Below are 70,544 nucleotides of genomic sequence, written 5' to 3'. Positions count from 1 at the left end.
CCCCCCTCCCCCGCCCATCCGTCCCCCCTCCCCCCCCATCCGTCCCCCCTCCCCCCCCCCCATCCGTCCCCCTCCCCCCCATCCGTCCCCCCTCCCCCCCCATCCGTCCCCCCTCCCCCCCCCATCCGTCCCCCTCCCCCCCCCATCCGTCCCCCTCCCCCCCCCATCCGTCCCCCTCCCCCCCCCATCCGTCCCCCTCCCCCCCCCATCCGTCCCCCTCCCCCCCATCCGTCCCCCTCCCCCCCCTCCGTCCCCCCTCCCCCCCCATCCGTCCCCCCCCCCCATCCGTCCCCTCCCCCCCCCATCCGCCCCTCCCCCCCATCCGTCCCCCTCCCCCCCCATCCGTCCCCCTCCCCCCCCCATCCGTCCCCCTCCCCCCCCATCCGTCCCCCTCCCCCCCCATCCGTCCCCCTCCCCCCCCATCCGTCCCCCCCCCCCCCCCATCCGTCCCCCTCCCCCCCCCATCCGTCCCCCTCCCCCCCCATCCGTCCCCCTCTCCCCCCCCCATCCGTCCCCCTCCCCCCCCCCATCCGTCCCCCTCCCCCCCCCATCCGTCCCCCTCCCCCCCCCCCCCCATCCGTCCCCCTCCCCCCCCCATCCGTCCCCCTCCCCCCCCATCCGTCCCCCTCCCCCCCCATCCGTCCCCTCCCCCCCCCATCCGTCCCCTCCCCCCCCCCATCCGTCCCCCTCCCCCCCCCATCCGTCCCCCTCCCCCCCCATCCGTCCCCCTCCCCCCCCCATCCGTCCCCCTCCCCCCCCCATCCGTCCCCCTCCCCCCCCCATCCGTCCCCCTCCCCCCCCATCCGTCCCCTCCCCCCCCCATCCGTCCCCCTCCCCCCCCCATCCGTCCCCCTCCCCCCCCATCCGTCCCCCTCCCCCCCCATCCGTCCCCCTCCCCCCCATCCGTCCCCCTCCCCCCCCCATCCGTCCCCCTCCCCCCCCCATCCGTCCCCCTCCCCCCCCCATCCGTCCCCTCCCCCCCCCCCCATCCGTCCCCCCCCCCCCCCCCCATCCGTCCCCCTCCCCCCCCCATCCGTCCCCCTCCCCCCCCCATCCGTCCCCCTCCCCCCCCCCATCCGTCCCCCTCCCCCCCCCATCCGTCCCCCCCCCCCCATCCGTCCCCCTCCCCCCCATCCGTCCCCCCCCCCATCCGTCCCCCTCCCCCCCCCCCATCCGTCCCCCCCCCCCCCCATCCGTCCCCCTCCCCCCCCCCATCCGTCCCCCTCCCCCCCCCCCATCCGTCCCCCTCCCCCCCCCCCATGCCGTCCCCCTCCCCCCCCCCATCCGTCCCCCTCCCCCCCCCCCATCCGTCCCCCCCCCCCCCCCCATCCGTCCCCCTCCCCCCCCCCCCATCCGTCCCCCTCCCCCCCCATCCGTCCCCCTCCCCCCCATCCGTCCCCCTCCCCCCCCCATCCGTCCCCCTCTCCCCCCCCCTCCCCCTCTCCCCCCCCCCCATCCCTCCCCCTCCCCCCCCCCATCCGTCCCTCTCCCCCCCCCCCAACCGTCCCCCTCTCTTCCCCCCCCCAACCGTCCCCCTCTCTCCCCCCCCCCCCCCCCCAACCGTCCCCCTCTCCCCCCCCCCCAACCGGCCCCCTCTCTCCCCCCCCCCAACAGTCCCCCTCTCCCCCCCCAACCGTCCCCCTCTCCCCCCCCCACCGTCCCCCTCTCCCCCCAACCATCTCCCCCCCCCCCCCCCCCCCCCCAAACCCAATCGATTTGTCCTGATGAGCTTTAACAGTGTGTTTATCTCAGCACTGTGACCAAATGGCTGGCTGTGTATTTCAGCGCTGTGACTGTTTCCAACATCTCTCTAACAGCCTTTTCTTTCCTCTCACAGGTTCATGGACAAGAAACTATCACGTGAGTTCTGTCATTTCCATTTCATAATTGGGGTAGCGATGGTTTAGGGATCGTGGTGCAATATTCCAGCTCCTTTAAACTGATCGTGCAGTGTCTACATCGACTGCTTGCTGTGGGGTGGTGCACAGGGGAGGCCAGTCTGAATCTTGCTGATCATTTTATGTAACTTGTAATTGAATGAAACGGTTAGAATAGAATCCATAGAATTGCTATTGTGCAGAAGGAGGCCACTCAGCCCATTGAGTCTGCACTAACCCACTGAAAAGGTGCCCTCCCCAGGCCCACTCTCCATCCTAACCCAACAACCCCACCTAACCTCCACGTCCCTGGATAATAAGGGGCAAATTGCCCTTAGTGTCCAAAAAAAAAGGGTTTGATGGGGATAGGGTGGAATTGAGGGCTTAAGTGGGTCGGTGCAGACTCGATGGGCTGAATGGCCTCCTTCTGCATTGTCTGTTCGATGTATGTATATGTATCTATGATCATGCAAACACCAGAAGGACAGTGTCCCAGGGCCAGAATTGAACCTGGGTCCCTGTCACTGAGGCAGCAGTGCTGATCACTGTCATGAGGTGATCCACCAGTAATCATGAAAATGCATTTAATTAAATTCTGATCTGAGATTCAATCAGCTTTTTTAATATTAGATCTAATCTGATAGGTGGTCAGCAGTAGCATAAAGAATGTGGCATCATCAATATGGTTTATTCTATTATCCAGAATAAATATCAACTTTATCTTGGTGTGGAGCTTTAACCATCTCAGAGTTTGTGCGGTTTGTGATAAATCTGTTGTACACAGCTGGTAGTTGAAGTCTTATTTGTTGTGAGACCTGATTTACATGGTGGCACAGTGGTTAGCACTGTTGCTTCATAGCTCCAGGGTCCCAGGTTCGATTCCCGGCTTGGGTCACTGTCTGTGCGGAGTCTGCACGTTCTCTCCAGGTCTACGTGGGTTTCCTCCCACAAGTCCCAAAAGACGTGCTGTTGGGTAATTTGAACATTCTGAATTCTCCCTCAGTGTTCCCGAACAGGCTATGGAATATTAATTGCAGTGTTAATGTAAGCCTACTTGTGACAAAGATTATTATAAAATGCATTTCAGGGGCTTTGAATGTTGCTGGTCTTCTGTAAAGTCGGGGACGAGCTAATCTGGCTTTTTTTGAGCTGGGAATAAAAGCCTTTTTTTAAAATCTTCTACAATTCGAGCTGTAACAAGAAAGACAAGAATCCTTGTTTAGGAAGTGCTTCTGTTCAATGTTTTATCCATTCTTGATCGGACACTAAAGATAGTGCGGAAGTGTGCTGGCAATAACTAATGTTTAACCAGTCGTTAGTTCAGTTTGTGGAGCAGAGTTGGGTGAACGTCATTGGACGGAGAGTTTTTGCAATGTGGGCAGTGCAGTGGTCATCGGCTGCAGTGTGTGGAACTGGGGGGATTGTTGCTGGTGACCCTGCTACCTGCAGAGAGATAACAGGGCAGCACAGCTTTGGGGGAGAGTGGGCCATTGTGTCCACCAGAAACTTTTTGCTGTGGATCTGATGAGGCTTTGTTTTCTCGTTCAGTCAAACTGAATGGCGGGAGACACGTGCAAGGAATCCTGCGTGGCTTTGACCCCTTCATGAATCTCGTTGTGGATGAATCTGTCGAGATGGCACCCGGGGGCCAGCAGAACAACATTGGCATGGTGGTAAGTACCCCTCGGGTCTTGTATCACTCAACATGTTCACATTCAACAGTCCTCAGCCGGTGGCGGTGCATGAAGACTTCACTACGGGTGTCTTTGCGAGGGGTACAGCTTCAATGGAGCCCCCAAGGAGGAGTAGTTTGAACTGCAATAGAAACCAGGTGTATGCCCAGTAACACGGAGTACTGCAGACATTTCCTCAAATACTCGTGTGAATGAAAATTTGGAGGAAACTACAATATTCTCCTTTTTAAAGTAGACATCCATTCTATATTGCAGTATTTCTTGATGCACAGGGCGTATGTACCTCAGCGAGTGCTACGCAAACTCCGGACCTCTGGAGGAGCCACTGGAACAGAGCCGTACTGATTGTAGATTTATTCATTGTAATGTGGGAGGTGATCAAAGTCCCTTCAACCCCAGAAAACAGCCTGTGGGCGTGCCTGAGATTTAATGGGTTTTCAGTCTGCTTGGAGTGTTACTTTTCCCCCCCTCCCTCTGCTTCTGTGCATCAGGGTCATTAAACACTTTCACAAGAGCCAACTCCTTCAGAACTCTTTGTCACTCAGTTCAAGCAAGAAAAGAAGTCATTTTGGTGTCTTGAGGTCTGCCGTCTGTGCGGTAAACCACCCCACCCCAATTTGACTTTGGAAAGTTTTCCTGCAATGCTCTGAACACAATCCTGACATTGAAGACACCGATGAGAAGGGGTCTGGTCTTATTGCACATTGCGGCAGTAAAATGCTCTTGTCTTTTGTTTGTTTCAAAGGATATTTTAACTTTCCTTTAATCTCAATTCCATTAGGTTATCCGAGGGAACAGCATTATCATGCTGGAAGCCTTAGAGCGCGTATAGTGAAGACGGCTGTAGTCCTGAAAACGTGGAACGCACATGGCAAAGTCACTACTCATCGTTTGAAACCTAGCTTTTGTCCTTTGTATTTCTGGTAGAAGATGGCGATTGAATGATTCTTCAACGGGCAGCAAGGTGCTTTTTTTGTGAATAGGTTATTATTTGTACTTTTGGGACCTAAAGGACATTAAATATGTTTTTGTACAAATTGCGTTTGTATTCATTCTTTGGTATGGGTTCAGTGTAGCTGAACAAATGGTCTGTAAGTTACCAGTAAGACAGTCTGCCTTTGCTTCTGCAACCCGTGTTTCTCCACAACTGAGATCTGTCGTCTTGGTAGAGGTGCAAACTAAGAAGCGGTATATTTGTGAATTTTTCTGCCTATTTCTATTTTTAAAGCTGTAATAGAAAGCGTAGACCAAACGTGATGAACGATATCCTGAAGTTATCATTGGTTATGCAGCTCAGAGTTTGAAATACAGTTTGGAACATCGACATGGATCATGGAATTTGCAGTGCAGAAGGAGGCCATTCGGCCCATCGAGTCTGCACCGGCTCCTGGAAAGAGCACCCTACCCAAGGTCCACACCTCCACCCTATCCCCATAAACCCAGTAACCCCATCCAACACTAAGGCAAATTTATTATGTCCAATCCACCTAACTTGCACATCTTTGGACTGTGGGACAAAACCGGAGCTCCCGGAGGAAACCCACACCCACACGGGGAGGATGTGCAGACTCCGCACAGACAGTGACCCAAGCCGGAATCGAACCCGGGACCCTGGAGCTGTGAAGCGATTGTGCTATCCACAATGCTACCCGCACGACATGAGGATGTGTTTAGTGTTTCTGCCTCTGGGAAGCCTGCGTTTGGGAGACCTTCCAAGGTGCTGTTTGGTCTGCTTGAGGGGAATTTGATGAGGTACGATGCTGAAGGTCCCAAATCGAGGTTAATGCTGGCTTCATTAACTGTCAGTAGAGCTGCCCTTGATCTAAAGCGTTGAAGACTAATCTAAAGATTCGTAAGAGTTGCTACCGTTTGAAGACATGAAACCCAAAATTGATCTTGGGACTTGAAGACAGAAACATATCCCCTCCGATAATGAAAGGCGATGTGTGGCGTTCTCCTTTGCAACCTCATCAGTTTTTCTCTCGGCACGTGCTGCCGATTTGAAATTAAAGTGTTGGGGAAAGGCCAGCTGGTCCAATGGCTTCTGTGGAGAGAGGGATCACGTTCCGAGTCTGAGTTGAATTAGGGAGGGAGGAGTGTGGACTTGGGCTATTGAAAAGGAGGTTTGGGAGATAAGGTCGGGGACAGAGGAGGAAATTACATCATGGATGCAATGTGATGGAAATAAAGAATTGGCCCAGAGTAGGCGTTGATAGCAGAATGATGGTCAGTTCTGTGCAAACGCAAAAGATGAGAACAAGGTACAGGTTTGTATGAGGTGACAAAATGGAGGAGAGAGTTGGCACATTCGGAAGACGTGGACATGCCTGGGGTGCTGTTCCTTCAGCTTGCGGTGGGCTTCGTAGGAAGGATTGTATTAAGCCGAGGATGTGAGCAAAGTGCCATCATTCAGTCGCTGACCTTCCGCCCGCTTGCCTTTTCAGTTCACCATCTCGTCCGCGTTTCTTCCTTCTGTCCAGAAATGCTGCTGGACCCGCTGAGCTTTTCCAGCACTTTGTTTCAAATATCTTCATGCCAGTAACCCTGTTAGTGCCGTACCTCCGTCAGTGCTGTGAGAAATAAGGAGACCATTCGGCCCATCGAGTCTGCATCGACCCACCTAAACCCTCACATCCACCCTATCCCTGTAACCCAATAACCCTTTCTAATCTTTTTTTGACCATTAGCATGACCAATCCACCTAACTTTGGGAGGAAACCGGAGTACCCGGAGGAAACCCACACAGCCACGGGGAGAACGTGCAGACTCCACACAGACAGTGACGCAAGCCGGGAATGGAACCTGGGATCCTGGCGCTGTGAAGCCACAGTGCTAGCCACTTGTGGTACCGTGCAGCTGAAGCGATTCCTTGGTTCGCGTGTTGCTTATTCAAAACGAAGCAGGGGTCTCAGTTCACCGTGGAATAATAGATGTGAATGTGTGTGATTATCACCAGGAGACTGTTCTCACCAAGGCGGCCACTCTCTGCTGCTCTTTCCCTGAACTCCAATGTATTCACCACTGTTTCTGCTGGGGGGTCATTTCCATGCTCACAGGCTCCTGCCTCTCGCAGACCGATTCTCAATACCCCTCCAAGCACCGAGAATGGTTTTTCTCCTTGTTACTGACTTGCCCTCGACAGTTTCATTGTCTTGGTTTTCCCAGTCGGTAGGTGCCTCATACCTTTGCATGTTCCAGTTTCTATGGTGGTGTAGGATCCATGCCTTTGCCTTTCCCCTGTGCAGACGTTCTTAAAACTAAATTTGCCGCCATCTGCACCTAGGCTAAACTCCAGCTCGGGTGAAACTCCAAACTGTCTCCCTCACCGGACTGGTGAATTCAAAATCCTCTTTTTAACCTTCAGGCGAAGTTTAAACTGCCTTCCCTGAACTTTGCGCTGTTGTGTGTCTTTTGACAATGAATTTAAATGTTACATGTTCCAATCCTATTGAAGATTGCCCTTGGACAGGTCAGTTGATTGCTGTTCAGCATTGTTATGCACCAGACAAGCTATAGGGTGCACAGTGGTTAGCACTGCTGCATCACAGCGCCAGAGACCCGGGTTCAGTTCCAGCCTCGAGTCACCGTGCGGAGTCTGCACGTGTCTGCGTGGGTTTCCTCCGGGTGCTCTGCTTTCCTCCCGCAGTCCAAAAATGTGCAGGTTGGGTGGATTGGCCATGATCCATTGCCCCTTAGTGTCCAAAAAGGTTAGGTGGGGATTCGGGTGGAGGTGAAGGTTTAAGTAGGGTACTCCTTCCAAGGGCCGGTGCAGCCTCGATGGGCCAAATGGTCTCCTGCAGTAAATTCTATGATACAACCGCTTGGTGCATCATTTTTAAAATATTAATTCACGCGATGTGGGTGTCACCAGCTGGGACGGAGAGGTGTGGGGGGTCACGAGCTGGGACGGAGAGGTGTGGGGGTCACCAGCTGGGACGGAGAGGTGTGGGGGTCACCAGCTGGGACGGAGAGGTGTGGGGGTCACCAGCTGGGACGGAGAGGTGTGGGGGGTCACCAGCTGGGACGGAGAGGTGTGGGGGGGTCACCAGCTGGGACGGAGAGGTGTGGGGGGTCACCAGCTGGGACGGAGAGGTGTGGGTATCACCAGCTGGGACGGAGAGGTGTGGGGGTCACCAGCTGGGACGGAGAGGTGTGGGGGGTCACCAGCTGGGACGGAGAGGTGTGGGGGGTCACCAGCTGGGACGGAGAGGTGTGGGGGTCACCAGCTGGGACGGAGAGGTGTGGGTGGATTGGTTAATTAATAGAAAGCAAAGAGTTGGGATAAATGGGTGTTTCTCTGGTTGGCAATCAGTAGCTAGTGGTGTCCCTCAGGGATCCGTGTTGGGCCCACAATTGTTCACAATTTACATGGATGATTTGGAGTTGGGGACCAAGGGCAATGTGTCCAAGTTTGCCGATGACACGAAGATGAGTGGTAAAGCGAAAAGTGCAGAAGATACTGGAAGTCTGCAGAGGGATTTGGATAGGTTAAGTGAATGGGCTCGGGTCTGGCAGATGGAACACAATGTTGACAAATGTGAGGTTATCCATTTTGGTAGGAATAACAGCAAACGGGATTATTATTTAAACGATAAAATATTAAAGCATGCCGCTGTTCAGAGAGACTTGGGTGTGCTAGTGCATGAGTCACAGAAGGTTGGTTTACAAGTGCAACAGGTGATTAAGAAGGCAAATGGAATTTTGTCCTTCATTGCTAGAGGGATGGAGTTTAAGACTAGGGAGGTTATGTTGCAATTGTATAAGGTGTTAGTGCGGCCACACCTGGAGTATTGTGTTCAGTTTTGGTCTCCTTACTTGAGAAAGGACGTACTGGCGCTGGGGGGTGTGCAGAGGAGATTCACTAGGTTAATCCCAGAGCTGAAAGGGTTGAATTACGAGGAGAGTTTGAGTAGACTGGGACTGTACTCGTTGGAATTTAGAAGGATGAGGGGGGATCTTATAGAAACATTTAAAATTATGAAGGGAATAGATAGGATAGATGCGGGCAGGTTGTTTCCACTGGCGGGTGACAGCAGAACTAGGGGGCATAGCCTCAAAATAAGGGGAAGTAGATTTAGGACTGAGTTTAGGAGGAACTTCTTCACCCAAAGGGTTGTGAATCTATGGAATTCCTTGCCCAGTGAAGCAGTTGAGGCTCCTTCATTACATGTTTTTAAGGTAAAGATAGATAGTTTTTTGAAGAATAAAGGGATTAAGGGTTATGGTGTTCGGGCCGGAAAGTGGAGCTGAGTCCACAAAAGATCAGCCATGATCTCATTGAATGGCGGAGCAGGCTCGAGGGGCCAGATGGTCTACTGCTCCTAGTTCTTATGTTCTTATGTTATGTGTCACCAGCTGGGACGGAGAGGTGTGGGTGTCACCAGCTGGGACGGAGAGGTGTGGGGGTCACCAGCTGGGACGGAGAGGTGTGGGTGTCACCAGCTGGGACGGAGAGGTGTGGGTGTCACCAGCTGGGACGGAGAGGTGTGGGGGTCACCAGCTGGGACGGAGAGGTGTGGGGGGTCACCAGCTGGGACGGAGAGGTGGGGTCACCAGCTGGGACGGAGAGGTGTGGGGGTCACCAGCTGGGACGGAGAGGTGTGGGTGTCACCAGCTGGGACGGAGAGGTGTGGGTGTCACCAGCTGGGACGGAGAGGTGTGGGGGGTCACCAGCTGGGACGGAGAGGTGTGGTGGGTCACCAGCTGGGACGGAGAGGTGTGGGGGGTCACCAGGTGGGACGGAGAGGTGTGGGTGTCACCAGCTGGGACGGAGAGGTGTGGGTGTCACCAGCTGGGACGGAGAGGTGTGGGTGTCACCAGCTGGGACGGAGAGGTGTGGGTGTCACCAGCTGGGACGGAGAGGTGTGGGGGTCACCAGCTGGGACGGAGAGGTGTGGGGGGTCACCAGCTGAGACGGAGAGGTGTGGGGGGTCACCAGCTGAGACGGAGAGGTGTGGGGGGTCACCAGGTGGGACGGAGAGGTGTGGGGGGTCACCAGCTGGGACGGAGAGGTGTGGGGGGTCACCAGCTGGGACGGAGAGGTGTGGGGGGGTCACATGTAGGCCAGACCAGGTAAGGATGGCAGATTTCCTTCCCAAAGGAAAACATTAATGAGCGGTGACTTTTAATTCCAGACTTGTATTGAATTCCGATTACACAATGTGCTGAGTTGGAACCCAAATCCGGTTCCCCAGATTAAGAATCCAGTAACAATACCACAGCACCACTGTCTCCCCCTGGGATTATGACCAAACACCACTCCAGCAGAATCCACACTCCCCCCACCACCAGCAACAATATGGTTGCAATAATCCTGCCCCATAAGAGAGGAAGCACAGTTTCAGATGTTTGGTGTGTGTTTGTGGCTGAGGAGGTGCCAAGCTACCAGCTGTGGGAGAATCTAGAAGCTGGGGTCACCCATTTAAAACATTACGAGGGGAAATGATTTTCTCTGAGGGTGGCGACTCTCTGGAACTCTGTCTCAAAAGGCAGTGGAAGCAGAGTCGGAATAGAAATGAGCAAGGGGGTGATTGGGGCAAGGTGGGAGGTGACAATCAGATTGGCCACGATCTTGAATGGTGGAGCAGGCTTGAGCGGCCTGTTCTCTCCCACCACCACCGACCGTACTTAAATATTATGTTTGTATTTGCGTTCATGAGGCTTCACTGACATCAACTATCTCAAGTCACTTAGTATCGCTTTTCTGAAATCTTTATTAAGAGTGTACACCAACTATTCTAAGTTCCTTAGAGTCAGTAAAACCTCATGGTCGGTGTGGACACAGTGTTCAGTGTCTTACTCTCAGTCATCTGACCCTGAGGTCATGCTCACATTGTTCACATCATTGTCTAATTAACGTAACTATTAACCCTTTACTCCACAATCTGGCCCAATCCAATAAGGCTGCAGTGTTGTAATAAACACTGCCCTGGGTACAGATGGTCTGCTTGTTTCCCCAGCCTGGGAAGTCAGCCTGATTGAGGTTTCTATCTGCCGTGCTGAGGTCCCAGCAACATTCCTGGGCAAAGGGAATAGGCACCACATGGTTGGTTATCAGGAGCCATGCTGAGGAAGGGGTGGGGGTCTCAGCTGTTTCTCGACCAGGTTAAAGACAGACCCGGCAGCAATCAAATGATTAATTGCTACAAAGCACAGAATGCAACAAGGCTGTTTGCAAAATCAGCCGAATTGAAGTCGTAGAGTTCTCTCTCACTGCATTTGGAGGAATAGATCAATTTACACCATCAGTGAGAGCAATTTCCCAATTGACCCCCAACAACCCCAGCTGGCTCCAATCTCCTTTCCATTTGCTTTCGATTTTCTCTTCACCAGCAGGCTCTCGAGCGAAGCAGCACAGGAAACCCCAGGCTCTGGAGATATTTGCCAGGAGACTGGAGATGGGATATCGGAGGTAAATGTGCATCACTTTAATCTGAAACCCTGTGGGAAATCTAGCAGCGGTGGACTGTCAGAAACGTGCACTGAACCGACATGGTTCCAGATTTGGTCTGCGTTTGAATGAGGGGGTCAAGTCAGTCTGGAGGGGGAAACTCAAATCGGGTAATAATGTTGCAAAAAAACAAGAAAGAAAGGGGTAAATCTTGATAAAATCTGACTGCACTAGAGAGTAAAAATCCAGGTTGGCAGAAGACTGGGCAGTGTGAAGTGCAACCTGTTCCAGATGCCGTGTCAGTGGGGACTGCACAGACAAGGAGCCTGCAATCTGAAACACGAGGGGTGTGGGTGTGTGTGAGCAGAACGGGGAGAATCGGAAAGCCATGCATTTTGGGAAACCCACCACTAGGTGTCGGTGCAACACCATTACGTTGATGCTCCCAGGCACTCATCCGAAAACGTGGCTTAAATCGCAAACTCCCCATGGTTCTGACTATGGGGCATTGACGGAGTGGATAGTCAGAGACTTTTTCCCAGGGTAGAGGAGTCAATTACTAGGGGGCATAGGTTAAAGGCGCGAGGGGCAAGGTTTAGAGGCGATGAACGAGGCATGTTTTTTACACAGGGTGCCTGGAACTCGCTGCCGGAGGAGGTGGTGGAAGCAGGGACGATAGTGACATTTAAGGGGCATCTTGACAAATACATGAATAGGATGGGAATAGAGGGATACGGACCCCGGAAGTGTAGACGATTTTAGTTTAGACGGGCAGCATGGTCGGCACAGGCTTGGAGGGCCGAAGGGCCTGTTCTGTACTTTTCTTTGTTCTTTGTATTACAGCAACAGTTAACCTGTTTAATATCCAAACCTGGGATGGACTGTGGAAAGTAAGGAAAGGCTGTTGTGCATCAGCCTTTGCTGCAGAGAATACAAGGAACGCGCCGGCGATCGCTGTAAATCAGGAATTGGGAGGAACCAGGGGACCAACACCAGGGCAGTGCTGGTGAGAAAAAATAATAATACTCTTTATTAGTGTCACAAGTTGGCTTACATTAACACTGCAATGAAATTACTGTGAAAAGCCCCTAGTCGCCACATTCCGGCGCCTGTTCAGGTACACTGAGGGAGAATTCAGAATGTCCAATTCACCTAACAGCACGTCTTTCGGGACTTGTGGGAGGAAACCGGAGCCCCCGGAGGAAACCCACGCAGACACGGGGAGAACGTGCAGACTCCGCACAGACAGTGGCCCAAGCTGGGAATCGAACCCGGGACCCTGGGGGATTGTGATCTTCAGGAGCTGATAGCTTGGACGTTAAATTTGGGCTGTGTTAGGCCTGCTAACAGGAGTTGGTGTCGGTCACTGGAACCTGTCAATGGATGCCATTGAACAGTCTAAAATATAGAAATTGCTGGGTGGTTGGCAATGAAGATCATGGATCTTCAATTGATCTCCTTGCCTGGACTATCAGTCCCCCGGATTATTAGGGCAGCACAGTGGTTAGCACTGTGGCTTCACAGCTCCCGGGTCCCAGGTTCGATTCCCGGCTTGGGTGACTGTATGTGCGGAGTCTGCACATTCTCCCCGTGTCTGCGCGGGTTTCCTCCGGGTGCTCCGGTTTCCTCCCACAGTCCAAAGACGTGAGGTTCGGTGGATAGGGCATGATAAATTGCTCTTAGAGACCAAAAAAGGTTAAGAGGGGTTATTGGGTTACGGGGATAGGGTGGAAGAGAGGGCTTAAGTGGGTCGGTGCAGACTCGATGGGCTTTTTCTGCACTGTATGTTCTATCTTCATTATATTTGAAGCATTAAGCACTGTATAAATGATGGAATCCATTTTTATCAGCGGTCACCAGATGCCTCTGCACACGAGGAGCCTATTGTGCCTGTTTATTTTGTGTTTTCCACTACATTGACAGTGTATTAAACTCTCATTCTGCCAACGGTGTAACCTGAAGACGAGAGGAGCTGGCTTTGAAGGCAGATTCAATCGGGTAGCATCTGCACAGTCGCCCATGGTGCTGAAAGGGTTACTGATAGCAGCAGCTTTCTTACTGCTGTTTCCCTCAGCTCCTGGCCCTCGGAGGGATTATGGAGCTCCTGGAGTATAATGTGTGGCCTCTTTATCTGATTATACCATCCGGAACTAATGTTAACAGCGCTCATGTGCCGCTGTTTATAAACCCAGCTGCTCCAGAATGATGAATGCTTTTGTGTTACTGTGTATTGGGGGGATAATGGATGAGAGGTGATGAGGTGTGCAGTAGGCGAGATCCACTATGAATTGCGAAGATACTGAGCCGACTGTTATTCCAAGATCCTCGATATAATGCCCATCAGCCAGCCAAGGGCTGAATCTGGGATTTGAAACTTGTGTTGCAGTGTCATCAAGAACATAGAACAGACAGTGCAGAAGGAGGCCATTCGGCCCATCGAGTCTGCACCGACCCACTTAAGCCCTCACTTCCACCCTATCCCCGAAACCAACAACCCCTCTTGACCTTTTTTGGACACTAAGGGGCAATTTAGCACGGCTAACCCGCACATCTTTGGACTGTGAGAGGAAACCGGAGCACCCGGAGGATACCCACGCAGACACGGGGAGGACGTGCAGCCGCCCAAGCTGGGAATCGAACCTGGGACCCTGGCGCTGTGAAACAACAGTGCTAATCACTGTGCTACTCCGTGCCCCCCCGAGAGACCAGGAGCCAACATTGCCTGCCCCACACAGACAAAGTACCCGCCTCACTGCTGACGAGAGCAAAGTACAATTCAGCACAGCCACAGGCCCTTCGGCCCTCCAAGCCAAGACAGATGCCAACATCCGGCTTTGAAAGCAAGCTTTGCATTTCCATAGCGCCCCTGACGACCACAGGATGGACTGAACAACACGATGTCGTGTGGTCAGCTTCAAATTCCACCTCCAAAATGGTGAAAAAAATCTGAGTACCCCCCCCCCCCCTCTCTCCCCCCCCCCCCCCCCCCCCCCCCCCCCCCCTCCAGCCAACAGATACCTTCAGAACCCGCCCCTCATTGCTGAATTTAACAGCTCTCCCACCCTCCCAGGATCTCTGCTCTCCTCCAGACACCCCCCTCCCCCCCTCCATCCCCTCCAGCCAACAGATACCTTCAGAACCCACCCCTCATTGCTGAAGTTAACAGCTCTCCCACCCTCCCAGGATCTCTGCTCGCCTCCGGATACCCCCCTCCCCTCCAGCCAACAGATACCTCAGAACCCACCCCTCATTGCTGAAGTTAACAGCTCTCCCACCCTCCCAGGATCTCTGCTCGCCTCCGGATACCCCCCTCCCCTCCAGCCAACAGATACCTCAGAACCCACCCCTCATTGCTGAAGTTAACAGCTCTCCCACCCTCCCAGGATCTCTGCTCTCCTCCAGACACCCCCCCCCCCCCCCCCCCCCTCGAATCACATCACCAATTCCCACCGCCCAACACAACACATTTATGACCCTGCCTTCAGCTGTCGGGATCCCAAGCTCTGGAATTCCCTTTCCAATCTCCAGGAATCTGCTGCCTTGATTGAGTTTCTCTGACTGTGATAGCGGTGTGTGTGTGTGGGTTCTGTGTCACACAGCCGTTTCTGCGAGTGCCTTGGGGTGGATTGGGGGAGGGGGGGTTCCGCCAAGTGGAAAGCACCACATTTATCTCTCCCTCAGTGAATCTATTTGCAGAATGATGAAGTGCTGAAAGGTGTGGAGGCGTTTTGAAACCACTCCTCAATACAATGGAGCGGTGACAGTACTCGAGGGCAGTCACTTATCTCCAGTAACCAGACGTCTCAGCAATTGTCTCAGTGTCACCTTGGCTCACAAATGACTTCCGTCATTAAAAATAAAGAACCAGCAGGACGAAGATTAGGCGGAGGTATCTCTCTGGAAAATATGTTCCACGCTATTCTCTGTTCTTTAAATTGAACTTGATATGAAAGGGGCGATTTCCTGCCACAGGGTTTTCCCAATGTAAATGGATTTTCGAACAGAATATCTCACACACACATCGCACAGGGCAGCACGGTAGCATAGTGGTTAGCATAAATGCTTCACAGCTCCAGGGTCCCAGGTTCGATTCCCGGCTGGGTCACTGTCTGTGTGGAGTCTGCACATCCTCCCCGCGTGTGCGTGGGTTTCCTCCGGGTGCTCCGGTTTCCTCCCACAGTCCAAAGATGCGCGGGTTAGGTGGATTGGCCATGCTAAATGGGGCCGCACGGTAGCATGGTGGTTAGCATAAATGCTTCACAGCTCCAGGGTCCCAGGTTCGATTCCCGGCTGGGTCACTGTCTGTGTGGAGTCTGCACGTCCTCCCCCTGTGTGCGTGGGTTTCCTCCGGGTGCTCCGGTTTCCTCCCACAGTCCAAAGATGTGCGGGTTAGGTGGATTGGCCAGGCTAAATTGCCCGTAGTGTCCTAAAAAGTAAGGTTAAGGGGGGGGGTTGTTGGGTTACGGGTATAGGGTGGATAAGTGGGTTTGAGTAGGGTGATCATAGCTCGGCACAACATCGAGGGCCGAAGGGCCGGTTCTGTGCTGTACTGTTCTATGTTCTATATCGTTCGAACTGCTGATGAAAACACGTCTGCAGTTTACTCCTCTGTGGCGACGGCATTGAGAGATATTCTCTGGTGATGTGCACACGGTTACTTTCCTTTCTTTGTAAAATCAATATCTGTTCCGCTCACACTTGAGTAAATGTGCCCAATTCAGAGCGGGCTGACTTGACCCGTTGTGCTGTTCGTGTCACACGGAGACGGGGCATCGCAGCAACAAGGGACTGACCGGCTCACCTTTGACAGGGCCATTGAATTTGATGTCTCATTAGTTGGGGAAGGGCCCATATGCCTGGGGACTGGCCCTTCCAAAGGGCTGCGATCGATTGGATTAAACCTTGGGTGTTGCTGAGCTGTCTATTGGCACTAACAGATGGCTGGTGGGCTTAATCAGCATCCCTTCGGGAGCAGGGGAGAGGCACAAGGGGGAAGCCTCTGCTTTAACCGTGGCCAAGGGCCGAGGCTTTGGCGTTTAGCAGTCGGGGGACTACAGAAGGTCGCAGTGTTGCCCAGGCTGTGTTTAAACCCCTGAGCAGCCGATTTGAGTTCGATGGTAATGTGCTAGGTCGGGTTTTGCTCATTCCCAAACAGGCCGGATCTGGACCGGTCAACCCTGCTTCCCTGACAGCTCTTTGTCTTGTGTGCCTCACTGTGTCTGAGTCCCAGTAAGGGCCCTCTGTACCTGCACAGTGTGGGTCTGGAGAAGGTCACTGCTCCACCGTTAGCTATTCAACCAGGGTGAGCACATTCCTTCTGGAAAGAAAATACACCAGCAATTTAACATTGAGCAGCCCAAATAAATTTAAAAAAAAACAGAAAATGCTGAGGATGTTCAGCAGATGTGTCAATACCTTTGGAGAGAAGAACAGAGGTACTGTTTCGGGCCTGCGGTAATCCATCAGAACTGGGAAAAAGGGAATTGAAACTGAAAGGTTTCTCAGACCTGTTGAGTTTTTCATAGAATTTACAGTACAGAAGGAGGTCATTCGGCCCATCGAGTCTACACTGGCCCTTGGAAAGAGCTCCCTACTTAAGCCCACACCTCCACCCTATCCCAGTAACCCCACCTAAGCCATTTTGGACACTTAAGGGCAATTTAGCACGGCCAATCCACCGAACCTGCACATCTTTGGACTGTGGGAGGAAACCGGAGCACCCGGAGGAAACCCACGCACACACGGGGAGAGCGTGCAGACTCCGCACAGACAGTGACCCAGCCGGGAATTGAACCTGGGACCCTGGAGCTGTGAAGCCACAGTGCTAACCACTGTGCTGCCCGTCACACTTTCTGCTTTTATTTCCAATCTCCAGCACCCGCTGGTAGCTGTGGCGTTTGAGCTCAAAGTAACGTAACAGGCCGAGCTCTAATGGGACTGGCCTGGACCGGTGAGGAACTCCGGTCAGTGAAGCAGTGAGGCTGGGGCCGACTGACGGGGCAGCATTCATGGCAACACGTCAGGGAAACTTAGTCAGTGGGTGTCACAAAACAGAGAGACTGGATAAAGACGGCAAATAAATAGGGCACGCACAACTTTGCAATGGCTCACTGTGCAAACTGTGTGTTCAGCTGCTGGGGGAGCAGTCACACCAATGCTCAATACAAAAAACCCCTGCCTCCTCCCTGTCCCCCCTCTGAAATAATTGCAGAACAGTCGGAGAGCTGGGGGACACCTGGACCCTGCAGGGGTCGAGGGAGCAGCTTCTGGGCCTTGCTGATTGCTGTCCCATTGAAGCAGTGTATGTGTGGGTGTGTGTGATCCACCCCCCCCCTCTCCCCTCCTGCTTCACAAACCCCTGCGGTGAGCATGTGAGGGACAGAGGAGTTGCACAATTCTCACCGCTGGAGCCAGGATGTGAGCTGTGTCACAGCGAGAGGTTTAATCCTGCAGGAGAGGCGGGGAAAGCGGAGGGTTTCTGGCTGTGAATGGTCCCTCACCTCCCCAGGGCTCCCCAGGGCTCACCTATTGTTCATCGTACACCTATTGTTATATAGGGGCTGGTTCAGCACAGTAGGCTAAACAGCTGGCTTGTAATGCAGAACAAGGCCAGCAGCACGGGTTCAATTCCCGTACCAGCCTCCCCGATCAGGTGCCGGAATGTGGCGACTAGGGGCTTTTCACAGTAACTTCATTGTCATTGTGACAATAAGCGATTATTATTAGTTCAGCAGCAGTGAGGTCTCTGGAGAGGAGGTGTGGGGGCGCGGGGATCAGAAGCTACAACCTTTCACTCTATCGTGACTAGAACAGCTCCCAACATGATAAAAATATCCCACAGTGACTTCGCAGGAAGCTGTCCACTAAGCGGACGGGTGGCTGAATGTTGGCTGAAGAGGGCGGTTTTCACAGGTATCATGAAGGGGAAGGTTTGGGAAGGAACTCCGGAGCTCAGGGCCCAGGTGGCTGAAGGCAGTGGTGATGAACTCTGGGGATGTGCTGCAAATCAGGAGGATTGCAGATATTAGGGCAGGTAGCAGCTGGAAACCCCAAACCCAGCTGTTCCAATGGCTGGGGAGGTGCTAGGCTCAGTGTTAATTCCAGAGTGTCACACACACAGCCCTCCTCAGAATGACCAGGTGAGGTGGGCCAGGTGAGGCGGGCAAGGTGAGGCAGTGCAGCTGGTGTGTATCAGGTGAGGCGGGCCAGGTGAGGCAGTGCAGCTGGTGTGTATCAGGTGAGGCGGGCCAGGGCAAAGGTGCAACTGGTGTGTACCAGGTGAGGCGGGCCAGGTGAAGCGGGTTAGGTGAGGCGGGCCAGGTGAAGCAGGCCAGGTGAAGCTGGCCAGGGCAAAGGTGCAGCTGGTGTGTACCAGGTGAGGTGGGCCAGGTGAGGCGGGCCAGGTGAAGCGGGCCAGGTGAGGTGGGCCAGGTGAGGCGGGCCAGGTGAGGCGGCCAGGTGAGGTGGGCCAGGTGAGGTGGGCCAGGTGAGGCGGGCCAGGTGAGGTGGGCCAGGTGAAGCTGGCCTGGGCAAAGGTGCAGCTGGTGTGTACCAGGTGAAGTGGGCCAGGTGAAGTGGGCCAGGTGAGGTGGGCCAGGTGAAGTGGGCCAAGTGAGGCGGGCCAGGTGAGGTGGGCCCGATAAGGCGGGCCAGGTGAGGCGGCCAGGTGAGGCGGGCCAGGTGAGGCGTCCAGGTGAGGCGGGCCAGGTGAGGCGGGCCAGGTGAGGCGGTCCAGGTGAAGCTGGCCAGGGCGAAGGTGCAGCTGGTGTGTACCAGTTGTGGCGGGCCAGGTGAGGTGGGCCAGGTGAGGTGAGCTAGGTAAGGCGGGCCAGGTGAAGTGAGCCAGGTAAGGCGGGCCAGGTGAGGTGGGCCAGGTGAGGTGAGCTAGGTAAGGTGGGCCAGGTGAAGTGAGCCAGGTGAGGTGGGCCAGGTGAAGCGGGCCAGGTGAAGCTGGCCAGGGCGAAGGTGCAGCTGGTGTGTACCAGTTGTGGCGGGCCAGGTGAGGTGGGCCAGGTAAGGCGGGCCAGGTGAGGTGGGCCAGGTGAGGTGGGCCAGGTAAGGCGGGCCAGGGCGAAGGTGCAGCTGGTGTGTACCAGGTGAAGCGGGCCAGGTGAGGTGGGCCAGGTGAGGTGGGCCAGGTGAGGCGGGCCAGGTGAGGTGGGCCAGGTGAAGCTGGCCTGGGCAAAGGTGCAGCTGGTGTGTACCAGGTGAAGTGGGCCAGGTGAAGTGGGCCAGGTGAGGTGGGCCAGGTGAAGTGGGCCAAGTGAGGCGGGCCAGGTGAGGTGGGCCCGATAAGGCGGGCCAGGTGAGGCGGCCAGGTGAGGCGGGCCAGGTGAGGCGTCCAGGTGAGGCGGGCCAGGTGAGGCGGTCCAGGTGAAATTGGCCAGGGCGAAGGTGCAGCTGGTGTGTACCAGTTGTGGCGGGCCAGGTGAGGTGGGCCAGGTGAGGTGGGCCAGGTGGGGCGGGCCAGGTGAAGTGAGCCAGGTGAGGTGGGCCAGGTGAAGCGGGCCAGGTGAAGTGAGCCAGGTGAGGTGGGCCAGGTGAAGCGGGCCAGGTGAAGCTGGCCAGGGCGAAGGTGCAGCTGGTGTGTACCAGTTGTGGCGGGCCAGGTGAGGTGGGCCAGGTAAGGCGGGCCAGGTGAGGTGGGCCAGGTAAGGCGGGCCAGGGCGAAGGTGCAGCTGGTGTGTACCAGGTGAAGCGGGCCAGGTGAGGTGGGCCAGGTGAGGTGGGCCAGGTAAGGCGGGCCAGGTGAGGTGGGCCAGGTGAGGTGGGCCAGATAAGGCGGGCCAGGTGAGGTGGGCCAGGTGAGGTGGGCCAGATAAGGCGGGCCAGGTGAGGTGGGCCAGGTGAGGCGGGCCAGGTGAAGCTGGCCAGGGCGAAGGTGCAGCTGGTGTGTACCAGGTGAAGCGGGCCAGGTGAGGCGGGCCAGGTGAGGTGAGCCAGGTGGGGCGGGCCAGGTGAGGCGGCCAGGTGAAGCTGGCCAGGGCGAAGGTGCAGCTGGTGTGTAGTTGCAGAGTGAAGGAAGAGGAGGCCGAAGGCTCTGAGATGCACCTTTTGCTTGGACAGAGGGGTTGGATTCAGGGCCGTGGATGTGTACGTGCAGCTCACCCTGTGGACAAAGTCAGATTAATTAAATCGCAAAGGACACAAAACAGCAGCAGAACAAGTCTGCAAGTTTATTTTAAACGTTCCAGTTTGTTCGTCCACTCTAAGTATCATCACCACAGAATCCAACATTTCACAGTCTTGGCTCAATCTCTGTCCCGAGATGGAACTTGGAAATGTTCTCTAGGCTCACTGAAGCAAGTGAGCAGAACAGGAACAAAACTGTTCCTCTTTGAGCTGAAGAACATTGTCTCAGTGCGGTGTGCTTACCTCCGGCAGCTCAGAGGACAGAATGGCTGACAATACAACAATTTGATGGCAAGGTACAAAAATGAATTCATGCTGCCTCTCTGTACAATCCTGTCAGATCTTGCTTGGCAGCATTTGTAAATAGCACCATCATAAATCGGAGAAAGGTGCAGCAAATAAAGAGGCCATTCGGCCCACAGTGTGGGTGCTAGCCCTTTGAAAAGCAATCGTGCTTATTCCCACCCTCAGGGTGACCAAGAGAATGACACAATGAAACAGACGAGAGGACACTTTGGCGCATTAACTTATGTCCTATTGCTTGGAAAAGGCTGATGGTTGTAAGTTGAAGGGTGTGTGGTGTTTTTGTCTTTGAATCAAGTATGGACAGCTCAGTTGTTAAGCCTGAATCGAGGGCCCTGCACAGGGCCAGTTACAAACCATTTGCAGTGAACATCGTGGGGAGAAGTGAGGAATTGGAATTACTGGCTGTACTGATGCACACAAACTCCCATGCTGTTGCTGCGGGATCCTTGATCTGCTCCAGAACAGGAGCAGATTGGAAAACCAGAACTGGAAGCGGGGCGGGTTTTCCCTGTGGTCTTGTCGGGTGTGTTAAACCTGACTGCAGGGTCAGTGGTTCGATCCCCTCACTACCCAACTGCATCACCACATCAGGCTTATTCCCTTCAGCCTCATTAACACGTTTCATTGAAGTCCTTTTAACACGTTTGCCAATGTGGCCTGTTTATTCATTGGGCAGAAAAGACACAATTGTTTAATGCTGTGTTTCAGCATCTTGGAAACTTGGGTTCATTCATCATTGACCGGTGGGAGCTACAATCAGTGAATAAAATCCCCCTCGGGGAAGATGGATAGTGGGAACCTTCCTGGTTGGTTTTGTATCTGTCCGGTTGGTTAATTACTGTCACTCAGACAGGCAGAATGGGCAGGCTGATCAAACCTGTTTCTAACCAGGAGGGGGGGGGTTAAGCAGTCAGGAGCTCCCTGGGGGGGGGAGGGGGTGGGAATTTCCCAGGAACACCCTGTTCCACTTTCCCAGACGGAAAGTCCCCCGTGTCAGTTCAGCTTGCATAGGGGGCTCGTAGAATCATAGAATTTACAGTGCAGAAGGAGGCCATTCGGCCCATTGAGTCTGCACCGGCTCTTGGAAAGAGCACCCTACCCAAGGTCAACACCTCCACCCTATCCCCATCACCCAGTAACCCCACCCAAAACTGAGGGCAATTTTTGGACACTAAGGGCAATTGATCATGGCCAATCCACCTGACCTGCACATCTTTGGACTATGGGAGGAAACCGGAGCACCCGGAGGAAACCCACGCACACACGGGGAGGACGTGCAGACTCCGCACAGACAGTGACCCAGCCGGGAATCGAACCTGGGACCCTGGCGCTGTGAAGCAATTGTGCTAACCACTGTGTTACCGTGCTGCCCCAGGGGCTGACCTGGCAGGGGTGTTTTGGTGCTTGGGGGAGGCGAGGTGGAGCCAGGGTCCTTCCTCCAGGTCTGAGGCTGACTGGAGACGTGTCGCCCAGTCAGTTCAGTGAAGTGGGTTAGCAGGCCGGTGTTGGGCAGAACACTCCGGGAGCCTGGATTGAAGCAAGGAGACAGTTTGGAGACTCCTCCATGGTAACCCGGGTAGGAGGACCCAGGACTACCTTTAGTGAAATCAGTGGGGGAAAGATTTGCTTTCTTCCCCCCCCCCCCCTCCCCTTGTCTCCCTAACCCCACTCCTCGTAGCCCCCATTTCATGTAAGTTTCCGACTCCACTCCATCTCTCACACGGTTATCGTGGTTCATCCACTGATTGATCTGGGTTTGGGCGGCAGCTACAACACACAGTCCTGGGTCAATCCTGGGAGTGGTCACTGACATCAAGGTGGGTAGATGGAGCGAAGATGCAGTTCAGTTTGATCGCCACGAATGATGGAATAGAATAGGCTTGATGGGCTGAATGGCTTCCTCCTCTTCCTGTCATCTTTCCCGAGTTTCCAGGATTCAGAGAAACACAGAGGATAGGAGCAGGAGGAGGCCATTCGACCCTTCGAGCCTGCTGCACCATTCAGTATGATCATGGCTGGTTATCCAGTTCGATGGCCTGATCGACTCCCACCCCTCAATATCCTTTGAGCCTTTTCGCCCCCAAAGCGATATCTAATTCCTTCTTGAAAACAGACAATGTTTTGGCCTCAAAAGCTTCCACTCCACAGGCCCACCACTCCCTGGGTGAAGAAATATCTCTTACCTGGTCTACCTCAATATTGTCGGTCCTGCCTCTCCAATTCAATCTGCTGCTGTCTCATGGCCCACAAAGGCACGGTTCAAAATGCCGGGCGGGGGGGGGGGGGGGGGGGGGGGGCGATGTGGAGGGGAAGGTTCTGGAAGGAACTGCTCGTCCAATCGCAGGCCATCCCTCTCTCCCTCGTGAGCCAATGAGGGGTAAAAGTGGGAGAAGAGCAGTCTCTGACTGGAGTGTCGGCGAGGAGCAGCTATGGTGAGTTTGTGGGGGAGAGGTTTGGGTGTGCTGGAGGGGGAGGGGGCTGCTGGGCCCAGGGTGAGGGGAGCCATGGTTGGTGGGTAGGTGGGTGTGTCTGTGGGAAGGGGCAGTGCCCACACCCAGGGCGGAAATGACACACTGTTGACGCCAGCGGGGAGTTCCGTTCCCACGCTGGCGGGGAATTCCGTTCCCACGCCGGTGGGGAATTCCGTTCCCACGCTGGCGGGGAGTTCCGTTCCCACGCCGGTGGGGAATTCCGTTCCCACGCCGGCGGGGAATTCCGTTCCCACGGCAGTGGGGAATTCCGTTCCCACGCCAGAGGGGAATTCCGTTCCCACGCCAGAGGGGAATTCCCTTCCCACGCCAGAGGGGAATTCCGTTCCCACGCCGGAGGGGAATTCCGTTCCCACGCCGGTGGGGAATTCCGTTCCCACGCCGGCGGGGAGTTCCGTTCCCACGCCGGTGGGGAATTCCGTTCCCACGCTGGCGGGGAGTTCCGTTCCCACGCCAGAGGGGAATTCCGTTCCCACGCCAGAGGGGAATTCCCTTCCCACGCCAGAGGGGAATTCCGTTCCCACGCCAGAGGGGAATTCCGTTCCCACGCCGGTGGGGAATTCCGTTCCCACGCCGGCGGGGAGTTCCGTTCCCACGCCGGTGGGGAATTCCGTTCCCACGCCAGAGGGGAATTCCGTTCCCACACCGGTGGGGAATTCCGTTCCCACGCTGGCGGGGAGTTCCGTTCCCACGCCGGTGGGGAATTCCGTTCCCACGCCGGGGGGAATTCCGTTCCCACGGCAGTGGGGAATTCCGTTCCCACGCTGGCGGGGAGTTCCGTTCCCACGCCAGAGGGGAATTCCGTTCCCACGCCAGAGGGGAATTCCCTTCCCACGCCAGAGGGGAATTCCGTTCCCACGCCAGAGGGGAATTCCGTTCCCACGCCGGTGGGGAATTCCGTTCCCACGCCGGCGGGGAGTTCCGTTCCCACGCCGGTGGGGAATTCCGTTCCCACGCCAGAGGGGAATTCCGTTCCCACGCCGGTGGGGAATTCCGTTCCCACGCTGGCGGGGAGTTCCGTTCCCACGCCGGTGGGGAATTCCGTTCCCACGCCGGTGGGGAATTCCGTTCCCACGCCGGCGGGGAATTCCCTTCCCACGCCGGCGGGGAATTCCGTTCCCACGCCGGTGGGGAATTCCGTTCCCACGCCGGCGGGGAATTCCGTTCCCACGCCGGTGGGGAATTCCCTTCCCACGCCGGAGGGGAATTCCCTTCCCACGCCAGAGGGGAATTCCGTTCCCACGCCGGTGGGGAATTCCGTTCCCACGCCGGTGGGGAATTCCGTTCCCACGCCGGTGGGGAATTCCGTTCCCACGCCGGCGGGGAATTCCCTTCCCACGCCGGCGGGGAATTCCCTTCCCACGCCGGCGGGGAATTCCGTTCCCACGCCGGCGGGGAATTCCGTTCCCACGCCGGTGGGGAATTCCCTTCCCACGCTGGCACACTGTGTTCTGGGTATGAGGGGTGCTGTCAACAGGAACCCCCCCCTCCGGAGGCCCACCTCCGTTGCCGTAAAACACGCGGGGGGGTTGGTGTATAAATCCCACCCCCAGCCTCAGGGTTCTCACTCCGGGTTTCCCAGACTGAGCTCGATAATATTGGACCACATCCGTCACCAGGAAAACTCCAAACCACACAAGGGGGCCTCTCAACTACTCACAGCGCCGTCATAGAATCATATAATTTACAGGCCCCTTCGGCCCATCGAGTCTACACCGGCCCTTGGAAAGAGCATCATATCGAAGCCCACGCCTCCACCCTATCCCCGTAGCCACACCTAATGTTTTTTGGATACAAAGGGCAATTTAGCATGGCCAATCCCCCTAACCTGTACATCTTTGGACTGTGGGAGGAAACCGGGGCACCCAGAGGAAACCCACGCAGACACGGGGAGGATGTGCAGATTCCGCACAGACAGTGACCCAAGCGGGAATCGAACCTGGGACCCTGGAGCTGTGAAGCGAGAGTGATAACCACTGTGCTACCGTGCCGCCTGTCATATCTCGGTCCCCCTCCCCCAGCCCTCGCAGCCGCCATTGCTGCCCCCCGGGACCATGACTGATTGCTGCTCCCACAACCCCACCAGGGGCTGCGAGCTGCGAGCGACCCACGGTTTGGGAAATCCAGGCCTCTTGGATTGGAAAGTGTGGATAAACGACAAAGACCGTAATCTTTCCCTGGAGGTCCCGGTCCCCTCTAACCTGCCCAGGATGGTTATGGCAGGGCTTCTCGCTGTCAGTGAGGGAGATATTTATTGTATGTCTGAAACCAGGGACTCTGATGGTGGGCGAGATGCCAGATGCGTTCTGTAAATATGAACAGTATTCCTCTTCCACATCTACCTCCCCTCCCCCAGCACCAACAATGCCTTCACTGGCTGCCAGTTCCCATGGGATTGCGTTGTGACTAAAGGCCGTGTGTTCTTTTACTGTCACCCTTCCCTCCCGGACTAATTTTCCTTTCAAATCACACCATCGTCAGACCATCTGAGCTGAATGTGCGGTGGGCAGCTTCCAGCGATGGGCCAGTCAATGTCAGACCGAACATTGCTAAGGTTTCTCTCAGAATGGGGTGATTGGCGTGGGGAGAATGAACAGTGGACAGGCCCCTGCTCAAGCCTGTGCTCAGGCCCGGAATCAGGACCTCGAACAGCTGAACATGCCGTGTGACACGGCAGTGCCCGATAAAACAGGACCTGCCACCCTCTTGGCAGCACACGTGTGTACATTAACATATTGAGAAAGTGGGGGTGACATGTGCATTCGTTGTAAAATCCAGTCCAGGTGACAGAAGGTTTGGCTTGGCATTCTGACGTTCACATCAGGCACTGAATTAGACACCCGTACAGTTATCAGCATTGCTCGGAGCTTCTTGTTATATTGCAGTGGCAACAATTTCTTCATAATAAATGTCAGTACCGTGTAGGTGACCATCGAGCGGCTCCCTGGCCTTCAGCTCAGTGGCCAGCTGCTGCATGGCTCTCTCTAGGCTGTGGTTATGGCGGAGGACGTCACTGTAAGTCTGCTGGAGCTTTTTCTGATAGTCCATCACCCTCTGCTGCTCCGCCCGCCACAGGAGACGTTCCTGATGGAAGTCGATCGAGAGAGCTCGGCTCCTCAGCCTCTCCTGCTCCAGTTCGGCTTGTAAGCCTGCCAGTTCTTCCCGCCACGGTGCGGAGCAGGATTCGCCCTGTTGTCGGGGCAGGTCCCTGTCCGGGTGGGGGGCAGAGCCAGCAGCTGGCACAGCACTGCCCGCCTCTCTGCTGCTGGCCAGCCTCGGTTTCAGATCCAGCATCTGGCGCTCGAGCTGGCTCACCTTCTCTCGCAGTACCTCGGCTGTGTTCTTCACCCGCTGCTGCTCGTTCTCGCACACGCCGAGTTCTCTCTCCTTGGCTCTCACTGAATCCCGCAACTCGTCGACCATCGCCTCTCGGGCAGACAGTTTCCCTTTCGCCTCCCTCAGCTGGGCCTTTAGGGACAGGACCTCATTGACCTTCTGCGTCAGCTCGGCCTGTGAGTCTCTGAGTTGTTGCTTCAGCAGTGAGATCTCGCCCAACTTCTGGCAAATCTGAAACAGCAATGTTGCAAAATCCACATGTCAGCCATGAGCACGGTGTCCGCAAAGAGCAACCGGAAACAGCCTGAATTTCCATCAAATCGCCCACAGAGAACAATATCCCAGGCACTTGGCAGCACTGCCATCAAAACAGATTTGACAGAGATCGCAGGGGGCCTGACCAAAACTTTGGTCACAGGGTAGATTTTAAACCTTGTCTTAAAGGAGAGGACACAGGCAGAAAGAATTTGTCTGACAAATCTGTTAGAGTTCTTTGAGGAGGTAACAAGGAAGTTAGACAAAGGTGAGCCAGTGGACGTGATTTATTGAGATTTCCAGAAGGTCTTTGACAAGGTGCTGCATAGGAGACTGTTAAATAAGTCATGATGTTCAGGATAAGATCCTGGCATGGATAGAGGATTGGCTGACTGGCCGAAGGCAGAGGGTGGGGGGAAAAGGGGTCTTTTTCAGGATGGCAACCGGTGATAGTGGTGTGCCTCAGGGGTCTGTGCTGGGACCACAGCTTTTCACAATATACATTAATGATCTGGAAGAAGGAACTGAAGGCACTGTTACTAAGTTTGCAGATGATACAAAGATCTGTAGAGGGACAGGTAGTATTGAGGAAGCAAGGGGGCTGCAGAAGGACTTGGACAAGCTCGGAGAGTGGGCAATGAAGTGACAGATGGAATACAATGTGGAAAAGTGTGAGGTTATGCACTTTGGAAGGAGAAATGGAGGCAGAGACTATTTTCTAAATGGGGAAATGCTTCGGAAAGCAGAAGCACAATGGGATTGGGAGTCCTTGTTCATGATTCTCTTAAGGTTAATGTGCAGGTTCAGTCGGCAGTTAAGAAGGCAAATGTAATGTTAGCAGAGGTTACAGAGATGGGGTTTATGGGCTTTTAACATGCGAGCGGGAATTTGAAAATCATGGCATTGCGAAACCAGACACCAGTGTAGTGTCTGTGGTTGAGCGGACTCGAGTGAGGAATCTTAATGCAAGATTATACATTTTAAAACAATGTTTCAAGGAACGCGGGCGTCGCTTCTGAGGCTGTACAAGGCTCTGGTCAGACCCCATTTGGAGTATTGTGAGCAGTTTTGGGCCCCGTACCCAAGGAAGGATGTACTGGACTTGGAAAGGGTCCAGAGGAGGTTCACAAGAATGATCCCTGAAATGAAGAGTTTGTAGTATGAGGAACGGTTGAGGACTCTGGGTCTGTACTCGTTGGGAGTTTAGAAGGATGAGGGGAGGATCTTATTGAAACTTACAGGATACTGCGAGGCCTGGATAGAGTGGACGTGGAGAGGATGTTTCCACTTATAGGAAAAACTAGAACCAGAGGACACAATCTCAGATCAAAAAGATGATCCTTTAAAACAGAGATGAGGAGGAATTTCTTCAGCCAGAGGGTGGTGAATGTGTGGAACTCTTTGCCGCAGAAGGCTGTGGAGGCCAAATCACTGAGTGTCTTTAAGACAGAGATAGATAGATTCTTAATTAATAAGGGGATCAGGGGTTATGGGGAGAAGGCAGGAGAATGGGAATGAGAAAAATATCAGCCATGATTGAATGGCGGAGCAGACTCGATGGACCGAGTGGCCTAATTCTGCTCCGATGTCTGATGGAAATAACACACTCACAGCTGTGGCATTGTCCCCAATGTTTCAGTGATGGAGAAACTGCACCAAGTGTCGAAGTGTTTACAAAGTGTGTCTTTATCATCGAACAAGTAATGGATACCGTGAAGCGATCATCGATTGTTGTAAAAACCCATCACGCAGTTGCTTCATAATAAATTATTTAAACTGGATGTTCTGTCGTTCATCATTCACATCGCCCAGTCTACAGAACATGACACCAGCGACTCGCACATCCCATGGAGGAGTAAATTTAAAACCAATCACCATTATTATCAAGCTGCAATCAGGAAGGAGGGGCCTTTATGTTTGTGTGGATAAAATGGTGCAGGAGTCAAGAAGGACAGTTGTCCCAATTCTCCCCTCTGGCAAGCAGCAACAATAAGATATGTTCAGATGTCGCTGCCTTATTAATAAGGAGTAAAATTTAATTGGATGAGTGTGAACTGTCTTAATTAGGCCCAATTTTAACACGAGCAGGAAACAGTCTTGGCTGCTGCTCGGAATGATGTTCGGAATGTGTGAGAATACCCAGAACAAGCATTCACAAAGCAGCCTCGTGTAGCACCGGCCTGTGATGGTCAGGGAGCTTGGCATCAATCTCTCCTTGAAGTTTCCATCACTGCTTTTGAAAGTTTCCAATCAAATTCTTTCAGTTTGCAATGTGCTGAATTCAGAAGGTAACAGCGATGGGGAAATGTCACATACGGGCTCGAAGAATGATAGACAAATGCCCTCACCATCGTTAGGGTAGGAGGTTGTAGCTTTACCTCCACAAATCTATACTCATATGTTACTCATACTTTTTCCCTCTCTGACTGCTGATGGAACCTTCTTTTGCCTTTGTTGAAAGGATCATGGGAGTTTAAAAGTCAGCAACTGTTAAGGGCCACACTTGGGAGTATTGTGTGAGTTTGGGTCTCCTATTTAAGGAGGAATAGACTTGTATTGGAAGTGGTGGATTCGCACAGCTGATCGCTGGGATGAGGTGGGGCAGGATGGAGCGGGTTGGGCCTGCGCTGGACTTTCCTACAATGAGAGGTGAGACATATCGGATTGTGAAGCCATTTGACAGGGTAGAGGCTGGCGGGATGTTCCCTCTTGTGGGGGAATTGAGAACGAGAGGGGGCACGGTTTCAATTTCAGACAAAGATGAGAGAGCATTTCCCAAATCAAAGGCTGGTCAGTCGAATTCTCTGCAGAGAGCAGTGGACACTGGCTCATCAAGGCTGAGCTCGATTGGCAAGTGATTCGAGGGTTGGGGTTGGCTGGGGTGGAGGGGGACAAACAGACAGGAAGGTGGAGTAGAGACACAGTCACATCATCTGAAATAGTGATTGAGTAGACTTGACGGGAGAACGCCCAATCCTGCTCAAGTTTCTTCTGATCTGAAGTTTCTCACCTACCTCCCATTTTGTTTCCTCCAGTTTTGGGGCCACAGCAGCTTGTTCCCTTTGGTAAGATTCACATTTGGCACTGAGTTTGTTCCGCTCCTGTAAAAGTTGGTTGAAGTCGTCCTGAAGCTTTGTTTTGTCTTGCTGCAGTTGGATGAGCTGGAGCTGCAGAAGCTGGTAATGGTTCCTCTGGACCTTCTGAGGTGGCTGGCCAACCGTCTGTGTCACGCTGTCCAGCTCCCGTCTGCACCCCTCCTCCTGCTTGTCCTTGTACATGCTGAGGGAGACCTTCCCTTTGTCGGCTAGGGTCCCCCCCACGTTTCCTTCATTCCCCTCCTCATGCCCCTGAATATCACACCTGTCAGTACTGGTACAAGAAGGACATTGCGACAGGAGTTGGCGCTGGTTGAAGTTGATGCTTGAGCTGGTCGGACAGTGCCCACTGTCTGAGGTAGATGTGCTGCTGGTTGCATTCCTCAGGGCACTGTCGAGGGAGCAGGCGACCCGGCCGATATCCCGTGCTGAACCCCCAAGCCTGTTGACAAGGTTCGCAGAAGCAAGCTTCTCATGACTATACCCCGGATTGTCAGTGGGCAGACTTGCCATGGAATTCTGACCGGAGTCGGGCAAGATTTCTGAATGGTCCGGGGTCTTCTGTTCCCCCTCGGTGTGTTTCTCTGGATGCACATTGTCCTGAAATGGCAGCTTCCCACTTGTCTGTCGTTCCGAGGGACGATTGAGATTGGCAGCGCCAATCCTGGATGCCACCTTCTTGAACGCTGCCAGCCTGGCCGTGCTTTTCTCACTCCGCTACAGAAAGAGAGAAGACATCGTTAATCTGACTGATCATATCTCTCCTCCATCCCATCATCATCAATCTTTGTCCTTAACCATCAGTGTGTATTCTAGTCTGACACATCAGCATGGTGCACAGATGGAGAGAGGTAATGCGGCACTGCTAGCGATCCCTGTTGTTCCTCCCATACCGCACCATAACCCCAGCAGAAACTCCAGTCTATTTCTCCCCACTCGCTGCCGGTTCCCGATGCAGATTGACAAACTCCAGGAGATTGCTAGCTCCAGTTCAGTGGATATGGTGTGGAATCTGGCCGAGAGAGCTGGTCGTTCACGGTCCGACACTAATACTCCAAGAATATCTGGAGTACCTGATTAACCCTCTCTTCCTTCAGGTGTACCACTGGCTAATTCCTGTCAGAGGTGTGTGACATGTTACTCGGTGAAAACTGACAAGTCTATTTGGCTCAAACAGAACTCACTGCACTTCAGAGCGATCTCCCTCAGCGTGACAGCTTTGTGACTGTGCTGTTGACAAGCGAGCTTCGTCAGCTCGTACCCCAACTTGTGAACGTGGTTTCAATAAATCTGAGGAAGGAGCTGCGCTCCGAAAGCTCGTGTTTGAAACAAACCTGTTGGACTTTAACCTGGTGTTGAAAGACTTCTTACTGTGCTCACCCCAGTCCAACGCCAGCGTCTCCACATCATCAATAAATCTGGTTCTTGGAGACCAACAAAAATCCAACTGTTAATAACAGAGCTTGTCTGCCATACAACCAAATCCTGTCCTTCAGGCAGCCAGGCAGGAGCAACAGACATCATCTTCCCGAGTTTCACTTTTCCCAGGAAGAAAGCCAGTGTGTCGAACACTGGCGGGATTGCTCTGACAGAGAAGTGCAGAGACCCTGTGTGGTCGCTTGCAATCGGACAAGGGGATAGAAATACAAAGTGGTCAAAGTTCATTTTGATACTCTCTTCTCTTTGGAGGGATGTGGCCAGCATTTATTGCCCCTCCCTAGTTGCCCATTGAGCTGCCTTCTTGAACCGCTGCAATCCCTGAGGTGTAGGTATACCCACTGTGCTGTTAGGGAGGGAGTTCCAGGATGTTGCCCCAGCGACAGTGAAGGAACGGCCGATATATTTCCCAGTCAGGGTGGTGAGTGACTTGGAGGGGAACCTCCAGGTGGTGGGGTTCCCAGGTATCTGCTGCCCTTGTCCTTCTAGATGGTAGAGGCCGTGGGTTTGGAAGGTGCTGCCGAAGGAACCTTGGTGAGTTGCTGCAGTGCATCTTGTAGATGGTACACACGGCTGCCACTGTGCCTCGGTGGTGGAGGGAGTGAATGTTTGTGGAAGGGGAGCAATCAAGCGGGGCTGCTTTGTCCTGGATGGTGTTGAGCTTCTTGAGTGTTGTTGGAGCTGCGCTCATCCAGGCAAGTGGAGAGTATTCCATCACACTCCTGACTTGTGCCTTGTAGATGGTGGACAGGCTTTGGGGGGGTCAGGGTGGGATTTGCTCACCGCAAAATTCCAAGACTCTGACCTGCTTTAACAAGAGTCCTGATGCAGAGAGTGATTAATCCGTGAATTGGACTTTAGAGTCACAATAAACATGAGGTGAGTGAGAAAGTGTCAGGATTACATGTAGCATGGACAATGCCTGAGGTGATCCACAAGCACATTCATTGATTGATAGTTTGAAATAAAATGGTGGCCCAGTGACACAGAGGTTAGCACTGCTGCTTCACATCTCCAGGGTCCCAGGTTCGATTCCAGCCTCGGGTCACTGTCTGTGCGGAGTCTACACGTCCTCCCCGTGTCTGTGCGGGTTTCCTCCGGGTGCTCCGGTTTCCCCCCACAGTCCAAAAGTGTGCAGGTTGGGTGGATTGGCCATGCTAAATTGTCTCTTAGTGTCGAAAGGTTGGATGGGGTTACCGGGTTATGGGGTTAGGTTGGAGGCATGGGCCTAAGAGGGGTGCTGGTGCAGACCTTCCGCACTGCAGGGAATCAATGACTCCATGATCTAAAACCAAAGTAAAGTGACCCAAAATCCAAAATTTCTGTGTGCAGAGAATTGTGAGAATGTGGACCCTCGGAGCCCAGGAAGAGGTTGAAGTGAGGAGATTAAAGGGGAGGGGTGGCAGGAGGGTTCATATGGAGCATGAACACTGGGAAATCGTGTTGTTGGTCTGAACGACGTGTTCTAATTACAACGTAACTAGGCACAGTGATGAGGGGAGTACAGACCTGTTCTGGTTACGTGAATTAAGATGGGCTGAATGGCTTTTTTATGAGTAACCATTCAGTCAAAGACCAAGCAGGAAGATTTGAGTGTCTGCCATTGTCAGTTGCCTGATTCTCTTCACATTGAGGAAGTTAAAATGGAGGAGCACATTGTACAGACAGTGATGTACTTTGGGAGTGTGATGGAGTCTGACTGGTGAGACAGGACACTCACCTTTTCCAGCTGTCCAGGGACCAGGGCCGGTGTGGCGGGGGGTTGCTGACTATCCCTGATGTCAGGCCCACCCCTCGGAGTCTCCAGCTCTGAGGCGGCGTTCCTCACCCTGCCCACTTTTCCCAGTCCTGCGGTTTGGCTGATGCTGATGTAGAAGAAGTCCTCCGTCCTTTCGCACTTGGAGTTTGTTTTGGGGCCTTTGTCGAGTTTGAGCAGGCCATCCTGTTGCCTGATGAGCTTGTGAAGTTGGGAAGCCATTCTGTTCCTGTGATCCAAGGCTTTGCTCTGCTTATCCTGCACGTCCTGGCTCAGAATGAGGCTGCTGACACTCCCCATGCCCCCCCCACAGGACAGAGTGTCAACAGAGTGAGTGAGTGAGTGAGGCAGGCTGAGGGTTATTCACTAGACGGGGAAGCTTGAATTGCACGTGGGAGGCATCTCCAGTTGCCACGGCAACTCCCGTCCGACAAGTTGAGTCCATCTTGCGGCCCTGTTGGGGTGGAGGGGGAAAGAAATGAGAACCAAAATGAATGAATCAGTAATGAATGGGTCGATGGTATCACCCACCACCACAAACAGCCCCATCACAGTCAATGCAGCTCTTTGGAAACATTCCAATCTGGGGCAACGGGACAACCAATTTGCGCACAGCAACGTCTCACAAACAACAATGTTACAATGACCAGGCTTTGTCAACATTAAGCGAGGGATAATTCCCAACCAGGGCACCAGGGAGAACTCCCCTACACTTCGGGAAATAGTAAGAAGTCTTACAACACCAGGTTAAAGTCCAACATGTTTGATTTTCGAATCACTAGCTTTCGGAGCACTGCTCCTTCCTCAGGCGAATGAAGAGGTAGGTTCCAAAAACATATACAGACAAAGTCAAAGATGCCAGACGATACTTTGAATGCGAGCATTTGCAGGTACTAAAGTCTTTACAGGTCCAAACGGAGCAACTGGAGAGAGGGATAAAGACCTGTAAAGACTTAATTGCCTGCAATCGCATTCAAAGTATCGTCTTGCATCTTTTTTTATTTTATTTTTTTAATAAATTTAGATTACCCAATTATTTTTTCTATTAAGGGGCAATTTAGCATGGCCAATCCACCTACTCTGCACATTTTTTGGGTTGTGGGGGCGAAACCCACGCCGACACGGGGAGAATGTGCAAACTCCACACGGACAGTGACCCAGAGCCGGGATCGAACCTGGGACCTCAACGCCGTGAGGCGGTTGTGCTAACCACTAGACCACCGTGCTGCCCTTCGTCTTGCATCTTTGACTTTGTCTATATATATGTTTCTGGAACCTACCTCTTCATTCACCTGAGGAAGGAGCAGTGCTCCGAAAGCTAGTGTTTGAAACAAACCTGTTGGACTTTAACCTGGTGTTGTCAGACTTCTTACTGTGCCCACCCCAGTCCAACGCCGGCATCTCTACATCAGGAAATAACCATTGTCGGATCTTTTCCCGTCCATCTGGGAGGGAGACTGGGACCTGGTTCAACATCCCAGAGAGAGGCGGCACATCCGACAGTACAGCACTCCCTCGGCACTGCGTTGGCAGTGTCAGCCTGGTGGCTTCCATTCCAGTCCTACAGTCGGGCTCCATCCCATAACCCGCTGACTCAGAGGTTGAGAGTGTCAACAGTCTGGCCATTCCTGATCCACCCCAGTTGAATTTTTACACCCATTCTGCTTACCGGCATGCAGTTCTCGCAAGTATTAATTTTAAACAGCATGAGTGGCGCAGTGGTTAGCACTGCTGCCTCACAGCGCCAGGGACCCGGGTTCAATTCCGGCTTTGAGCGACTGTGCGGAGTCTGCACGTTCTCCCCGAGTCTGCGTGGGTTTCCTCCGGGTGCTCCGGTTTACTCCCACAGTCCAAGGATGTGCAGGTTGGGTGGATTCCCCATGCTAAATTGCCCGTAGTGTCCAAAAAGGTTAGGTAGGGTTGCGGGGATAGGGTGGAGGTGTGGGGTGGGTGCTCTTTCCAAGGGCTGGTGCGTACTCGATAGGCCGAATGGCCTCCTTCTGAATGCAAATTGTATGAAATGGTGAAGCGGAACAAAGTCTCTTCCTGAAGAGCAGCAGAGGGGGAGATAGAACATAGAACAGTACAGCACAGAACAGGCCCTTCGGCCCTCGATGTTGTGCCGAGCAATGATCACCCTACTCAAACCCGCATATCCACCCTATACCCATAACCCAACAACTCACCCCCTTAACCTTACTATTAGGACACTACGGGCAATTTAGCATGGCCAATCCACCTAACCCGCACATCTTTGGACTGTGGGAGGAAACCAGAGCACCCGGAGGAAACCCACGCACACACGGGGAGGACGTGCAGACTCCACACAGAGTGACCCAGCCGGGAACCGAACCCGGGACCCTGGAGCTGTGAAGCATTTATGCTAACCACCATGCTACCGTGCTGCCCCTTAAATAAGTTGGCCCATGGAGATGGAGGCAATCAAAATCCTGGCCGGGGTTGGAGAGAGCTGAGCAGGAGAGATGGGCAGGCAGATCAGAGGCCAGTCAACTGGCCCAAATAAAAATCACAACCTATTGTGTGATGTTGAACGTGCTGCCTGATAAGCAAACAGAATGCAGCGTCGAAAAGACAATCGGACAAATGTTCAGAAACAGAAAGTTTTGGGGTTGGGTGTGGAAATGGGACGGATTGGACAGCCAAGACAGGAACGATGGGCTGAATGGCCTGCTTGATCCTACAAGGGCATACGGGTGTCGTAACCATCCGTAGACTAGACCTGCAGGTTGGTCCAGTATTTGTGAACCATATTCCAGCGTGCACACAGCCTCCACAGGATACATCCGTGTGAGTGCACTGACGGCAGAGTTATGGGAAGGATTTTATTCCCAACGTCAGCAGCTGCACGTTGTGGGTGAGAGGATCGCAGTGTTCAGTGCTACTGCTCCGTGAACTGATCGGAGATCACCGTTCACGTTAACACTCTGATGTCACAGAGCGGCACGGCGGCGCAGTAGTTAGCACTCATGGCGCCGAGGCCCCAGGTTCGATCCCAACCCCGGGTCACTGTCCGTGTGGAGCTTGCACATTCCCCCCGTGTCTGCGTGGGTCTCACCCCCACAACCCAAAGATGTGCAGGGTAGGTGGATTGGCCATGCTAAAATTGGCCCTTAATTGGAGAAAACATTTTTAAAAAACTTTCTGATGGATCACTTTTGAGATTTGGGTTTTTAATTCGGCTCCGAACTGTCAAGCCCCTTGAAAGCCCCAGGAATAAACAATCTCATTCTTGGGCATCTTGTTTTTAACCCTGACTGCAATAAGATTTGAACATGCTGTGATGTTCAGCACCTGAAGGCTGTACAGTTCAGCTCTGATGATAACTGAGAGAGCTGGAGGGGGGGCAGACACTGAAGAATGAGGGTGTGTGGGGAGGCAGACATTTCAAAAGGCTTTCTCTGAGATTACAAAGTGCAGAGGTTTGAACTGCAGACGCTGCAATGAGGCCTCCAGCCGTAACCGGCTTCCTGAAAAGTTAAACACCCAACTGCTGTTAGTTTTGTTACCAGCCCATTTCGTGCAGGATTTGGGATTTGAATCGTCACAGGGCCGACCATTGGGAGCGGAGAGTGTGGCTGGTACTCACAGGACCAGGGAATAATTGAAATGGGAGTCCTTGTGCGAGGTGTGCGTTTGAGCTGTGTTGGTGTGAGTCGGCAGCTCTGGCGGGATACGTTCCCGGAGGATTCATTGCCCTATCCTGGTGTATCGAACCGCCCCACTGCCATCTTTGCTCAATTCTCCCCGTGGGCACTCCCTCCAGCCAGCTGCTGAAGGGGTTTTGTGATAGATTTGCAGAAACACTGCTGCAGGTTCAGGAATCTTACACCAATGTTACAAATATTATTAGCCTTGGTTTAGAAGGTAGCAGTGCTCCTTCATAGAACCCATTTGAACAGTGCAGAAGGAGCCCATTCGGCCCATCGAGTCTGTACCCACCCTCTGAAAGAGCTCCCCACCTAGGCCCACTCCCCCGCCCTATCCCGTTTACCCCGCCCAGCCTGCACATCTTTGGACTTTGCGGGTTCAACTCCCACCACAGGCACATAATCCATGCTGTCAGTTCAGAGTGGGGGGAGTGGGCCTGGTGGGGCGCTCGCTCACCGGGTGGGTGCAGACCCGATGGGCTGAACTGCCTCCTTCTGCACTGGAGGGATTCTATGAATTTGTTCAATCCAGTGAAATGTTGCCCGTTATGCTCTGAATTAAGTCGAGCTCAGACAGACGCCATTTCTTGGACTGACGTTTTTTTTGTCCCTCTGTTTAATCCTGGATGAAAATGGAGCAGGTTGTATCCCGGGAGCTGGATTTGCATCTTCCATCCACAGGGATCGGGGGTTAGGTGGGAGTTGTTTTTTGCTGACCTCGCCGCCCTAACCAAATGACAGGGGCAGGAACAGGAGACTTCTTTCACTGAAAGGCACCTCTCCCATTAACAATCTACAGACCAAAAAGGGTAAAGACAGAATAAAAGGAGTAAGGAACAAAGAGAATCGACTGGAAGGGCCCTTATACACAATACAAAGTCAATCTGGAGGACACTTTCTCACACACATGTTCTGTTGTGGAATGGGCTTCCTGCCAATGTGGTGGAAGAGGATTCAGTGATCGTTCTCAATCAGGAATTTGATACAGGGTGTTGGGGAAAGAGCAAGCATTTCAGAGTGAATTCATAATGGACTGAATGGCCTGTCTCTGTGTTCTATCACTCTGTGATTCATCTGGAACACACTGATCTCCGCCAGATGGTCAGGCTGTGTCCTGGGCACAGACATGGTGCTGCTCCAGTGGGAGAGCGGAGAATTGGCAGGTAGAGGATATTTGGGTTTCCTGTTTCTGAAGAGTTAGGGGCAGCTGACCCAGCAGCCTGCTTCTCTGGGGAACTGCTCTGACAGACCACAGCGAAGAAAGATCCTTACTTCAAACAGAGGGACGTTTTCTTTCACGTGAATCGTCTCGTTAAAAGAAAACACACTCCCACAGGTCAGGGAGGAGAGTAGATTCTGGAATATACAACCTGGGCGTGAAATGTTGTCTCTGTCAAACCTCTGTGGGAGAGTACTGCACATTCCTGTCAGAGCCCGTCCATTCACCAGCAGAGGAGGAAAGTGCGCCGAAGATTGTCCCTGTATCTACCCCTCCCCAAACCCCACACCCATATCCCCACTCAGCTGGCTTTCACCTCTTGCTTTCCAAACATAGAACGTACAAATGAAAAATGAAGTGAAAATCGCTTATTGTCACGAGTAGGCTTCAATGAAGTTACTGTGAAAAGCCCCTAGTCGCCACATTCCGGCGCCTGTTCGGGGAGGCTGGTACGGGAATTGAACCGTGCTGCTGGCCTGCCTTGGTCTGCTTTAAAAGCCAGCTGTTTGGGGGGGGGGGGGCGTTGCGAGCGAGGTGATGAGAGGGTGAGGGTGGGGGTGGGGTGGCTGGAGGCTTATGTTCCATTTCAAATGGAAAGTAGGTGGTGGAGGAAGAACGATGACGAATAGTTTTATTTTGCCCAAGAATAACGCTGACCCCTACCTCTGCTTCATTCACCATTCCAAACACATCATAGACCACAGAATCCCTGCAGTGCAGAAAGAGGCCATTCGGCCCAGTGTGTGTGCACCACCCCTCTGAACGATCACCCACCCTATCCCCGTGACTCAACCAAACCTTTTTGGACACTAAGGGACAATTTATCATGGCAAATTCATCTAACTTGCACATCTTTGTGACTGTGGGAGGAAACCGGAGCACCCGGAGGAAACCCACGCAGACACGGGGAGAACATACAGACTCCGTACAGACAGTGACCGGAGGTCGGAATCGAACCTGGGTCCCTGGCGCTGTGAAGCCACAGTGCTAACCACTGTGCAACCGTGCCAGCTCAAAATGGAAACTGTCTTTCCTTTCACACCTCACTGCGACAGCCCCATTGGAGTCTTGGCTCCAATTCTGTGTACCGATCTTTGAGTTAGGCGGCGGAAACTCTGGGACAGGAGAGTTGTGGTGATGGGGACAAGAGGCTCCTCCTTGTGAAAATGCCGGAGAATCTGTGCTCGTTCTTCTCAAAGCAGAGAAGATCGAGGGGAGAGTTCATCCACTTGCTCACAATGATGAGGTGCTGGAAGAACCAGAGATGAGATGAATCTATGTTCCTTCCGCAGCGAGTTGTTCTGATCTGAAACTGTACCTCAAAGAAGCCCATTCAGTGACTGGTGAAGTACCGCAAAGGTGCATCGAGACAGGCGAGTGACCCCAGCAGACTCCACACTGAGCCTTGCCTCACTCCTCTTCACTCCTCACCCAACCAATATACTCTTCAGTTCCTCACTCCATCAATATACTCTTCACGCCTCACCCCATCAATATACTCTTCACGCCTCACCCCATCAAAATACTCTTCTCATCCCATCAATATACTCTTCACTCCTCACCCCATCAATATACTCTTCACTCTTCACCCGATCAATATACTCTTCACCTGATCAATATACTCTTCACTCTTCACCCGATCAATATACTCTTCACTCTTCACCCCATCAATATACTCTTCACGCCTCACCCCATCAAAATACTCTTCTCATCCCATCAATATACTCTTCCCTCCTCACCCCATCAATATATTCTTCACTCTTCACCCGATCAATATACTCTTCACTCTTCACCTGATCAATATACTCTTCACGCCTCACCCCATCAAAATACTCTTCTCATCCCATCAATATACTCTTCACTCCTCACCCCATCAATATACTCTTCACTCTTCACCCGATCAATATACTCTTCACCTGATCAATATACTCTTCACTCTTCACCCGATCAATATACTCTTCACGCCTCACTCCATCAATATACTCTTCACTCCTCACCCCATCAAAATACTCTTCACTCCTCACTCCATCAATATACTCTTCACCCCATCAATATACTCTTCACTCCTCACTCCATCAATATACTCTTCACTCCTCACTCCATCAATATACTCTTCACTCCTCACCCCATCAATATACTCTTCACTCCTCACTCCATCAATATACTCTTCACTCCTCACTCAATCAATATACTCTTCACTCCTCACTCCATCAATATACTCTTCACTCCATCAATGTACTTTTCAGTTCCTCACTCCATCAATATACTCTTCACGCCTCACTCCATCAATATACTCTTCACTCCTCACTCCATCAATATACTCTTCACTCCTCACCCCATCAATATACTCTTCACTCCTCACCCCATTAATATACTCCTCACCCCATCAATATACTCTTCACTCCTCACTCCATCAATATACTCTTCACTCCTCATTCCATCAATATACTCTTCACTCCTCACTCCATCAATATACTCTTCACTCCTCACCCCATCAATATACTCTTCACTCCTCACTCCATCAATATACTCTTCACTCCTTACCCCATCAATATACTCTTCACTCCTCACCCCATCAATATACTCTTCACTCCTCACCCCATCAACATACTCTTCACTCCTCACCCCATCAATATACTCTTCACTCCTCACCCCATCAATATACTCTTCACTCCTCACCCCATCAATATACTCTTCACTCCTCACTCCATCAATATACTCTTCACTCCTAACTCCATCAATATACTCTTCACTCCTCACTCCATCAATATACTCTTCACTCCATCAATATACTCTTCACTCCTCACCCCATCAATATACTCTTCACTCCTCACTCCATCAATATACTCTTCACTCCATCAATGTACTTTTCAGTTCCTCACGCCATCAATATACTCTTCACTCCTAACTCCATCAATATACTCTTCACTCCTCACTCCATCAATATACTCTTCACTCCATCAATGTACTTTTCAGTTCCTCACTCCATCAATATACTCTTCACGCCTCACTCCATCAATATACTCTTCACTCCTCACCCCATCAAAATACTCTTCACTCCTCACTCCATCAATATACTCTTCACCCCATCAATATACTCTTCACTCCTCACCCCATCAATATACTCTTCACTCCTCACTCCATCAATATACTCTTCACTCCTCACTCCATCAATATACTCTTCACTCCTCACCCCATCAATATACTCTTCACTCCTCACTCCATCAATATGCTCTTCACTCCTCACTCAATCAATATACTCTTCACTCCTCACTCCATCAATATACTCTTCACTCCATCAATGTACTTTTCAGTTCCTCACTCCATCAATATACTCTTCACGCCTCACTCCATCAATATACTCTTCACTCCTCACCCCATCAATATACTCTTCTCATCCCATCAATATACTCTTCACGCCTCACCCCATCAATATACTCTTCATCCCATCAATATACTCTTCACGCCTCACCCCATCAAAATACTCTTCACTCCTCACCCCATCAATATGCTCTTCACTCCTCACTCCATCAATATACTCTTCACCCCATCAATATACTCTTCACTCCTCACCCCATCAATATACTCTTCACTCCTCACCCCATCAATATACTCTTCACTCCTCACCCCATCAATATACTCTTCACTCCTCACTCCATCAATATACTCTTCACTCCTCACCCCATCAATATACTCTTCTCATCCCATCAATATACTCTTCACTCCTCACCCCATCAATATACTCTTCACTCCTCACCACATCAATATACTCTTCACTCCTCACCCCATCAATATGCCCTTCTGTTCCTCACTCCGTCATTAACGCATCCAATTCTTCCTCCTAGACATCCATACAGTTCACCTCCCTGTGGGAGCGGGTTCCTGAGAAGGAAATGCATTGAGGGGCGATGGGGTTGGGCGAGGGCTGTGAGATTATTTTGGTCAGTCAGCACAGCTCTGATTCGCCTGTTCCCCCCCCCCTCCCCCCTCCCCCCACTGTGTCATTCGATGAAATCACACCGTGTACACAGCCCAATGCGATTTGAAGAGCTTTTAAATGAGGTGCACCTTGCCAACATAAAGAAGCAGACAGACGTCCGCTGATGATTTGATCTGGTGCTGGCCTGAACAAGAGGCTGAAATGTGAAAACAGCAGATCCTCACCAACGTTAAAAAACAATAATTAAATTAAAACAATTCAAGTGGCTCCTAAGTTAATTTGCAGCTAAAATGCAAAGTATAAGTGGCTGCTTCATGGTGGAGAGTTTAAGCAGGGCCTCTGAATAAGCACCACTGTTTAATTCAGCCCATGTGCCACTCGGTGAATAGCAGGAACACTTAAATTAAATGTTCAATCAGCTTCATTGCAAATGCACACCGTGTTGGATCAGCGATGCGTGCTGCCACAATAATATCATTGCCATGCAAATGAGAGCGAGTTGAACTCCACACTGTTCCTTCTGTACAAAAGGATGCTTTGGGCTGGTAATTGGAGCAGTCAATCACAGGCCTCACGCCTGGGCTCTGGGGGATGATCATTAAATGGACCACAGTCGCTTGGTCTGCCTGACTGGGAGTGAATCGCAAGCAGGCAGCAACGGGAGGAAAGGACAAAATCTTACTTTGGAACCTCTGAGGATTGTTGCCTGACGGTCGAGCGTGGAAAGGAATTGGATGCAGACACACAGGACACTGTCTGATTAAACTACACATTGAGAAACACACATATCCTTCACACTACGTTGCTGTATTTCCAGAGACTGATTTACAGGGAATGTTTGCGTTATGTAGTGTGGCCCCTCTGGAGTTGTCAAGAGACTCAAGGCTTCATTAGGAACAAGAAGGGTCTTTATTGATAAAGAATAACTTGGTACAGGAGGTTTGCAGCCCTCAGTTGCCCTGGAGCACAGCTCGAAGTCCTGACGTGCTTACTACATGGCTGCTGGATGTATTCTGCCCTGGAGGGGACTCCACCCTCTGGGGTGATCACTCGCTGCCGATCTGCCCCCGGAGCTAGGTGACTCTGCTCTGCTGTGCTGTCTTAAAAAGACAGGCACCTCAATCTGCCGCAGTTTGGTGAAAAAAATCATAAGAATGTTTGCAAGCTCGGGCAGCAGGGTGGGGCAGTGGGTTAGCACTGCTATCTCACGGCGCCGAGGTCCCGGGTTCGATCCTGGCTCTGGGTCACTGTCCGTGTGGAATTTGCACATTCTCCCCGTGTTTGCATGGGTTTCGCCCCACAACACAAAGATTTAAGGCAGCACGGTAGCATTGTGGATAGCATAATTGCTTCACAGCTCCAGGGTCCCAGGTTCGATTCCCAGCTTGGGTCACTGTCTGTGCGGAGTCTGCACGTCCTCCCCGTGTCTGCGTCGGTTTCCTCCGGATGCTCCGGTTTCCTCCCACAGTCCAAAGATGTGCAGGTTAGGTAGATTGGCCGTGATAAATTGCCCTTAGTGTCCAAAATTGCCCTTAGTGTTGGGTGGGGTTACTGGGTAATGGGGATAGGGTGGAGGTGTTGACCTTGGATAGGGTGCTCTTTCCAAGAGCCAGTGCAGACTCGATGGGCCGAATGGCCTCCTTCTGCACTGTAAATTCTATGATAGTTCTATTTGCAGGGTAGGTGGATTGGCCGCGCTAAATTGCCCTTAATTGGAAAAAATGAATTGGGTACTCTGAATTTATAAATAAAAACGTACTGTCTGCAGTACTTGTGATGGCTTCCACACTGGGTCACCATCTCTGTTTGGAACATTCCTGCCCGTTTCATTGTTTGATCTTTTTCTTACTTCTATCCACCCATGTCCAGTCAAGACATAAAGTCCCTACAGTGCAGAATGAGGCCATTCGGCCCATTGAGTCTGCACCGACCCTCTTAAAGAGCACTCTACCCAGGTCCACTCCCTGGTCCACCCCACTCCCCGGTCCACCCCACTCCCCGGTCCACCTCACTCCCCGGTCCACCCTGCCCTACCTCCTGAACCAAACCTTCCCATCTTTGGACTGTCGTGGGTTGTGGTCAGCAATTGTTGTCCATCCCTAATTGCCCTTGAACTAAGTGTCTCGCTCGGCCCATTTCAGAGAGGGGCAGTTAAGAGTTAACCACATGTCTGTGGGTCTGGAGTCACATGTAGGCCAGACCGGGTAAGGACGGCAGATTTCCTTCCTGAAAGGAGCACCAGGGAACCAGATGGGTTTTTACAATAACCGATGAGAGGTTTATGGTCACCGTCACTGTGACCAGCTTTCAATTCCAGATTTTATTCTTGATTGAATTTAAATTCCACCAGCTCTGTGGTGAAACCCCCCCCCCCCCCCCCCCCCCCCCGATGAATCGCTCAGTGACATTACCACAAAGCCATCAGGGCTCCCGAATTTCTAACTCTGCAACCTGCCCGCTGTCCTAACCGGTGGTGGTCCCCACACTCTCACAGCCCCCTCCTAGCCCAGGAAACGGACCATTCTCTACCCGGGTTGCATGTCGCTGCCTGGTTTTGAGTTTTCTCCGTTGGGTTATTGCTGAAGGTCCCACGGGCCGCCCCTTAGCCCACCTTTGTCAAAGATCCTGGAGGGTCCCTCAGACCAAACTTGGAGTCTCTCAGAAGGCCTCCTCTTCCTTGCTGCAACAATATCTTCAGACGGTTTTGACTGTCAGATGCACAAGTTCCTGCAGGACAAGCATGACGGAGCGGTAACAGACCGATGGAAGTCATATTCTGACAACTAACTCCGGTTGGTTGGGCAGTTCACATTTGTATGCTGCAATCTGCTCTCTGATAGTCTCACACAGGAACTCTTTGGGCTTTGTTACAGTCAAGTGTTTTTATTTTATTTTGAGTGCCCAATTCTTTGTTTCTCCAATTAAGGGGCAATTTAGCATGGCCAATCCACCTAGCCTGCACATCTTTGGGTTGTGGGGGTGAGACCCACGCAAACACGGGGAGAATGTGCAAACTCCACACGGACAGTGACCCAGAGCCGGGATCGAACCCGGGTCCTCGGCGCCGTGAGGCAGCAGCGTAAACGCCACGCCACCGTGCCGCCCCTATAGTCGAGTGGTCAGGAAACCCGTGAGAATCTTCTCAGAGACGACCCGCGTTCTGGAATCCTATGGGCCACCTCCATCATCCTAATTTGGTTCTGTATTTACCATAAAGATTTTGCAACAATACACAGGAAATAGCAGCAGAATGCACCTGCCCAACTTGCTTTGTGTGCAGTTAACCGCCCGTTAGACTGTGCTGTGCTGGTGTTAAACACTCGAGTCATCTGTGGGATGTGAAGAATTTGTGTTCCAGCTGATGTCTCAAGTACCATTATTATCGAGTTGAAGAAGGAGGTTAGGCTGTAATTCAGAAGGCGTGGTCTGCTACTGAATAGGCCCACAATCTCGGAGAAGGGTCAGGAAGCAGAGGATGCAAATTGAAGACAATTGGCACAAAAGAATGTGAAGAAGAGGAGATGTTTTTTTTAAACGCAGCGAGTTGCTGTGATCTGGAAGGCAGTGTCTGAAAGGACGGTGGAGGCAGGATCAGTCGGATCGTTTGCACAGACTTACAAAAAGAAAATAGACGGCAAGACGGCACGTAGTCAGCACTGCTGCCTCACAGCGCCAGGGACCCTGGTTCAATTCCAGCCTTGGGTGACGGTCTGTGTGGTGGGGTTTGAAGCCATGCCCCTAGAGCACTTGGCTGAGTCTCTGGGTTACATGCCCAGTGACATTACTGCGACGCCACCTTCTCTCTCTCTCCCCCCCCCCCCCCCCCCCCCCAGTGCCAGTGTTTCACATTGACTTCAGCATTGCTCCTTTCACATTGTTGGCCCTCGTATACACTGAATTGAAAAGCAGTCTGTGAGATTCGGAAAAGCTCTCATTAAAGTCGTGGTCATTTTTCCAGCAGCCAGCGATTACACTCTGCGTCCCCAAAGAGCAGCAATAATTCAGCTTTCACATCTGGACAGAAGTTCAGATTGAGAGTTTGAGAGGCCTCGCTATCGGAGCTGCTTTCTGAAGAGCTGATACCTCTCCATTCATCTTTTCTGCAACGTAACGAGAGGTATAGTCAGGGTGAATAGTCAGAGGCTTTTTCCCAGGGTGGAGACTCCATTACAAGGGGGCATAGGTTCAAGGTGAGAGGGGGAAAGTTTGGGGGTGATGTGCGGGGAAAGGTTTTCACGCAGAGGGTGGTGGGTGACAGTGGAGGCAGGCACGATGGCAACGTTTAGGATGTTTCTTGATAGACACATGAACGGGCGGGGAATGGAGGTATACAGATTGTTTGGGCAATAAGTAATAGGTCTATATAAGGAATCTGGATGGGTGCAGGCTGGGTGGCTGAAGGGCCTGTTCCTGTGCTGCAATGTTCTTCTAACCCCCTGAGATTGACAGAAGCAGTGGAATTTCCCCAGTGGCTGGGATGTATTTTGTGTGAACTTTGTCTTTGGTGTGGTCTGGGTCATTTCCGTGGTATGTACCTTACTCTCTCTGTGTCTCTGTGTCTCCTTCTCTGCAACAGAGAAGGCGGAGGGCAGTGAACAGATAACGATCTTTCTGAAGGACTTTGATCAGGTTTGAGAGAGACTTTGGAGACAAAACTAGAGGTCATCGATGAGCGGCAGTCACTAATAAATCCAATGGGGGAATTCAGGAGAAAATTCATTAGCCAGAGAGCATTGCGAATGTGGAACTCACTCCCACAGGGAGTGGCCGGGATGAACAGGATAGATTTGAGGAGGAGCTAGATAGACAGACAAAGGAGAAATACATCAAATTATATCTGGATAGGATTCATTGATGGAGGGTGATGATGGCTTGTGTGGAATATGGACAGATCTGTTTCTGTGCTGTAGATTTCTATGCTTTATATTGTTTTATCTGTCAGGAACTTTTGAGAGAGGAGCTTGTGCGTTTTGTGGAAGTGTTCCGGGGGAGTCGCATTTCACAATTGTACGAGAGTCTGAAGTGATGGGGTATAGAGGCAGTTCAGTCCAATTTCACTTTTGTACCAGCCAAAACGGATAATTAAACGTCGAGAGTTTCTGATCTGTACAAACTGGAAGTCGGATTACCCGAGGAACCAAAATGCAAACACCAGCTCGTCGCAGTACCTGAGCAAACATCCTTATTTGTTGACTTTTGAGATGTAGCTGTATGTTGTCACTCTGAACCCACCAGCCTTCCATTGCCAACAACAGCTCCTGCCCCAACTGGGCTGAAGCTACCCTGTCCACCTGTCCCCAAATGTATCGCACAAGGATGTCCTGTGACTGAGTCAATATGGCTTAACCCAGTGCCTCAATGATGTGTTTGAGCTGAGTGTCTGTTTCAATTACCCCCTCCCCTCTCCATGCCTCACTCTCACCACTGCTGAATCCCTTGGTTTTGGCTTTCCTCCAAGTTTCTCCAACTGATTCCTGAGGTCCACCCAACATTGACTCCCAGCTCATCTCTACAGATCCAATTCTGTGCGGAGCCCAGGGTGTCCAGCTTCTTGACCTTGCTAATCAGCATCGAGCACCCACCATCCATCCCCAAATTCAAAATGCTCATCCCAGCCTCATTTTAAGATTCCTCTGCTGGCCTCCTCCTGCTCCAGCCTTTGGCCTTTCACATTTGAACTCTGACCCTAAACCCTTGCTCGTGCAAAGAGGTATTTTTCTCAACTGGGGAGAGAGGATGCAAGATTAACTTTATCCATTGAACTATTTATTTTGCCTGTCTTCCTGCAGCTTGAATATCCCCCCACCCCCACCCCCAAGCTGTCACAGTGGGTTGAAATGAGTTTGCGATGTACATCAGTGCTCAGCAGGCAGGCTGCTGTTGAATCAGTGTCATGGTGAATGGTTCTGCTGAGATTTGAGCAGTTTCACTTCAATCACTTTCCCTCTCCAGATAAGGTCAAAGGATGATAGCGAGATATTGAGGACTGAGGGCAGGACGGCACGGTAGCACAGTTGGAGAGCCGGTGCAGGCTTGATGGGCCAAATGGCCTCCTTCTGCACTGTCGGGATTCTGTGATAGTGTTCACTTGAAATCTAAGATTGAGACACACACATAGAACAGGACAGAGGCAAATAGGAAGACACAACAAATAGAGATAAATAAGGAGAGAGAGAGAGTGAAAGACGTCAGTGGCAGGTTGGAGAATATTCCCTGACTTTGTGTGTGTGTGAGAAAATTGTCAGATGAGTGAGTAATTTTTGAGCCTCCCTCCAACAGACTGATGTCCTTATACAGGAAGGCTGCTTCCCTCACACCTCCAGGCATCGGCCAGCTCAGAGAGTCAAACATCACCAGGTCCAACTCGCTTCTGGGTAAAGTGAGCAGGGATTTTCAATCCTGCTGCTTTCTGCTCAACGTGCAGTGAGGAAGCGACGCCCATGGCTTACAGTCTGCCTGGCGGGACGCTGACAGGATTGTCCCCTCGCTCTAATTGGAGTGTAACCCCCACCCCCCACCTCCCCCCTCCTGGCCCTGCCCTGCGGTGTGTTTGGAGCAGATTTTCCCCAGGGGGGGAGAGGGACGTGCATCGCACACGGCTGGTCATTCACTGATTGCACACGCTCGCCATTTGTCACCCTCCGCCCCTGGCCCCGAGGTTACATCTGAACTGCAGCTCGTGCCAATTTAAACACACCATCAGATCTGGCTGCTGCTTTTCAAACCCATGCGGAGCTTTTGTGGGAGGTAATCGTGTCGTGTCTGCTGAGCGAGCGAGTTAGCGATGCAGTGTCAGATCAAGGGGGATGGATCGTTACCCAGAGATAACAGAGAGAGAGAAACTGGGATGGTTCATCCGGGATTAGGGAAAGTTCAAGTGAAATTTAATCCAGATATTCCAACAAGAGGGTGGATAGGGGATCGCATCTCGAAAAAGACAGCGGTGAAGATGAGATTAATTTAATAATAATAATCTTTATTATTGTCACGAGTAGGCTTACATTAACACGGCAATGAAGTTACTGTGAAAATCCCCTAGTCGCCACATTCCGGCGCCTGTTCGGGTACACAGAGGGAGAATTCAGAATGTCCAATTCACCTAACAGCGCGTCTTTCGGGACTTGTGGGAGGAAACCGGAGCACCCGGAGGAAACCCGCACAGACACGAACATGCAGAGGGTGGGATTTTCCAGCTCCCCTCCACCACCCCAGGGGGTGTGTTTTCCGGCAGGGATAGGCTGGATAATCCCACTCTGTTCAAATCCTCTCTCTCAGTCTCAGCTCCTCATTCGGAATGGTCTGGAACAGATCCCCCAGATCACAGGCAAGGTCAGAGAGGTCTCCCTGGACAATGGGATCCTGAACTCCGATGGGGAAATTTGGGACCAGCCTGGCCGCCAGCCCTCACACTCCACCCAGCGAGAAGATGAAAGTTCAGTCCTTCGGGCTGAAAGGGTTAATGAACAGGGAGTGAGGGTAGGTGCTCTGAAGGTGACTGTGAATGGGGAATGTCAGCTGGGTGGCTGTCTCCTTACTCTTGTTGCCGTAACATTGCCCGACAGAATGTGGACATTTGCCCATGGCTGGGGTCTCCCTGCCCCATCGCTGGGGGCTGGCTGGGGTCTCCCTGCCTGATTGCTGGGGGCTGGCTGGGGGGGTCTCCCTGCCCGATCGCTGGGGGCTGGCTGGGGTCTCCCTGCCCCATCGCTGGGGGCTGGCTGGGGTCTCCCTGCCCCATCGCTGGGGGCTGGCTGGGGTCTCCCTGCCCGATCCCTGGGGGCTGCCTGGGATATTCCTGCCCCATCGCTGGGGGCTGGCTGGGGTCTCCCTGCCTGATCGCTGGGGGCTGGCTGGGGTCTCCCTGCCCGATCACTGGGGGCTGGCTGGGGTCTCCCTGCCCCATCCCTGGGGGCTGGCTGGGGTCTCCCTGCCCGATCCCTGGGGGCTGGCTGGGGTCTCCCTGCCCCATCGCTGGGGGCTGGCTGGGGTCTCCCTGCCCGATCCCTGGGGGCTGGCTGGGGTCTCCCTGCCCGATCCCTGGGGGCTGGATGGGGTCTCCCTGCCCCATCGCTGGGGGCTGGCTGGGGTCTCCCTGCCTGATCGCTGGGGGCTGGCTGGGGGGGTCTCCCTGCCCGATCGCTGGGGGCTGGCTGGGGTCTCCCTTCCCGATCCCTGGGGGCTGGCTGGGGTCTCCCTGCCCGATCGCTGGGGGCTGGCTGGGGTCTCCCTGCCCGATCGCTGGGGGCTGGCTGGGGTCTCCCTGCCCCATCCCTGGGGGCTGGCTGGGGTCTCCCTGCCCCATCCCTGGGGGCTGGCTGGGGTCTCCCTGCCCCATCCCTGGGGGCTGGCTGGGGTCTCCCTGCCCGATCGCTGGGGGCTGGCTGGGGTCTCCCTGCCCGATCCCTGGGGGCTGCCTGGGATATTCCTGCCCCATCGCTGGGGGCTGGCTGGGACATTCCTGCCCCATCCCTGGGGGCTGGCTGGGGTCTCCCTGCCTGATTGCTGGGGGCTGGCTGGGGTCTCCCTGCCCGATCACTGGGGGCTGGCTGGGGTCTCCCTGCCCCATACCTGGGGGCTGGCTGGGGTCTCCCTGCCCGATCCCTGGGGGCTGGCTGGGGTCTCCCTGCCCCATCCCTGGGGGCTGGCTGGGGTCTCCCTGCCCCATCGCTGGGGGCTGGCTGGGGTCTCCCTGCCCCATCGCTGGGGGCTGGCTGGGGTCTCCCTGCCCCATCCCTGGGGGCACTGCACTGACTGAACAAGGTTCCGTGGGCAGTGTAACATTCTTCATCTCCATTCAGCATTACTGGGCTCGATGCCAGCTGACAAAAGACAGATCGCTGCAAGTGACCAACATGAGGGATTTTTCATTCAGTTCTCCGTTGGGGACGAGTGTAAACTCAGTGGAAGGGTGTGCGATCCGAGTATCTACTGCTCACTGAGCAGTGGGAGCGATTCCATTTGCCTTTCCCGCAGCGGGATTCCATCTCCATCACTCAGACATGGGCGGCCTTGTTTCCTGAAGCTTAACAATTCCCTTCGCAAACCTCTCCTCCGTCTTAACACCTACTCCCTTTCACCAATCATCCAGTCACTTTCCCCCTAACGTCTCAACGAACTCGGTGTCAAACATTGTGGGACAACAGCAGCACCAGTTGTTAAAGACGCAAAATATACACAATTGCGGAATCAGTGAATGGCTGCAGTACGGAAGGAGGCCATTCAGCCCCTTGTAGCTCCCCCTGATTTTCAGCAACTCGGTCAAATCTCCTCTCCTCTCCCACTGGTATCCAACCTTATTAAACATTGTTGTGATTGCCTTTCAAAACCTTCCGGTGTCCCAAAACAATTTTTACACTGAATGAAGTACTATTAGTCACTGCCGCGATGTGAGAAACACAAGAGTCAAACTGAGCACAGCAAGATCCCACAAACAGCAATGCGGTAACGACTGGATAATCTGGGCTCTTTTTTTGTTGATTGAGAGTTAACCGTTGGCCAAGGCACTGGAGGTAGCTCACCCGAGATGGTGCTGCGGGATCCCCTCCGCCCACACGTGACCGACAAACAGGCCCTCTTGATCAGCTGACCCGAAAGACAGCACCGAGTAGCACTCCCTCAGTCCCGCACTGACATCGCCAGCCCGGACCTTACCCCCAAATGTCTCAAGTAGACCATCAGCCACGACACTCTGAAGGTGTGGTTCACACTGAGATATATTGTGGCGGCACAGTAGCACAGTGGTTAGCACTGTTGCTTCACAGCGCCAGTGACCCGGGCTCAATTCCGGCCTTGGGTCACTGTCTGCGTGGAGTTTGTATGTGATGCGGGTTAGGTGGATTGGCCATGCTAAATTGCTGCATAACGTCCAAAGATGTGCAGGTTAGGTGGGCTTTTGGGTCAGGGTGGAGGAATGGGCCTGGGCAGGGCGATCTTTCAGAGGGTCGATACAGACTCGATGGGCTGAATGGCCTCCTTCTGCACTCCAGGGATTCTATAACAAAGGCCATCTAGAAATTCAACAGTGATGTGAGGGACATGCAGTGGTAAAGTTTGAAAATGACACATCGGAAGGTTGGAGGAGCATTGAATGTCCAGAGGTTACTTGATGCCTGAGGTATGGTGGAGTCCTTTCCTGAGGATTTTAACACACTTCCTCCTCACTGAGAATCTTGTGAGGGGGATGCAGCACAACACTTGACCAGACGTACTCGAGAGACTCGAGCTGTTTGTAAACTTGGAAAATGTGTTATTTGTAAGCGATTCCGTGTGACCTTCTCCAATGTCACAATGGTATAACAGCCGGGGTCTGGGCAACTTGGGCCCAGGTTTTGTGCTGGAAACTTTGCCCATAAACAATTGGCCAGTGTGTCGTGACTCAGTACAGGACTGGCACTGACCTTACAGCACAGACACAGGACATATCTGGGCTGGTCTTACAGCTCCACCCAAGCCCCCTCGCTGCATCTCACCTTATTAAAACCTCTCTCTATTCCTTTCTCCCTCATGTCTATCCAGATTCCCCTGAAATACACCTACAATGTTCACCTGCAGCACGTCCTGGCAATAATAACCTTTATTCGCGTCACAAGTAGGCTCACATTAACCCTGCAATGAAGTTACTATGAAAATCCGCGAGTCGCCACATTCCGGCGCCTGTTCGGGTACATGAAGGGAGAATTCAGAATGTCCAATTCACCTAACAGCACGTCTTTTGCGACTTGTGGGAGGAAACCGGAGCACCCGGAGGAAACCCACGGAGACACGGGGAGAACGTGCAGACTCCGCACAGACAGTGACCCAAGCCGGGAATCGAACCTGGGCCTCTGGAACTCTGAAGCAATAGTGCTAACCTCTGTGCTACCCTGCCTTCCACTGTCAGGGGTATGCAGGGTATGCTGGCCCTGTGGGAGCGAGTTCCACATTCTCCCCTTTAATCACATTTCCTTTAACTCTCATTTTTGATTTGCTTTTTGTTTTATGGTTTCCCTTTAAGGGACTGCCCCTTTAATTTGTCCCTCGGTGCACTTGATTTTGTTGACTTGTTTATTCATGTTAATCTAAATAGTTGTGGTCATTGAGTGCGCGCACACGCCCAAGATCAGCAAAGGGAGGCGCTGTCAGCCACTTCTTCGAAATGCACTCTGAGAGTTTAATGAGGAGAGATTGCACAAACCATGGGGATTCAGGAGATAGATGAAGGGATGATTTAGTGGAAATGAGTCAGACTGGTTGGAGTGGAGTGCGATGAGCAGAGTCTGAAAGCTTAGAGCCAGAGACTTTAGGAGAGGAATTTGGTAACATTTCTCCACACACTGGGAAAAGTTTGGAACTCTTCTCCCCCCCCCCCCTCTCGGTGTCAGGGCAATAGTTAATTTTAAAGAGGAGATTGAACGACGTGGCCGGGCGAAGTTGGATCACCGACCAGTTTTGGCCCCTGCTGAACAGCAGGACAGGCTGAAGGGGCTGAATGGCCTCAGCCTGTGCCCTCGTTCCTCTTGCACAGCTGTGTAAAGTGAATGGATTGCCTGCTATCTTTTAGGTGGACTAATTGAGTGCAATTACTTTCAATTGCCTCTCAGCTCACTGGCAATGGTGAGCGAGGGGGGTGGAGAGAGGCAGCAGAGCAAACAGGGCTGTTGTTTGCTCAGTACAGAGGTGGGGGTGAGTAAAACAGCATTAGTGGAAAGCTTTGTCCGTGATTGACCTGCCGACTTCACTGCTGAATTGGGACCTGCACATATTTTAACAGCAAACGGATTTCCTGAACGGCAAATCTAAATTTGGCCTCATACAAAACCAGCATTAATTTGCCCAGTGTCCTTTTTATTTGCAAATGATGAAGTTGTGAACCGCGAGGAGAGGTGTGCTGTGATTCTCTCTCTCTCTCTGCTACCCAGTTCAGGTAACACTGCTGACATGAAGCTTTGCCTGAAACGTGAGCACATTTGCTCTGTGTTTTATCTGTCACAGTGTTTATTGGCGAGTGTTCCTGTGGTTTGGATTAGTTAATCAAAGACAAAATCACTGGGATGTCTCGAGAGTGTTGTCCCTATTCTTGAAATTAATGTTCCCCCGAGTTCAGATTGTTGTGAGCAGGCGGTCAATGGTCAGGATCACATCAATGTAATGCAAGTAATAAGTTTAATACTTCCGTTCAAACCCTATTCCTCTTTACACACCTGAATACAGGTCACAACTACCCCTCAGAATAAAGTGTCAATGGGAGCGATGAATGTCCCTCTCAAAATGTAATCTCAGGAGGAAGCCATGACTCAGGTTTATTGGGACAGACCTGGGCATTCGTTCCCTCGAGTGTGAGACACGATCCAGGACCGAGTCATCCGAGGAAGCAGCTTGAAAGGGCTGGCACAAAGATGATGGGCGGAATGGTCCCCTCTCTGATATAGGAAAGATAATGGGATGCGAAGGAGGATGGGACAAAGCAGAGCCAAGCCATTCCGGGCTGGTCACAGCAAATCCTCACAGACCAGTGGAGAACTGGAAGTCTATTCCCACCCACCCCCTACCCCAAAGAACTGTTCGGGGGGGGGGGGGGGGGGGGGGGGTCCATTAAAAATTGAGATCAATAAAGAATTTTGTTCAGCAAGGGATTTGAAAGGAAGGCACAGAGGTGGGAGAGTTCAGGTGCAGAGTAACTAATAATCTTTATTATTGTCACAAGTAGGCTTACATTAACACGGCAATGAAGTTACTGTGAAAAGCCCCTAGTCGCCACTTTCCGGCGCCTGTTCGGGTACACAGAGGGAGAATTCAGAATGGCCAATTCACCTAACATCACGTCTTTCGGGACTTGTGGGAGGAAACCGGAGCGCCCGGAGGAAACCCACGCAGACACGGGGAGAACGTGCAGACTCCGCACAGACAGTGACCCAAGCCGGGAATTAAACCTGGGACCCTGGGACTGGAGCACCCGGAGGAAACCCTGTCCCTCTATCACCTTCCAGTCAACACTGCCAATCCGGAATCTGGGAAGGCTTCCTCGCCAGCGAGCTGTTCATTCTGATTCAACATTGGTGTATCAGCTGCCTCCAGCTGAATTGGTGCAAAACTTCTTGTGCCAAAGTTTAAACCAATGTTATTAAGTGGGATTTGCTGCGCAGAGATGCAGAGCGGTTTGCAGTGAAAGTGTGAGGGGAGATGGATCGAGAGAGTGTGCACACATCACCCAAGACAAATAACACTGCCCCCACCCCCCAAACCTCAGAACATGCCTCCAGACAAAGAGACGCGGAGGAGAGTGTCCAGTTATGTGGAGAATGGACTGAATGTGTGTGACACAATAACGTGCAAGGCTCTGTGATCGCCTCGGCTCCCAGCACTGCATTCAAACCAGTCTGAATTTCAGCCCCTTTCTCTGTCTCTCACTGACTATTCCAGCTGGTCCCATTTCACATTCTCTGCATTTCTCACCAGGGACACATTCTCTCCAGACCCCTGTGAAAACAGCCCCAATCGAGACCTTTTGTTCCCAAATTGTGATATTAAAATAATAAAACCCTCTCACTCTTGTCCCCCGCTTTCTAATTTAAACCCCTGGTTTCCTCGGCACACTTTTGCAGATTGTCTTTGGGTAGATTTTCTCGGGGACTGAGTGACAACTTAAACCAACCGTACCTTCTTCCTGCCTCCTTCCTTTGCAGCTGATCCATTCTCCAGGAGGAATGTTTCACCACCTCCAGTTGAACTGGCACGGCAGCCTGACAGAGTCCATTGTGCTGCCTTCACAGTGGAATTAACCTTGCTCACTTCCTTGCATTGCAGCTTTGCAAAACAAAAGAGGCAGCCGGGGCGAGCAGAAGTTGTGCTTTGCCACCTCCCCGAGCAGTTCACTCTGTTTCTGTCTCCATCTCCTGTGGAAGCATACACACAGATCAGCCTTTAGCACACATACACACACTGAGTGAGTGACAGGGGCGATGCTGTCAAACTATATTCTCATTGACACGTTCAGCCTCCCCCAAGCTCTCTCAGTGATTGGATGTCGTGCTGAACACAGGCTTTCTATTTTAAAGGGACTCTGCTCAACCTGTCCTTCAAAACCCTGTCCAAAACACCACATCACACACACAAATCATCTTCACCGAGGCGATTACTATTACTCTGAAGTGGAGATGCCGGCGTTAGATGCCTTCTTACTATTACTCTGAAGGCAGAGGACTCCTGATTGAGGATATGTTTGGTGGCCATAGATGTGGGGCAAGGTTAAGTGATCCAATTTTTTTGATTTTCTCACGGATATGGGCGTCGCTGGTTAGGTCAGTATTTATTGCCCATCCCTGATTCTCCCTTGAGAAGGTGGTGGTGAGCTGCCTTCTTGAACTGTAGGTACACCCACAGTGCTGTTAGGGAGTTCCAGGATTTGACCTGGTGACAGTGAAGGAGCAGGCAATATATTTCCAAGTCAGGATGGTGTGGGACTTATAATAATAATCTTTATTGTCACAAGTAGGCTTACATTAACGCTGCAGTGAAGTTACTGTGAAAAGCCCCTGGTCGCCACATTCCGGCGCCTGTTCGGGTACACAGAGGGAGAATTCAGAATGTCCAATTCACCTGACAGCACGTCTTTCGGGGCTTGTGGGAGGAAACCGGAGCACCCGGAGGAAACCCACGCAGACACGGGGAGAACGTGCAGACTCCGCACAGACACTGACCCAAGCTGGGAATCAAACCTGGGACCCTGGTGCTGTGAAACAACAGTGCTAACCACTGTGCCGCCATCTGTCATTTCTCCTCAGGTGGGGCGAGGGTTAAGTATTTGTCCAGGGCACTGGGGATAATTCTCCTCCTCTTCTTCAACATAGTGCAGTGGGATCTTTTCTATCTCCTTGCGGATTCTGTCTCTGTGGAGTAGGATCTCTGACTCCGAGTGCTTCCCACAGACTGGGGTTGTTGGGGGGGGGGGAATGCCCCTGATCGGAACGAGGGTAAATGAGCCTTGGCGGGTTGTGCTGGCTGTTAATGATACTGGCAGTGCCCACACAGATGTCCTGGGACTGCAGTGTGCCCTCACCCACACAGCTCCTGATTACCAGCGAGCTCGGCTATCAATCCCACCTCAATCCAGATGGACCTATAGCGACAGCGCACACGCACACACACACACACACACACACACTGCTGTACGGCCTGACTCAATAATGCCTCCCCCTGAGAGCTGTGCCACACAACAACATCTCCACAAAGAATATCCTCACACCCAGTGTGGTGGCTGACTTCATGTTGCCCTGCCTTCGGATAATCAAACAGCGAGATGCCCAATTATACCAGCGTGGCTAATCCTGCATTGTGCTTTTTAAAATTCTCCACAAATCATCGTGCTGACATTCACACCACCATGGCCTGGGAGTTGAGTCTGAATAAATACAGCAGCAGCCAGGGTTAACACAACAAAGACTTTTCACACATGATTCTCCCAATCTGACCTGGACAACTGATTGTACACATCCCCCTTCCCTCACTCTCCGTACCCCATCCCCCCCTCCTCCATCCTCCCTCTCCCCCTCCTCCATCCTCCCTCTCCCAGTCCCCCTCACCCCCCTCCCTCTACCCCACCCTCTCCTCCATCCTCCCTCTCTCCCTCCTCCTCACCCCCCTCTCTCTACCCCACCCTCTCCTCCTTCCTCCCTCTCTCCCTCCTCCTCACCCCCCTCCCTCTACCCCACCCTCTCCTCCATACACTCCCTCCCCACCCCCACTCTCCCCATTCTCTCTCTCCCCTCTCTCTCATCCCCGCCCCTCCCCCTTTCTCCCCCCTCCCTCTATCCCTCCCTTTCCCCAACTCCCTCCTCCCCACCCCCTCAGCCCCACCCGCTCTCTACCCCCTCTTTTCCCCTTCTCCCTCTCTAACCCCCCTGTCCCCACCTGCCTCTCCCCTCTCTCTCACCCCTTCAGTCTCCCAGTCCACTCTTCCCATTCTCTCTTCCTCAATCTCTTCCTCTCTCACTTCCCCCTCCCTCCATCTCTCTTCCTCCTCTCTCTCTCTCTCTCCCATCCTCTCTCTCACCCCCCTCTCTTGCCCTTTCTCACTCCCCCTCTCTCGCCCCTTCTCTCTCTCTCCCCCTCTATCTCCCTCCTCTCTCTCCCTTTCACCCCTCTTCCCCCTCCCTCTATCTCCCCCCCACCCCCTCCCAGTCCTTTCTCCTTTAAATTTGCTTGATTAATGAAGCATTTCATCGTCTGTCTAAATGGTGGATACAGAGCAATCAGAGTGCTTGGTCCATTGTGCTTGTGCCTGAATATCCCCCTAACTGGGTCAGTGATGTATGTTGTTTGATAACGCTGCGATGAGGCACCTTTACATACAAGCAAACAAATTCGGAGCAGAATGAGGCCACTCAGCCCTTCGCGTCTGCTCCACCATTCAATAGTCATCTAGTCTGCGTTTAACCCCACATTCCTACTGACCCCAGATAACCTTTCACCCCCTTGTTAACCTTTCACCCCCTTGTTAACCTTTCACCCCCTTGTGAATTAAGAATCTCTCCAGACTCTGCTTCCTCTGCATTTTGAGGAAAAGAGTTCCCTCCACCCTCCACCCTCACCGAGAAAACATTCCTCGTCAACTCTGACCTCAATGGGTGACTCCTTATTTTAAACAGTCGATCCTTTTCGACACGGAGGGCGCTTTATAAATGCGGGTTGTTATTGTTGAGGTGATTATTTGGGTCTTGGGAGCCCTTGGGGTCTGGAATAGTGGTTATACACGGGCTGGGTGGACAACCTGTGCGCTGAACACTTCCCCATTTGACTGGGCTGCAGGACCTGCTCGCTCTCCCACAGTCTGTGTAACGTCAATCCCAGTCCCACCTGGGACTGTTTCACCCACGTGAGGAATCTGGGAGGAAGTGGGCTGCTCCACATTTGGATCAGGTGCTGCGTGCTGTGTGTGACACAGGGCTGCGAATTTCCCCAGGCCACGTTGGAGGTATTCTGCACTGTGAACTGGTCAGACGGCAGGACCAAGGCAAATTCGCTGTCCAAAAGGTGGGGTGGGGTGATGGAGTAACGGGGGGGTAGGGTGGGGGATTGGACTGAGGTAGGGTGCTTTCTCCAGAGGGTCAGTGCAGGCTTGATGGGCCGAATGGCCTCCTTCTGCACTGCAGGGATTCTATGTTCTGCGAGTTGAAGAGTTTTTAAAATTCAAGTGCGGGCTTTCATCACCCTGCCTGAGGTGTGACATGTGGAACTGGAGCCTGGTCTCCTGGGGGCCATATTCGGGGTGTCGGACCTGCTGGGGTTGCAGACGGGAGCGGGAGAGACGATGTTTTCGCCTCGCTGATCACTCACAGGCAGGTCCTGTTGGGGTGGAGAGCAGCTTCTCACCCCTGTGTCCCGGTGTGCCTGGGAATCTCATGGTCTTCCTGGCCGGGATTCGCCGAGCCTCTGCGGTGAAATTGGGCTCGGCGCGGTGTCGGAGAACGGGGCCTCCGGCCCCCGATCGGCTCCGCGCCTGGACGCTATTCTCTGTCGACCGGAGAATCGGTGGCAGTCGCACGCGGTCGACGTGGCGCCGGTCGTGGCCTTTGAATGAGGCCCCCACGGCGATTCACCGCGGTCGACCGACCGAGTTCCCACCAAGTTCTGCTGAGTTCCCGTACAGCGGGAGCTCGGACTCGCGAAGCGCTGGCTGTCCTGGTGGGGGGAGGGGGAGGGGGCTCAGACTCCGTGGGGGGGGCCTGCACGACGGCCAGGCCTGCGATCCAGGGGTGGGGGGGCCTATCTTCTTCCGCGCCATCCCGCTGTGTGGCTCCACCATGTTGCGCGGGGGCTGGCATGAAAATGGCCGCCGCTCACCTGCGCAAACCCGCGGCCAGATGGCACATACATGCACGGGCCCGCGGCCGTACAGCGTACACATGCGCGGACCCGCGGCCGGATGGCCCACACATGCGCAGACCCCGCAGCCGTACAGCGTACACATGCGCAGACCCGCAGCCGTACAGCGTACACATGCACGGACCCGCGGCCGTACAGCCCGCACATGCACGGACCCGCGGCCGTACAGCGTACAAATGCGCGGACCCATGGCCGGAAGTACAGGGCACCGCATTGGCAGCTGGAGCTGTGTGTTGCATGCTGGGTCCCTGCTATCCCTCTTGAAGTCGGTGAATCACTCCGGACTTTTTGAAAAATGTTTGGAGTGGTTGGTGCCTGGTTTGTGGCGGGCCTGGGGATAGAGCCCCATTGTCAGAGAATGCCAACCCCGGTATTGGGAGAAGGTGAAATGTGCTATGACAGGCAGATAAAGGGTTCCTTAGGTTAGGGTTAGGGATAGAGCCCCATTGTCAGAGAATGCCAACCCCGGTATTGGGAGAAGGTGAAATGTGCTATGACAGGCAGATGAAGGGTTCCACAAGAGATGGGGTTTGTTTATCTTGCACTTTGGGAATCTGGTTGCCATCAAGGGGTGTGAGCGGTAATGTTAGAGTTGTGTTTATTTGTTGTAAAAATGTAAAACTGCAGAAAATTTGAATAAAAATATTTTTTCAAAAAGAAAATTTACAGGGTGTGGGTGTCGCTGGTTAGGCCGGTATTTATTGCCCATCCCTAATTGCCCCTTGAGGACGCGGTGGGTGAGCTGCCTCCTTGAACGGCTGCAGTCCCTGTGGTGTAGGTACACCCACTGTGCTGTTAGGGAGAGAGTTCCAGGATGTTGCCCCAGCGACAGTGAAGGAACGGCTGATATATTTCCCAGTCAGGGTGGTGAGTGACTTGGAGGGGAACCTCCAGGTGGTGGGGTTCCCAGGTATCTGCTGCTCTTGTCCTTCTAGCTGGTAGGGGCCGTGGGTTTGGGAGGTGCTGTCTAAGGATCCTTGGTGATTTGCTGCAGTGCATCTTGTAGATGGTACACACGGCTGCCACTGTGCGTCGGTGGGGGAGGGAGTGAATGTTTGTGGAAGGGGAGCAATCAAGCGGGGCTGCTTTGTCCTGGATGGTGTGGAGCTTCTTGAGTGTTGTTGCAGCTGCTCTCGTCCAGAGTCGATGTTGAGGCCTCCCAGGGCAATGCCCTCCGCACAGTGTACGACTGTGCCACCTGCCACCCATGCTGGGTCTGTCCTGTCAGCGGAATTGGACATACCCAGCGATCTGGGACATTGTAAGGTATAATTCTGTGAGTATGACTGTGTCACGCTGTTGCTTGACAAGTGTGTCAGACAGTTCTCCCAACTTTGGCACAAGCCCCCAGGTATTAGTAAGGAAGATTTTCCCAGCATTGATGTGGAGATGCCGGCGTTGGACTGGGGTGAGCACAGCATTGACTGGGCTGTATTGCCGCTGTTCTTTCTAAATTGGATCTTCACTGGTGTTTCTCTCTCTTCCGTTATCAGTTCCTCCGCTGGAGGTTCTGAGTTCACTGCTTCATTGTGTAAGGGATGCTCCGATACCTCTTTCTTTTCAAATCTTCCCCCCATGTCTCCCCTCCTCCCTATCTGTGTAATCTCCTCCAGCCCTCCCAGATCTCTCTGCTCCAGTCCTTCACCATTGGCGGCCGTATCTTCAGCTGCCTGGATTGCCAGAGTCGCAGAATTGTTCCGGTGCGGATGAAGGCCATTCAGCCCATCGTGGATGCACCAGCTTGCCCAATGAGCGATTCACCTCGTGCCATTTCCACCCTCACACGCCATCCCTGCACACTGCTTCTTTATTTACCCTCTCCCAACGTCGCCACCTCTTTATTTACCCTCTCCACCTCTCCATTTGCCCTCTCCCAACCTCTCCACCTCTCTTTATTTGCTCTCTCAACCTCTCCAACTCTTTATTTTCCCTCTCTCCACCCCCCTTTGATGAGATTTTTAATGATCTGCCCTGATATCTCCCCCTGTGCACTAGCAGTTAGATTAATTCCTCTCCTGTGAGGGACATCTTTCACCATGTTGTGGGAATCTATGATTGGGCAGTTTTTCCACGTGGAAGGGTTCTCTTCCTGTACTTTTCCACCCAGCACAGAGCGAAACCTGTTCCTCCTCAAACACCAGCTGTGTGGGGGCAGGAAAAGGATGTGATATTGAGCCCCTGAGCTGTTCGTGAAGAAGGTCTCTCTCCAAATGACATGATTCCAGCGACAATGCTATTTGAAGGATCCTTTTCCTGAATTACTTTCTGGGGTAGATGAACTGTCCGCCCAGGCTCAGCTCGGTCAGTTCAAGCCCCACTGGAGTACGGGATTCAAAGCTGACACTCCATTCAGTCCTGACACAGACGGGAGTGTTGTATTGTTGGCAGAGATTTAGATTTAGAATTTAGAATTTAAAACAGTACAGCACAGAACAGGCCCTTCGGCCCTCGATGTTGTGCCGAGCAATGATCACCCTACTCAAACTCACGTATCCACCCTATACCCGTAACCCAACAACTCCCCCTTAGCCTTACTTTTTAGAACACTATGGGCAATTTAGCGTGGCCAATCCACCTAACCCGCACATCTTTGGACTGTGGGAGGAAACCGGAGCACCCGGAGGAAACCCACGCACACACGGGGAGGACGTGCAGACTCCGCACAGACAGTGACCCAGCCGGGAATGGAACCTGGGACCCTGGAGCTGTGAAGCATTGATGCTAACCACTATGCTACCGTGCTGCCCTTAGAGAGAGGCTCTCTTTCAGATGGGAAAGGCCCCATTTTCCCCTCCCAGGTGGATGGCACAGACTCCTGGAGGAAGAGGCCAGCGTTAACCTCCCAAGTCAGACAGAAGATCTGATCGCTTGTCAGCATGCTTGTTTGTGGGATCTGCTTCCGACAGACATGGCGACAGTTCGAACGGTCTTAAGCACGGTAGCACAGTGGTTAGCACTATTGCTTCACAGCTCCAGGGTCCCGGGTTCGATTCCGGCTTGGGTCACTGTCTGTGCGGAGTCTGCACGTCCTCCCCGTGTCTGTGTGGGTTTCCTCCGGGTGCTCCGGTTTCCTCCCACAGTCCAAAGACGTGCAGGTTAGGTGGGTTGGCTGTACTAAATTGCCCTTAGTGTTGGGTGGGGTTACTGGGTTATGGGGATAGGATGGAGGTGTGGGCCTGGGTGGGGTGCTCTTTCCAAGGGCCGGTGCAGACTCGATGGGCCGAATGGCCTCCTTCTGCACTGTAAATTCTATGATAATTGTTTGAGAAACTCTTTGGACCTGGAGATTGTGAAAGGCAGGTCTTTTTTATTTCAGAAGAGGGAGGTTTTGAGCAACATCCTCGTGGAAAAGAGGGAGAGGCGGAAGAGGTTGAGTTGAGGAAATTCCCGAGTTTAGGACCCCACGGCGGCTGAATGGTGGAGCGACGGTAACCAAGATGTACGAGGCCGGGTTTGGAGGGGTGTGGAGATGTTTGCTCAGCTCTGGATGGAGGAAGACTCCTGTTGGTCACACAGACGTTTAGAGATGAGCTTCTCTGCTCCACACTTTGCCTGGAATGTGAGCACGGAGAGCAGTATTTCCTCTCTGTCATTGGGAATCAGCTCACTGATTTCCACTCGACTACCTTTGCAGCCTGCCCTATTGTTGAGGAACGCTCAGCACTGAGTCTCTGGGCCACCGCCCCCCCCCCCCCCCCCCCCCCCCAAAGCAAAAGCAATCAGTGTAATCCTGTAATCACATCGCTCCACATGCCCTCCTGAGAGACATCAACATTCAGAGAGACGTGCCCAGAATCCCGATCACTGAACACCAAAAACAGGGAATTTCACTGTCGACTGGGATCAGCTCAGGCGGATGGAAAATACCCATGCTCCATTCTCTCCAGAACAACCCATTAGCCAGAAGGACTGTGTCCCATCTTCTGTTCATCGCAATTACATTTTATAAAACCAATTTTCATAAACAGAAATAATTTCCTCCTTCCCTCCTTCAGCTCCCTTCCTGACAGAGAATCATCCAGACTGGGAACGTTAGCTCCCTTCTTTCTCTCTCTGCACAGCCACTGTCAGACCTGCCGAGATTGTCCAGCATTTTCTGTATTTTCTTTCAGATTCCAGCATCCGCAGTAATTTGCTTTTATCCCTTTTCAGGTCGTCACCCTTGGAGGAACTTGGAGATATGGTCAGCAGCCTCACCAGAGTAACCGGCCTCGATTGATGACGGTGAGCGTTGATGGGCTATTCCAGTGTTCTTTTTTTCCGGAGACCCATTTTTACCAACTGGCCGACCTTCGTGACCCACACTGGCCGGCCTTCGTGACCCACGCCGGCCGACCTTCGCGACCCACGCCGGCCGACCTTCGCGGCCTACGCCGGCCGACCTTCGCGACCCACGCCGGCCGACCTTCGCGACCCACGCCGGCCGACTTTCGCGACCCACGCCGGCCGACCTGCGCGACCCACGCCGGCCGACCTTCGCGACCCACGCCGGCCGACTTTCGCGACCCACGCCGGCCGACCTGCGCGACCCACGCCGGCCGACCATCGCGACCCACGCCGGCCGACCTTCGCGACCCACGCCGGCCGACCTTCGCGACCCACGCCAACCGACCTTCGCGACCCACGCCGGCTGACCTTCGCGACCCACGCCGGCTGACCTTCGCGACCCACGCCAACCGACCTTCGCGACCCACGCCGGCTGACCTTCGCGACCCACGCCAACCGACCTTCGCGACCCACGCCGGCTGACCTTTGCGACCTACCATTTTCTCTTACCTTGTTTGCTGCTGACTAAAATGGAGGAAATGGTTTTGGCCCTCGTACACGCTCCTCCAATGGAACCTGTTGGATGAAGGTGAAGCCTTCCGGTGTCGGAAAGTCTCCATCTGTCCAAAGTTCTGCATTTTGTTTCCTGTAAAATCTTATCAAATAAACCCCCCCCCCCCCACCGCCCCCCCCCCCCCCCCCGGAACTTGGAAATAAAATAAAATGAGTAAAATAAATGAAAAAAATAAAAATGAAATAAATAAAATAAATGAATAAAAACCACTACAGAACTTGTAAAACAAAAAGCTGCAACCGTTTAAAAAAAATAGCGGCCGCACTCCGCATGCGTGCCCGATCATCGTACTCGCATGCACAATGTAACCAAATTTTTTTTTTAACATGTTCGCGTCCGCTTGCAGCTGGCATTATGAAAAGTCGGCTGCTGCGCGGGGATTTGCGCGATCGGGAGCGCCGCGGACAACGGCTCCGCGACCCTCCCGACACCCGCCCGTGGGTCGCGCCCCTGACTTTGAAGAACACTGGGCTATTCGACTGTGGGGGGGGGAAACACAGCGGAGATGATTGCTCCTTGTTGATCTCCAATCAGGGTTCAGTCCTACAACAACATGCGGGCCTTTCCCGGAGCCAGGATCCCAGATCCCAGATCCCAGGATCCCAGACTGGCACTGGCATGAGGTGGGTTTCTTCACTATCTTTGCACTCACTGGTATTTTTTTACCCATCCCTAATTGCCCTTGAGAAGGTGGTGTGTGAGCCTCCTCCTCGAACTGCTGCAGTCCTTGTGGTTTGGTACACCCACAGTGCTGTTAGGGAGGGAGTTACATATTGTCATGAATGTAGGAATTTCAGTTATATTGTAAGATAGGTATTTGGCGAAGTAAGGGTTAAAAGGCTGGGTTAGAGTGCTGTGGTCATGTTTTTAAAGAAATCCTCGTTTGAAAGGCAAGTATATTTTAGGATCCAGGGGTGCAATTAGCCTTCATAAAAAGCTTGGGCTAATGCAGTTTTGTTTTGATTAAGGGGATTCCCTGGGAAGTTAATTAGTTTTCAGCTTGGTGAGATGATGTCATTGCTGGGTGGAGCTGTAGCATCAGGCTTTTTGAAAAAGCATTTTCAGTTCAGTTCTGTTCTGGACGATGCTGGCACCACAAGTCAGGTTATGCTCTCTGCAGTTTAGTTACAAAGACATTAACAGTCTTTAAGGCAGCGCAGACTTGTCTGAGGACAAGGGGGCTGAAACAAGCTGAGACCCAGCTTCTGAAGACATAAAGCCAGGGTTCTGACAGGAGTTAGATCTTTCCTGTAAAGCTGTGTCAAGCGATCTCTCTCGATGAATAACTCTAATCAAGCAAGTATTCCTCTGTGCCACTGGTATTTAAGGTGGATTGAGAGCGGAGATGGGTTATTTTGTTCTTTCAGTGGGAATAAAGATAGCAGTTAAGGGTATCATATTCACTGTGTTGATTAGCATTGTTTAAGGGGTAATTATAAGCTATTTTCTGGTGTGATGTTAAAGATATTATAATACTGTGTTAGTAATAAAGTTTGTTTAAATTTACCATATCCCTATTTCTCCGTGAAATCAATCCTGGAGCGCGGTATCCTTTCCTCACAGTCTGACAAAATGAAATATAGTATTGGGATTTGGTCATGCTGTTGGTACTGGGGAAGGGGGGGGGGCTGTTAGACCTTTCAATACTGAGATGATAGATGGTGTGGGTAATGTAGGGACATGGAGTAAACGGAGTTCAAATACGAAATAGCCACGGTCTGATGGAATGGTGAAATACAGTGGAGGGGCTGAATGGCCTCCTCCTGTTTGCGAGTGGCTGCACGGTCACCAGGGCAATGACTCGCCCTTTAAAGACGATCCAAGGTTTGGATCCAGGAAACGGCCGCAATGTCCAGGGAAGTCTGACCCACGTTTTCACCAGGCTCCCTGAGTTCCGGCTTTGGGAGCAGCGAGTTCCGGCTTTGGGAGCAGCGAGTTCCGGCTTTGGGAGCAGCGAGTTCCGGCTTTGGGAGCAGCGAGTTCCGGCTTTGGGAGCAGCGAGTTCCGGCTTTGGGAAGCAGCGAGTTCCAGCTTTGGGAGCAGCGAGTTCCGGCTTTGGGAGCAGCGAGTTCCGGGTTCTGGATTTGGGAGCAGCGAGTTCCGGGTTCCGGCTTTGGGAGCAGCGAGTTCCGGCTTTGGGAAGCAGCGAGTTCCGGCTTTGGGAGCAGTGAGTTCCGGCTTTGGGAGCAGCGAGTTCCGGCTTTGGGAGCAGCGAGTTCCGGCTTTGGGAAGCAGCGAGTTCCGGCTTTGGGAGCAGCGAGTTCCGGCTTTGGGAGCAGCGAGTTCCGGCTTTGGGAGCAGCGAGTTCCGGCTTTGGGAAGCAGCGAGTTCCGGCTTTGGGAAGCAGCGAGTTCCGGCTTTGGGAGCAGTGAGTTCCGGCTTTGGGAGCAGAGAGTTCCGGCTTTGGGAGCAGCGAGTTCCGGCTTTGGGAGCAGCGATTTCCGGATTTGGGAGCAGCGTGTTCTGGGTTCCGGCTTTGGGAGCAGCGAGTTCCGGCTTTGGGAAGCAGCGAGTTCCGGCTTTGGGAGCAGTGAGTTCCGGCTTTGGGAGCAGCGAGTTCCGGCTTTGGGAGCAGCGAGTTCCGGCTTTGGGAAGCAGCGAGTTCCGGCTTTGGGAGCGGAGAGTTCCGGCTTTGGGAGCAGCGAGTTCCGGCTTTGGGAGCAGCGAGTTCCGGCTTTGGGAAGCAGCGAGTTCCGGCTTTGGGAGCAGAGAGTTCCGGCTTTGGGAGCAGCGAGTTCCGGCTTTGGGAGCAGCGAGTTCCGGCTTTGGGAGCAGCGGGTTCCGGCTTTGGGAGCAGCGAGTTCCGGCTTTGGGAGCAGAGAGTTCCGGCTTTGGGAGCAGCGAGTTCCGGCTTTGGGAGCAGAGAGTTCCGGCTTTGGGAGCAGAGAGTTCCGGCTTTGGGAGCAGCGAGTTCCGGCTTTGGGAGCAGTGGGCTCCGGCTTTGGGAGCAGCGAGTTCCGGCTTCGGGAGCAGCGAGTTCCGGCTTTGGGAGCAGTGGGTTCCGGCTTTGGGAGCAGCGAGTTCCGGCTTTGGGAGCAGCGAGTTCCGGCTTTGGGAGCAGCGAGTTCCGGGTTCCGGCTTTGGGAGCAGCGGGTTCCGGCTTTGGGAGCAGTGAGTTCCGGCTTTGGGAGCAGTGGGTTCCGGCTTTGGGAGCAGCGAGTTCCGGCTTTGGGAGCAGCGAGTTCCGGCTTTGGAAGCAGCGAGTTCCGGCTTTGGGAGCAGCGAGTTCCGGCTTTGGGAGCAGCGAGTTCCGGCTTTGGGAGCAGCGAGTTCCGGCTTTGGGAGCAGCGAGTTCCGGCTTTGGGAAGCAGCGAGTTCCGGCTTTGGGAGCAGTGGGTTCCGGCTTTGGGAGCAGTGATTTTACTGTCACACAAACACGTGGCCGGTGGGTGTTTGAATTGCAGATTTCACAGTCTATCAGAGAGTGCTTCAAAGGCCCAAGCTGAGGCCATCGTACTCGTCCCACTCTGCAAACAGCGGCATTCCACTAAACATTACACTGACAAACACTGAAGGATGGCAGCATCAAAGAGGAATCTGTTGGGTTTGTGTGTGTGTTCTAGTAGCTGGAGTCAAACAATTGCAGTGTTGCTGGGATGGGTCAATGGGCCAGATTCTAATCAACCCTCAACTCGGAGCACAATCCCGACCACTTTGCTGTTCGATTTGACTGTAAGATTGACAACCGTGTTCTTTATTGCTGGACTTTCTCCTGACTTCACACCCCCGGCCACTTTAAGTTGCATTTCTCTCGGGACCTTTTATTCCCCAGGATGTTACTGTTGTTTTATATTGGGTTTGAGGTTAAAGTGGACTATGTGAGGGTGGAGGTAACGCGTGAGGAGACCTCTAACACCAAGTTTACTGCATGTCTCTGACTGACCCGTTTTCCAGTCCCATCGTTGTAAAGTGGCTGAGGGCTGGTTTTTCTGTAAGTTAACCACAATGAAAGCTTGCCAAGGGATGTGCCTGTGCCTCCTTAGGGACCAGCAGCTGTTAAAGGGCTGCAGTGTGTGTGTGTGCGTGTTTCCTATTCAGGGCAGGATAGATTTGCAGGCAGCGGGTAAATGAGGGAGAGGGGGCTTCACCCGCTCTCAGAATGGTCCTCCTGTTCTGAAGCAGTGTCCAGCGGTGCACAGTGCTGCTTTACGGGATTTACTCCGACCTTGTACAAAGCTGACCTCGGGTGCACGTCCCAGGTCACTCACCTCCTTGCCTGGTGATTCATGTCACCAGTGCCTTGAGCTCACCCACCCCTATATCTATTGAATAATATCAGACAATAATAATCTTTATTGTCACAAGTAGTTTCACATTAACATCGCAATGAAGTTACTGTGAAAATCCCCTAGTTACCAAATTCTGGTGCCTGTTCGGGTACACAGAGGGGGAATTCAGAATGTCCAATTCACCTAACAAGCACGTCTTTCGGGACTTGTGGGAGGAAACCGGAGCACCCGGAGGAAACCCACGCAGACACGGGGAGAGCATGCAGACTCCGCACAGACAGTGACCCGAGCCGGGAATCAAACCCGGGACCCTGGAGCTGTGGAGCAACAGTGCTACCCACTGTGCTGCCGTATTGCCCATAATGATCCCACATTTGAAACATATTCATGGGCTGTATCGTTTGAGCTGAGAGTCTCGCTCGGCCATTTCAGAGGGACAGTTATGAGTGAACCACATTGCTGTGGGTCTGGAGTCACGTCGACCAGACCGGGTAAGGACGGCAGACTTCCTTCCCTTCCCTTCCTTTCCTTCCATTCGTGAACCAGATGGGTTTTTACAACAATCGACAATGGTTTCATGGTCATCACTAAACTTTTTGGCTATTGATTTAAATTTCACCCTGGCAGGATTTGAACCCAGGTCCCCAGAGCATTCGCCTGGGTCTCTGGATTACTGGCCCAGTAACAATACCACTGCCTTCCCCATGATTAAGGTGATTATCTCAGGATAGGGGATCAATCATTGAGGACTGAGAGGAGGGAGGATTTCTTCACCAAGAGTGTTGTGAATCATTGGAAACCTCTGCCCAGAGCCCCGTTGATTGCAGAGTGATTGAGTATATTCGCGAGCGATAGTGAGAGTTTTTTTTTGAGGGAATCTGGAGGATGTGGGTCGTGTGCAGGAATGACTGTAGACCAGGCATGATTGTGCCGAGTGGCGGAACGGGCTGGGGAAGCCGTTGGTCCTCCTGCAGCCACTTCTCATGCCAACTGGGAACTCCCAACGCTTTCCTCGAGGGATTGTGAACCTTTTCTCGAGGGATTTATAAAGGGTTGGAAGAATGCATGCATTTCTCTTTGTCTCCTTTCCCTCTGGTCGCCTCAATCCTTGTTTTAATCCTTGAGACAGTGGTGGTCACAGCCTCCCTGTTGGGATAAGACATCATCCATTGTCCGCATCTTTGTCCCGGGCGCTGGTCCGTTGGGAGTGGACAGTTATTGGGGTAATTTACCGGCCACATCATTTCCCCCTGTCTTTCCTGCTGAATTTTTCAATTGCTACAGCAATCCCGTTCCCCACCCGTGGAAGGTATTTGTTGACACGAGGTTATTGCATCGTCCTGAATCCCTGCAGTTTTTCAATCCAAATAGTAAATACAACAGCTGATCTCAGCAGAGGATCAATATTTCTCAATGAATTACTCAAATGATAACCTTTTGCTTCGCTGCCACTCCCTGGAGTAAACCCCTTGGAGTGCCGTGACAAATGGGCAATTCAGCATGAACTGTCAGCATCTAGTAACAGCTGCAAAGTCAGATATTTCCAATCTCCGGCCTTTGGACCCCATTCATCGATTTTCCTTTTGAAAAAAATGGGTATTCTGCTAAATGGAAACGACGGCTAGTTTAGATGGACCTGGCTTTCTGTGACCTGGGTTAAGCAGGGGTGAAGATGATATAAAAATAAGAAGTGCCCTCTGGAATTGTTTAGCAGGCTGCACAGTTGTACCAAAGGCTGAGCGGAGCTGGTTTAGTGTGTAACGTGGGATGGGCCAGTTTACCACTCGAGCCTGTTCCCTCATTCATTGAGGCGGCCCTCTGACCTAATTTCATACACCCGCTTTTGTCCCATATCTCTTAATACTTTTAGACAAGAAAAATCCATCCATCTCAATTTCTAAATTAGGCTCTGTTCTGATATTGGTTGTTGTCTGTGGACAGCACGGTAGCACAGTGGTTAGCACAGTGGCTTCACAGCGCCAGGGTCCCAGGTTCGATTCCCGGCTTGGGTCACTGTCTGTG

General features: G+C 52.8%; 2 protein-coding genes across 3 annotated transcripts in view; one reads left to right on the top strand and one right to left on the bottom strand.

Annotated features, from left to right (window-relative positions):
- The window catches only part of snrpg (small nuclear ribonucleoprotein polypeptide G), a 6,283-nt gene extending 1,675 nt beyond the window's left edge, over positions 1-4,608 (top strand). The window contains exons 2-4 of the mRNA XM_038785595.1: positions 1,838-1,860; positions 3,426-3,550; positions 4,353-4,608. Coding sequence (XP_038641523.1) covers positions 1,838-1,860; positions 3,426-3,550; positions 4,353-4,403 — 199 coding nt within the window. The 3' untranslated portion in view covers positions 4,404-4,608. The remainder of the gene's footprint in view (positions 1-1,837; positions 1,861-3,425; positions 3,551-4,352) is intronic.
- Positions 4,609-24,825: 20,217 nt separating this feature from the next.
- Positions 24,826-55,500, bottom strand: LOC119957522 (leucine zipper putative tumor suppressor 1-like). Of its 2 annotated transcripts, none has more exons than XM_038785655.1 (4): positions 55,230-55,500; positions 32,732-33,221; positions 29,494-30,291; positions 24,826-26,455 (listed from the first exon to the last, which is right to left on the bottom strand). In XM_038785655.1, exons 2-4 carry the CDS (start codon positions 33,065-33,067, stop codon positions 25,763-25,765), a joined length of 1,827 nt encoding a protein of 608 aa, XP_038641583.1. In that variant the 5' UTR covers positions 33,068-33,221; positions 55,230-55,500; the 3' UTR covers positions 24,826-25,762. The 2 variants fall into 2 exon arrangements, with proteins under 2 accessions (XP_038641583.1, XP_038641584.1); XM_038785656.1 differs by lacking the exon at positions 55,230-55,500 and adding an exon at positions 44,206-44,367.
- Between the last annotated feature and the right edge of the window lie 15,044 nt (positions 55,501-70,544).

The sequence above is a fragment of the Scyliorhinus canicula genome, chromosome 26 (assembly GCF_902713615.1).
Source record: "Scyliorhinus canicula chromosome 26, sScyCan1.1, whole genome shotgun sequence".
Classification (NCBI taxonomy): domain Eukaryota; kingdom Metazoa; phylum Chordata; class Chondrichthyes; order Carcharhiniformes; family Scyliorhinidae; genus Scyliorhinus; species Scyliorhinus canicula.
This window is presented reverse-complemented; position numbering and strand designations above follow the sequence as displayed.

Excerpts from the sequence above, each read along its gene's own strand:
- LOC119957522 (XM_038785655.1), bottom strand. The coding sequence starts at position 33,067 with ATGGGGAGTGTCAGCAGCCTCATTCTGAGCCAGGACGTGCAGGATAAG. Across the intron at positions 30,292-32,731 it reads TCCCTGGACAGCTGGAAAAG|CGGAGTGAGAAAAGCACGGC; the intron begins GTGAGTGTCCTG and ends CTCTTTCTGTAG. Across the intron at positions 26,456-29,493 it reads TGGAGGAAACAAAATGGGAG|ATTTGCCAGAAGTTGGGCGA; the intron begins GTAGGTGAGAAA and ends TTGCTGTTTCAG.